The 61750-nt window shown below is 34.8% G+C and overlaps 1 protein-coding gene across 1 annotated transcript; it reads left to right on the top strand.

Annotated features, from left to right (window-relative positions):
• The first annotated feature begins 1283 nt into the window (after positions 1-1283).
• LOC129217575 (cytochrome P450 4V2-like) lies at positions 1284-53756 on the top strand. The gene is given in 13 exon segments (XM_054851903.1): positions 1284-1639; positions 5722-5834; positions 28923-29008; positions 31919-32109; positions 36736-36811; positions 37796-37925; positions 40799-40990; positions 41513-41686; positions 44299-44365; positions 48177-48256; positions 52289-52372; positions 52375-52471; positions 53587-53756. Coding segments are annotated over 13 exon segments (1692 nt in total). The 5' UTR covers positions 1284-1407.
• The last annotated feature ends 7994 nt before the right edge of the window (positions 53757-61750 follow it).

Genomic DNA, 61750 nt, shown 5'->3' with positions numbered 1-61750 from the left:
CTATTTCTGGGAAAAATCCATTAGCATTTTGAGTTCAACGAAAAGTTGTAGAGATAAGACATAAATCATAAAAACAAGTGCTGATACGGCCCCTTTTTTTTTTTTTTTTGAAATTTGTGGAATAGAGGAGCATTTAAAAATTATATATTTATTAAAGAGAATGTTATATATATATGTATCATTTCCGAGATATATTTCCGAGGATATTGCAGCTGAGAGTCAAGACAGAGGAAAAAAATAAAAACTACTACCATTACGACAAATGTGAAGAATTTGAATTTAAATAGCAGTCAACATACATGACTCCTAAAGTGCAGAAAAACTTCAAACTAGTATTCTGAAGCCACGTATGCAAATGGCAATGTTTTTCAGGCCCCACGCTTCCCAAAAACAATAACAAGAAAGAGACAATAAGACAGTTCAAATCAAATAACCAACTTCTTTGGCACTGTACAGAAAAAAAAAAAAAAAACACAGCAAGCATGTATAAATTTTTGTGATTACTTTCACGAACTCGTTTTTTACGAGCACTCGATTATAACGAGCAAATATCGAGGTATCTTCGCATTCGTTATAAGCGATTTCGACTGTAGTTTCTTTCATTGCTTGTGAACTTAATTAATTCTGTTTATGCCCTACTTGGTGCCTATTCCTGACATATTTGGTGCTTTGTATTGACACCGAAGCAGTTTCAGAAAGTTTTCGTTCCAAAAATCCTCAGCGTGACTCCCCCCCCCCCCCTTCTCCTCCCTAAAATGGTCTTCTGTATTTGCCCCTGATGGGAGCTCAGGGGAACTGAGCCCCTGTATTTATTTCCGTTTTACGTAATTTTTTACTGAATTGAGACCTATTTATTTATCAAAATGACTTTTGAAAATTATAGGGCCCCCGCTCTTCTTTTGCCAGAAATTAAGGGTTTGGAATTGGATCAACGATAAATTAAAAGTTATTAACAGAATAAAAGATATATCATTTTATGAGAAAAAAATTGTCGCTTCTGGTGAAAAAAAATCCTATAATCGCCCAGGGTCACCATCACAAATTATTTTCTTTAACTTGCATTCAACTTCTAAAACAAACCTTGCTCAATCGCTTAAAGGCCGAGTGTTTGTTTCCTTCCCACTAGCCACGCAATTCTGATTCGCTTCAGTTGTAGTTTCAAGTTCCTTTATTGGTTTTTTTTTTTTTTTTTTTTTTTTTTTTTTTGCACGTGAGAGGTCTAGAATTTATTTTAATGAAAGAAATAGCCATTTCAACTTCATTATCCTTATTTCTTAATACGCTGCAAAATGACAGAGGCCATCTCGCCGTTGTTTAGGGATTCTAATGTTTGTTTACTTAATCTTCATAGCATATGCATTTCCCATTATCCTTTCCTTTTCGGAGATTTAAAACCACTCGGCCGAAATGACATGTCTTCACTTTCACACGATGGATCTCTTTGTGGTAGGTTTTTTTCGGAGGGCCTTATTGTGGGTGTGTTCTCTATTTGCAGTTTTTGTGTTCCGTTGTTGGTACAAATACAGGAGCCTAGACAATAAGTGTAGTGGGATGCCTAGGTTCCTATATGGTTCGCTATTCGAGTACGTGAAGCATTTGAGAAGTATAACCTGTGTCGGAGATATTCCAACTCTAAGTAGTAAGTATGCATTTGTGATGACGTGCGTGTAAATGAGATTTTGTTAAAATCTTATTTTAACACAATTTTTGCTAAAATTTTACCTGAATTTTTGTTTAATAAGCTTCTTCTCTGGCTTAAGAGAAGCATGCGCATCAATCCATTGAAACCTAACTTAAAATATATTTTAATTTTTCGTTGTCAAAAGTTCTGTTTAGTTGAAAGGTGTTACTTTGAGTGGGTAGAAATATATTTTTTTCCCTTTTTGGATTTTGAAATAATGATGGATGCCATTTAGTGGTGCTTCAGTTTTGCCAGTCTCCAGTAATTGGCACATGTGCCTAGAAACACTAATGTGATGTGCAATATGTCACTAGTTTGATTTCTGATAATTTTGCAGCAACTATATTATATAAGCTCTACTATTGATTTGAATCCTACAGAATACACTGTTATTTTTTTCGAGAAACAATATAAAACAAGTATGTTGCCATCAGTCAGATATTGCGACTGTAATGAATAAGTTCATTTTTTATGGTCCCTTAGAATCATCGAGTCAATGTTCCTTTTTCTGTGGATACAGCTATAATTCGTAAAATCTGAACTGCAGGGGTGCCCCGCCCGTAAGGGAAAGGGCGCACCCCCTCAATATCGCGGAGCCAGCCTAAAAGCAAGAGAGCCCCAAATGAAAAAAATACCCCTAAAAACAACCCCCCTAAAAATTTTAGTGGCGCAGTCTGCGTCATGAGCCCCCCCCCCCCCCCCCCTCCATAGGTGGGCACTCCTGGAAACTGAATACTGACTAATGAAACAGCAATAATCTCGATATTTTTTCCGTGCAACAGTCCAAATTTATTTTTATTTCTCTAAATAACTTTTCAACGTCAAAATGTGTAATTTAACATTAATTTATGTAAAATTACCTACTTTAGTTAAACATTAATTATGTTTCAAATGATAATAAAATTTTGTATGTATTCTAAAAGTGAAAAATAAAGTGATTTTCCAGTTCTATTAACATGTGCCAATTACTGGATCACAAGATGTCATACACTGGGATATCAAGTGCCAATTACTGGTGATTTTGGTAACTTTTTATGCATATATTTTTATAAAAATATCAATTCAAATATTTTTGATTTTAGTGAACTAAATAGATGCACAGATATGCATTCTTTCATACAAAAATATTTGCAAGTAATTTTTTTTTTGAGCAATCACGATTGCTTATTGTTCTCAATTGACCGTTTTTGGCGTCCGTGCCTTTTTCAACTTGGACCAGAAGCCTATGCAGCACCACCGGCTATCGTCCTCTGCTGGCGGCGCGGCTGCTCCGGTTTTGAGTTACCCACTTCTCCTGGTCGGAGGCGTCCATGTCCTACACACACGCACGTTCACACACATACACACACACGACTTCACACGCAAACCCTCACACACGCCTACGTGCATACACACAGGTCTACGTTCATACACAACTATGCACACGTAACCGCCCAAGAGGAGAGGCAGGCTTGGGGGGGGGGGGGACAGGAGCCGTTTCTAGAAACAATAACTCCAATGAGTGGGGTCCTGTCTCAGTTCGTGATTGCGAAAAACATAATTTGAATTCAAAATTTCAGAATTCAAATTAATTTTTTTTTTTCTAAGTATTGAAAACAGAGGTAAGTTTAAGGACAAACTCTTAAAGTGCCAATTATCGGGGCCGTTACCCTATGTGTGTTCTAGCTTGCAAGAACAGTTTTAATATAAGCTGCAGCTCTCGGGCAGAGAAAAGTTGGGCACCATTCGTTCAAGCATCAAGAGACTGTTTTTATCCCCCTTTTTTTTTAAATAGTTGCTTCCGTCAACTTTAATCTCTTTCCCACAACAATAAAACCTGCTGTTTTTAAACTTTATTGTAATGATCTTCTGTTTCACTTCTCATTTGTGTTATTTTTAAATAGTTAACTAAAAGTTGATTTAATACTTGGGCAAAGTAGCAGGGGGCTAATGGGACTTTTCATGTGGAGTCCAGTGGGACACTCCACTCCCATTAGACACGGATCTAAAATAAAAGAAAATATATTTAATTTAACTTATATGTTTGTGAAATACATTGACCTCAAAAAGTTAAGGTACAACATGTTTTTCGTAGCTCACCATTAAAAAAAAAAGGCAGTAACAATAAAATGCATAGTTTGCATGAATGATAATAACGAATTTTAAAACCATTTATCAAAAAACTATAGCTGCCACTTTTATTTTGTAGAAACGAACATATCTTTATGAGTGAGGAAAAAAATGAAAATATCAAGCTTTCGTACTTTTGTGAGTAAGTTGTGTTGATTTTCAACTGTTATTGGCAGTTTCGGTGACAATAGTCAATAGAGTTTAGAAAATATCTCAGGGACGTCGTTTACCCGATTCGTTAAGGTGGAGGGCAGTTAGATGGATAGAAATGGGATTCTCGCAGGCTGATGCTGCTAGACGTCTCAATGTGTCTCGTAGTGTTGTTCAGCGACTTTGGGATCGATACCGATCCGAAGATTCTGTGTCCAGAATACCTGTTCCAGGCCGTCCACGAGCTACAACACTTGTAGAAGATCGTTTTCTAGTTCTTTCGGCTCGAAGGAAAAGAAGAACTACTGTGCCGCAGTTCGTTGCAGACCACTCTGTGGCATCAGGAAGAAGAATATCTGCTACTACAGTGCGAAATCGTATTCACAAAGCAGGTCTCTATTCAAGACAACCAATTGTGTGTGTTCCACTCAACGGAACCTGGACCCAGCAGCAATGGTCTTCTGTGCTGTTCACAGACGAGTCCAGATTTACATTGGAGAGTGATTCAGAACGTCTATTGATCTGGAGGAAACAGCGCACTAGATACCATCAGTACAACACTGTTAAAAGGTAGTTATAGAGATGGTGGAATCATGGTTTGTGTGTGTGTGGGCAGAGATCTCGCTCGTTGGTCACATTGACCTGCATGTCTTCTATGGAGGAACTCTGACTGACCTGAGATATCGGGATGAGATCCTTGATCCATATGTCCGCTTATATGCTGGTGCTATTCGTAATGACTTCATTCTGATGGATGGTAATGCACGACCTCACCGAAAAAGGATTGTTGAGGAGTATCTTGAGGACCACAGTTTGGAACGAATGGAATAGCCAGCTCGATCTCCAGACCTGATTTCCAATAGAACATCTTTGGGACTATCTTGGAAGACAGGTTTTTGCTTTAATTCCTCCTCCAAGGTCGTTACATGAGCTGGAACAAGGCTTACTGTGTCTGGTCTTTGCTTCCTATTCCGGTGTCCGACAACTTAATAAACAGCATGGAAAATCGATGCCATCAATGCATTCAAGTTAGGAGAGGGTGGTCACATTCCTTATTAGAATCCATTTTTGTATTGTTTCTATGATATTTTACTACATAAGACTGTGATGTTCTGTTTTTTTTTTTTTTTTTTTTCCAAGAATGTACTTTTCAGCCAAGGTTGCCTTTTTTTTTTTTTTTTTGCTATAAATCGTTTTTGCAATACAATAATACAAATTTATAAAACGCATTCCATAAAAAATATTTAATGCACATATTTTCCAAATGTTTTGTTTCTACATTCATTCATTTGCAAAATAGAAGCAAAAAAACGGTTGTACCTTAACTTTTTGAGGCCAGTGTAACATTATTAGGGTTTGAATTGGTATCCAAATATTTAATGATATAAGATCCTGCAAAAAATCTATAACTTCGCTGAAAAAACAAAGGAAATTATTCTTTCTCATTATACTACGAAACTTTTTCTCGTCCCTTCCCGCTTGAAATAAAATAATTTAGGCCAGAAAATGATTAAAATTTCAGGAGAAAATAAAGCAAAAAGCAATTTAAAAAAATAGAGAATTCATTTCTCAATGGTAAAAGTAGCAAAGTTTCCTGAAAGAACAATAGGGTGAAGAAAATTAAAAAAATAATAATAATTATAATAAAAGGAATGAATTAAAATATTGTTACTTTAAGTAATTAAATGATGATATTGGCAAAACCTTTTACGTTCTGTTTTATTATTTATTTTTTTGTTACATTGTATTTTCTCTGCTGATATGTATGTATCCTTTTACAGTTATATTTCAGATGACCTGCGGCTACTGCGAGGTTTTCAGAAAGCAGCAACTGTTTTTTATTAGTCTACCATTTAAGCCTTACATTGTTTTATTCAATGCAAAATTGATTAAGGTAAGTGAAATGTGATACTGCATGCAAAAACATTTTTGTATATTGAATTATTGGTTCCTTTGATTTTCGTAACGAATATGTATTGACTTTCATTTACTTTGAAAAAACAAAGGATATTATAGTATCATAGTTGCATTTTCGCTTCATGAGAAGGAGTATATTTTATAATAACACGACAAAAACTACTTATTTTGGACATGTTATATTTTCTCATGGGTGCCCCCCTAAGAGCAAGGGCGCACCCCCTCCCCTAAAAATCGAGGGACCCCCCCAAAGTAAAATGATAACCTTCAACCCCCCCCCCCCCCAGGTGGGCACTCCTGATTTTCTCATGTTTTCCCGTTTGTTCTACGTAACTCTTGACACAAAACACTTCATAAGCACTCTTTACTTAGTTTGGTTTTGCTCCCCCCCCCCCCCCCCCAACACACACACAGACCCATTTTTACTAAGTTCATTTGTCAGCAGTGTTTGAATGTTTGTTGTTATACACTCTGTCGCAAAAAAATATATGCACCTAGAAGAAATTGAGCTACACTCACGAAACTTGGCAGGCATGTAGTGTATAAATAGTTAAGAAGATGATTAAAAATTCAGAATAAAAGATAATTTTATTAAGCAGTTACAGCATGCTAAAGGTTACAAGTCAGTAAGTAGTAAAGCCACCTCTGGCAGCTATACAAGTCCAAACACGACGTGGCATCGAATCAATTAGGTTAATTATGACCCCCTGCGGAAGATCATGCCATAATCTTTGCAGCTGCGTCGTTAATTCCCCTGTATCCCGGGATGGCTGCAGTTGCCTTCTCAGCACGTCCCAGGCATTCTCTATTAGGGAAAAGTCTGGTGACCTGACAGGCCATGAGAGTACGTCATATCCCTGAAGACAATGTTGAGAGAGTCGCGCAGTATGTAAACCAGCATTGCCTTGCTGATAAATGGCACCTGGGCGACTTGATAGCATGGGCAGAACAATCGGTGTTAAAATGCTATCCACGTATCTGCGAGGTGTCAAAGTGCCTTGGAGAACAACTAGAGGTGATCGTGTGTCCCAAGAAATCGCTCCCCAGACTGTCACACCTTGTGAAATGACTGTATGTCGCTCGACAACATGTGCCGGATCGGAACGCTGGTCGATGCACCTCCACACACGTGTACGGTGATCATCAGCACTGAGACTGAATCGGGATTCATCGCTGAAGATCACAGGCCGCCAGTCTGTTACACTCCAAGCTGCCCGAGGTGGGCAAAAATCCAGTCGACACTGGCTGTGATGTGGGGTCAGTGGCAAGCGTCTTAATGGACGTCAGCTCCTTAAACTAACTTCGACCAGTCGTCTCCTAATGGTTTCCCTTGATACCACCGGATGGAAGGAGTTAAGTAGCGATGCTAGCGACGTTGTCGGTGCCGACGTGGCCGCTCTTCTGATTGTGCGATCCTCGCGTTCATATGTGTTCCTGCGAAGCCCTGGCCCTCCGCGACGGTAGACTCTCCCTTCCGTGATCCACTGATGCCAACACCGAGAAACTACCATATCACTCCTACCGAGGTGGCGGCCGATACTCCTGTTTGACCAACCTGCTTCAGTGAGGCCTATTATACGACCCCTATCAAACTCCGTCAGCTGTTCTTACTGCCGCAGGTTACGTCTTAGAGCATCTTAAGTCACAATAATACAGTCTACCGAAGTCAACAGATTCGATTGAATAGCCCTACGGCACAAGTACTCATTTGGGTGGATCGAAAAAAAATGAAATTTCGAATCTTAATTTTTAATACCCACCAATAGCTGTGCAATGTGTAAGAACAATACACATGTAAAATATTATCAAGTTTGAACACCTCCTTGAGGGTCCTACCAAGGCTTGAATTTCTCCAAAAAAATAGGAAAAAAGGTCAATTTTCCAAAATTTGTATGAAAATAATAAGGTTCAAAATTTTTGTTCTAATACCATTAAAATGTTTCCATTTAACACGTTTTTCATGTATCTTCAAAATTATTTACATTCTTTGCAGTATTAGGTTCGCCTACAAGTTCGTAAAATTTCGTGAAATTTCCAAAAACTGACTTTTTTCAAGCCTTTTTGTACATTGCAATATTTTTTCTTTTAAAGTTCTTTTTTTTTTTTTTTTTTTTTTGCAATGACTGTGCAGAATGCAGTTTTAAATGGAAATGAAATTATACTTTATTATATTAACAGCCCAGCACCTTCGACAAGGAGCGTAATTGTTTCAAACTGGACCAGTGGTAAATTGTCACACCTGTCTAGCAATTTCCCTATTGGTCTCGCGAAAATTCACATGGACCATCAGTTTCACCATCAAGTAATGTAAACAGGTGACGCAAAGGCTGCTCGTATGCAGTTCGCAGATTAACCATGGGACAAAATGTCCAGATTTATTCTCTATGGCTGCAATTGCACCGTTCTTTTTTCTGGTATTCGTGGCCGTGCCATCACAGCTAAAAACTAAAATATCCTTAAGGCTTAAACAAATTTTCAGTTCAAAAATCATATTGCTGTCTCGACATGTTTTCCCGTTCCAGAAGTTGGCATTACATGACCCAAATAAAGAGAATTGGATTTTTCAACCGTGGATTCCTCGCTTATGGTTCTTCTATGGTATCTGTCTCCAACCATTTCTTTTTGTCATAGTTTTGTCTTTTGGGCTATCGAAAAATGTACTTTTCAAACCCTTTCACTTCTAGTTTGCAGGTTTTGAACAGAAGCACGTACTTCGTCTGTGACACTTCTGTCGCTGTCTTCGATTTTTTTTCCTATCAACGACTTTAGAGCGATAATTATTTGACACAGTACCAAAATCCTGTAATGTTTCTGTAGCAATTGCTGCAGCACATCGCACATCTGTCAGAAATGCCGTACTGGTAACACACTCTTGATAGCGTTGGCAGAGAAAGCCTCATTTGTTTCACTTTTGAAGTGACATCAACACCAAAAAATGTTGATGACTCTGTTGGCGGGAGTATAGTCGCGGCAAATTGTTCTTCTTCAGGAATTGAAACAAAACTTTGCTGTTCCTCATCAGTGTTATTACAGCATCTCGTTACGTAAGTGAAAATCTGAAAAAAATATTGATCCTGTCATTCAACGAAATGCCTATTTTTGCCACCCAGAAAATATTCTCTTAACAGTGATCACTGATGAACGAAGTACATCAGAGAACTGGCTTTGCGAAGATTTTGAAGGCCAGACAAGTGGCTTCTGTTCATGAAGAAATAAGAGAATTCTATAATTCAAGGATTAACTTTAATGCATCAGACTACTCGGATGTTATGAACCGGCAAGAATGTGCAATAACTGCCCTTCTTCTATTTTAGCTGCCATATCTAATGAAAGTCTTCAACAATCGATTGAAAACACCAACGCCAATTTTGCGTTCGTTTAGTTCCCCTGTCACACTCAGGTGGTGGAACGCTGTGCTAATATGGTGACAGAAGCTTCTTTGTTTGTGATTAGTCAATCGGCAAGAGATGTCTTCATAAGAGCAAAAATCAAATCTCAAAGTATCATGTCATCGTTTGAATCAAAAAATAATTTCAAAGAGGTTTCATGAATGGATGTGACGAACCGACTATTTTCTGAGGCTTTAACTAACTGATATTTTTCAAGTCCCTCATTTTGTGAAATATTGATGCTTATATGTCAGAGCGACTGTGTGTGAGTAAATATACATTCTTTGTAACCATTGCACTTCTTTCTATGTTTTTTTAGTTAAAACAACTAAATCATTTTGATAGTTTACCTCTAATGTAAAATGAATAATAAATTTATACTTAATACATGTGGCTCAGCAAGTGGAAAAGATAGAATGGAACTCGAAATGCAGTCACCTGTTTTTAGTGGATTCTGGGCTGTTAATGTAATAAAGTTTAACTTCACTTCCGTTTAAATTTGCATTCTGTATAGGTGTTGTAAAAAGAAACTGGATTTTAAAAGAAGAAGTATTGCAATGTGCAAAAAAGCTTTAAAAAAGTCAGTTTTTGGTTAATTTCGTGAAACTTAACGGCTTATGTGCGAACTTAATGGTGCAAAGACTGTAAATAATTGTGAAGATACATGAAAAGGGTGTTCAAAGGAAGCATTTTAACCGTGTTATAACAAAAATTTTAAGCACTAGTATTTTCATAAAAATTTTGGAAAATTGACCTTTTTTTCAATTTTAGGAGAAATTCAAGCCGTGGTAGGACCCTCAAAGAGTTGTTCAAACTTGATAATATTTTACATGTGTGTTGTACTTACACGTGCACAGCTTTTGGCAGGTATTCCAAATTAAGATTCAAAATTTCGTTTTTTTCGATCCACCCTAGTACTCATGCTTTTAAACTCTCCCACCTGTGCAACTCACATGCTCATAGCGCGCTTAGCCTTGTTTCATTGGCGCTGAAATTTTAATCATTTGCATATTGGCTACCAAACTGCATTTGTGCCGAGTTTCATGATTGTGGCTCTAATTCTTCTCGGTGCATATGGTTTTCGTTGGTTCTTCTATTTAGGGTTGTTGAAGGTGTATGAGGTTATGCGCGTAGAAAACCACCATCTTGGAGTGTTCAATTTTCAACAGAATTTTTCTGTATTGACCTTTGAAGTCTTATGTCTTGGTTTTTTAACCCAATTTAGGCTGTTTTTGAGTTCTCGCTTTCACAATATTATTTATATATTTATATATTTTTTTTTCCTCCTTTCCATTTTCCTTCATTTTTTCATGTTGCTGTTTCATTATTCTGCAAGTGGGGAGTAAGTTACTTCTATGTCAGAAAAAAGAAAGGCCAATCCTTCAGAGGACGAAGAACGTACCTCGGAAAAAAATGTGAAAAGAAATCTCAATGTCTTCGAAGCTGACTTAAGTTTAGAGGACAAAGTAGAAGCAACCTTTAATAATGGAGCGACAAACATAAAATTGTGTGTTTATGGTATCAGCTCCCCTATCCCGAGAAATAAGGGAATTAAATTCCACGAAGAAATAGATAAAATCACAGACAAGACAGATGAAGTTCAATTCTCAAGAAATAACAACATTATAATAACAACTAACAAAAAGAGCACAGATGACAAGGTAAGTCAATTAAAATATTTCTTAGGAGTAAATACAACCACTAGACTGATTGAAGACGCCATAAGCACCAAATACATCATTAGAAACGTCGACACTGAAACCTCATTAAAATATATCGCTGAAAAATTAACCGAAGACGGCATCATAGTCAGCCAATTAATCAGATTTACGAAAAAAGGTTCTACAGAACCCATTCCCGTCGTTCTGATAAAAGAAATAGGCATAACAAATAGGGATAACATAAAAATAAGCCGATTACGCTTTAAAATTGAAAAATTCATCGACAAACCTAGTATATGCAGAAAATGCCTTAAGATAGGCCATCCTGAAAAATATTGCCGAGGAACTCAAAAGTGCGTCAATTGCGGCGGGGAACACCCAACACGCGATACCACTCCAAAGTGTTTATGCTGTAAGGGAAATCACTCTGCTCTTGATAAAAATTGTTCAGAATACGAAAAGTACATTAACAAGAAAAATAACAGCATAACTGAAATAAAACCCACTTACGCCAATGCAGTAAGAGCAAACACTAACTTTGATATCCCTTCTCAAAAAACGGAATCAAAAGAAAATAAAAACTACGAGACTTTATTAAATATCATCAAAGAAAAAGACTCTGAAATAAACACATTAAAAGAAGAAATCAAAAATATCAAGACAGAACTTTTCGCGTTAAGAAACGCTCTCACCGGACTTTTCGATAATACTGAAAATGTAATGGAAGATAACGAAAAACAACTAATTGAACAATATAGAGCTTTACGAAACAAAGACATTTTAATTAGTTTATGCTCCGTCTTCGACTTCTCAAAAGAAGATCTTTTTTACGACGTTGGTAGTCCAATGCAAATCTCTAATCCTAATGTGGACGAACCAGGTGGAAGCACGACCCCTTAACGGTTTTTTTTTTTTTTTTTTTCTTATGGGTGTTTTTTTACTTAATTGGAATTGCCGCAGTGTAGGCAAAAACCTTTGTTTTCTTAAACTTCTTATTTCTTGGTCTAACCCCAATATCATTTGCCACCAAGAGACTTGGAGTAGCGACGACAAAATACCAGTATTGTCTAATTACATTTCATATGCAAAAGAAAAACCGTTTCCTCATAAAGGTGGAGGTGTCTGCATTTATGTACAAAAAAATTTATCTTCCCGCGAACTTTTTTATGATACAAGCAATTTAACCCTAGAATTCAACGCAGTTGAAGTTTTTGTCGGGAACAAATCTATTAAGATTTTTAATTGTTATCGTCCCCCCGGACACTTTCACGATAACATTATCAACTTTTTCAACAACATTTTAGACAATAATATTATTTTTATCGGAGATTTTAACGCAAGAAATACATGCATCGGTGAAAGAATCTCCCATCCCAGTTCGAAAAAATTTTTCGACTGGATTCTTGAAAAAAAATTATGTATAATCGATAGTAAAGAACCAACCCGCCGCAATAGAGGCAAAGAAGACGGAATTCTTGACCTCACAATAGTTAGCACCGACTTAATTCTCTTATTTTCTTGGTTTCGAAGTAAAGAAAGTGGAGATAGCGATCACTTTCCAACTTTTTTAAAACAAAGTAACGCAAAAGATACCAAATTCATCAAAAAACGGTATACAAGTTGGAATATTGTCATTAATAGCATAAGTAATTTTATTGCTGAAACAAATATAAACCCAACACAAAGCGAAGACATCATTAAATTTAACAAAGGTATTTCTAAAGTCGTCGAAGAAAATACAAACACTATCACCTTTAAAGACACAAAAACTCATCAAAAATGGTGGAACAGAAGATGTGCTATAAGCAAAAAGGAAAAAAATACATCGATGAATAAAGCTTATCACACGAATAACGTCACAGATTGACTCAATTATAAAAAGAAACTAGCAAAATTTAGAAAAGTAATCAAAGAAGAAAAAAATAAAATTTGGGGAAATATCCAACACAACCTAAAAACTACCAAGGACATTTATCGTTCGGTTAACAATTTGAAACGTTATTCCACAAGACATAGTTACGTTAGTAATATAGTTCTGGAAGACAAAAGCAATTTGATTCAAGAGCCACAAGCACAAGCAGACCTATTTGCAGAACACTATTCCAGAACAACGAACCCATCTTCAGATTCAACTCCCATCATTTGGACTAAACTTTCCCACACATCCTGCATTTCAAAAGACTTCATCACCCAAGAATTCGATTTTGCAATCAAGAATTTAAAATTCACAGCTGCAGGCACAGACGGGATAAATAACAAAATTTTAAAGAATTTACCAGCTACGGGAAAAAATTTGCTGAGAGAGTTTTTTAACAATAGTCTATCCACTGGTATCATTCCTAATATCTGGAAAATGTCCAAAATAATTCCCATCTGCAAACCAGGAAAAGATAACAAGAACACAGAAAATTACAGACCGATTGCTATTACTTAAAATACTTGTAAATTAATGGAAAGACTAATCCTTGAAAGATTGATATGGTGGGAACAAACATACAATATTTTTCCTAATTTTTTATTTGGTTTCGGAAAAGAAAGAGGAACTGAAGACTTTCTAATCAAATTAATCACCGACATAAAAGACGCCAGAACAGACAAATATACCATCTACCTCCTCTCATTAGATATAAAGGGCGCATACGACAACATCAGAACGAACATCTTAATAGGAAAACTGTTGAAAACTAATCTTGACACAAAAATAATCAAATGGATAAATAATTTTCTAACAAACAGGTCTTTAAAAGTGAGTTGGAGAAACTCAATGTCAACCACCAAACCCCTCGCGTATGGTTTGCCTCAAGGCTCAATCTTATCAGCTTTCCTCTTCAACTGCTTCTTAATCGACTTAGATCACATTCAAAACAAAGAATGCTCTATCTACGCTTATGCCCGCGATATCACCTGCGTAATCAAACACAAAAAAGAAGATGAAGCAAAGATAGTCCTTTATAGAACAGTTCAACAACTTTCAGAGTGGGCAACGAAAAATAAACTTGAGTTTACCCCTGCCAAATGTTGTCTCCTCAACGTTTCAGCAACTAGATCAAAAAATAATTTCGACGTGAAAATGTACAATACTATCATACCATGGAATACTAATCACAGAATCCTTGGATTATGGATAAATAATAATCTCAAATGGAAAACCCACACAGATACAGTGGAAAGAAAAATCATCAAAACAATCAATGTTCTTAAAATTCTCAGCACACAAAGTACCGGAATGAATAACAATAACCTTATCTCAATAGTTAAACAAACCATTATCCCACAAATCGATTACGCCAACATATGCAGGACAAAAGACACGAAACGAAACAAAAACCGATTCTCCACTATTGAAAATAAGGCACTTAGATGCTGCCTAAAAGTCAACTCTTTTACCCCAAACGATGTATTACGACATCTCACGCACCTTGGCTCGTACGAAGACAGAATGATCTGGAACATTGTCAAATATAATCTAAAACAAAATTACAAAAGTGACCTACGAAGTAACTTTAAAACCAATATGAAATTAAAAACCAAGAGCGACATAGAAATCAAAGCACTCAGTATCATAAAAAATTATAAATCAAAATACGTCAATAATCAAGACAACTTGCTAGGAAATCTTAATATACCACCATGGAAAGAAAACAACCTAGAGTTTATCACGAAATCCGAACATTTTCAAAAGGCAACCTGCATAGAAGAAATTAAACAATCTTTTACTGAATATACTGATCAACACAGCAACTTTGATATCTGGGCAACAGACGGCTCAAAAATAGAAGACAAAGTGGGTTTTGGCATTGTGAACAGTAATAAAGTTATTAGGAAGATAAAACTTCTAGACATTTGCTCAGTGTTTACAGCGGAAATGATCGCCATCTATTATACTGCTAAAGTTCTCATCGACAAATCAAATCCCACCATTATTATTACTGACAGCTTAAGTTCAATAGAAGCATTAAAGAACAAAAAGAAAAAAGAAGAAAAGCTCATTGTAGCCACAATAAATATCTTACAAGAAGCCAGCAACAACAAAAAAAATTATTGTAACATGGGTCCCTAGCCACACAGAAATTTATCTAAATGAATTTGCCGACAAATTAGCTAGAGAAGCCGTCATAAGCCATAATATTCCAATACTTTCGCTAACAACCTGGAAAGACTAAAAACCACATCGAATCAGCTCATAAAAATGAACAAAAGGAAAGGTGGATAAACTCAAAATATTACAACAAATTAAAAAAAAAACTATCAACTATAAATCAAGCATCCGTTGGATTAAAAACAGAAAACAAGAAATCTTTTTAAATCGACTAGTCCTTGACAGTTTCCTCTTGAAAGACAAACTCTTTAAACTAAAATTTGAAACATCCCCAAATTGTAATTCCTGTGATTCTCCCGAAACTATCTGGCACAGATTAAACACTTGTGATCGTTATAATAACCAAAGAAACCAGCTTATTCAACTTATCCCTAAACACCTTGTTTATTTGCTCTGACGGTTTTTTAGCCTCTCCCCTTCTTGCTTTCTCTTCTGATTATTGTTCGGTTCTCTCCTCGTTTTTTCTAGAACCGTAATCCCTTTTGGCTTTTCGCCCTGTTCGTTTTCAGTTCATCACTCCCTGCTTTTATATCTCGATTTGGTTTCGTTCTTCATGTCTCTTAGGTTTATGCTAATTGCCTAAATTCCCACAATTATCCCTTATTTGCATACATATTTGATCATTCCTTTTATATCATATTGTGTACCTTTTCCAATACAAGCTTTGTATCAACCTTTTATATTAATAATAATTCTTGCAATTTGACGTCCAAATTCCTCAAGCCACTATTCACTAAGATCCGTTGGCACTCCTTTTTTAATATTTCAGTCCTCGTAAAGAAGAAATATAAAGACCCTCCCATGATTGGTCAATCTCCTTGATTCAATATTCGCTCCTTTTAACCAGCAGAGGCAAGGCGTTTTTCACGCAGTCCTCTCATCAACCTGGAGTCTGAAGACTCTTATTCAACTTCAACTTCAACTTCTCGGTGCATATATTTTTTTGCGACAGAGTGTATTATACGAAGTTTGGGAAGTATACTTTGCTGCAACATCACTTCACTTCCTAGCAGGTAATAATTATTATACAATTACTACCATGTAGTAGAAGAAAAGAATGTTGAAAACAGTTTGCAAAACGTCGTAACTGACGAAGCAATGCAATCCGAAGCGTTTGATTTTCCCAAATCGGACCCCTTATGCGCTCCAAAGTTAGACCTCCCACCCTTTTTATGTGTTCTTTGCTTATCGAGCCTCATGTAAAAAAAAACATATAATTATGTAATGAAATTGAGTATGTATCATTTTAGTAGTAGAGTTGTGTGATCTGTGCAATTTCATGTTCTGTTCTTTTAACGTAAAAACATAAATAAACATATGCCATTCCCCCCCCCCCCCTATTTTTTGCATTATGGATGAAATTTTTTTTAAAAGAGGGGAGGTCCTAGCTACAGTTTTTGAAATTTTCTAAAACATCATTTTCCCCACTTATTGCTAAATTCAAAAAAATGCTATTCACAAATTTTTAAACTTGAAAGCTAAAATTACGGAATTTCTGTGAGCAACTAAATGAATCTCATTTTATCACTGGGCGAGCTATTTTACTTTAAATATTAATGAAGTCGAAGGAAAAAACGATCTAGGGATCTTACTTTGGTGCATTTCCTCTATTATGACTATAATATTGTCAAAAAAAAAAAAAAAAGTTGGATAATTTAAACATTTCTTTAACCGTTGTTACCGTTTTTTTGACCAGATCAAATATGTAAAAAAATGCCTAATGTTTTAGTTACACAAGCTTTGCGGTTTTTTTTTTTTTTTTTTGATGAATTTTAAGAAATTATAATCATGATAAAGAATAATTAAATATTCCCCAAAAAGAGGGAAAAGTTTATGTTTTCGCCTTAGTGCATGAGACTACTAAAAATATTTTTAAAAAAAATCGTTGGATAATTTAAACATTTCTTTAACCGTTGTTACCGTTTTTTCGACCAGATCAGATATGTAAAAAAATGCCTTATGTTTTAGTTCCACAAGCTTTGCGTTTTTTTTTTTTTTTTTTTCTTTTTTCTTTCTTTTTTTTTTTTTTTTTTTTTTTGATGAATTTTAAGAAATTATAATCATGATAAAGAATAATTAAGTATTCCCCAAAAAGAGGAAAAAGTTTGTTTTCGCCTTAGTGCATAGGACTACTAAAAATATTTAAAAAAAAAAAACGGACAGAGAAAGAACAACAGATATTCTTCTTGCAAAATACTAGTTTTAAATAACATTTCCTGATATACTTCAGAAATATAATTTTTTTTTTTTGCCATGCACTTCGTTAAATGCTCTCAACCGAGATATTTCTAGTACTTTTTCATGCAAATGCGAATGAGTAAATACAATCGAACTTGCTTTTAATGGGTGCGCGTTATTTGCTCGTTATAACCTAATGCTCGTAAAAAAAAAAAGAGCTCGTGATAAAAATCATAAAATTTATACATACTTGCTTTTTTTTTCTTTTGAGATACTAGGGGGCTCTGCCCCCTGCTCGCTAACGCTTACCAACCCCCAAAGATTGCTTCGCAATCTTATTCGATTCGCAAAGATTTAAATCGCCAATTAAAAAGAAACAGATTAAAAACGCATTATGAGCTCCCTTTGGAACAAAAAGCACCCCTTCCCTGAGTTTCAAAATCAGTGGCGTAGTTTACACTTTCTGCCGTTCGGGGCGGTTCCTCAATTTGCTACGCTCTTGATGAGAAATAAAAAGCCATAAGTATTTAAAATGAAAATAAAAACAAAAAACCTGACTGCGTAAAATGAAAAAAAAACTAAAAAGAAAAAAATCTATATAAGCCAAGTAGTTTAGAGTGTTATTAAGTACTTCTGAATAACTACACTATTGAAATAGTTTTACAATCGATATGCACACATAAGACAAATCATAAATTCAAAAGTAAATAAAAGGATCAACAGTGGGGGGGGGGGGGGCATTCCTTTTTGACCAATAAAGGAACCCGTAAAAATTGAATGAACCCCGACTGTTGATCCTTCTATTTTGCTTTTGAATTTATGATTTGTGTTATGTGTGTGTCGATTGTAAAACTATTTCAATAGTGTAGTTATTCATTGGAATTGATAACATTCAAAACTACTTGACTTATATATTTTTTCTTTTTAGTTTTTTTTTTTTTTTCTTGTGGTTTTTACGCAATCGGGTTTTTTGTTTTTATTTAATATTTTTTTATTCCACACTTTTTAGTTAATTTTCATTCACTTAGTTATTATGATTATAAGACGGTAAATTTCGAAATCTTGTCATTTTATTGAGAGAGTTTATCTCGTAAGGGTTATTAAGTAACTTGCAGTGGTCGAAACTACTGATCATTTAAACTCGGCTTAAGGCTACATGTGCTTAACCTTTAGCAAAAATGCGCGAACTTAAATCAACCACATCACAGATAGATAAACAGCCTGTATAAGCTCATGATGACGCGAAATTGGAAACGTCCGTCAATCAAATCTTTCTCGCAAAACTAAGAACTCCCATCAAGAAAGTACACGTCGCGAAACTCGGTCCCTTGAATCAAGACAAAAACAAATGTAACATGTTAAAGATTAAAATCGAATTCGTAGACTTAGTAAACAAAAAATTCAGGCAGTGAAAACACTACCTGCATTTGTCGAACGCTGTTTCGCACGCAGGTAGCATGCGATACGATACCGAAATGTCAAAACGGCGACAGAATGTTGATATGGTTGATTTTGATTACATGTCATACTGTCATGTGTTTAGTGACATTACCAAGGTTAAGACAAATCGATTGACGTAAGAATTATCAAAATTGGTCTAGGCGTTTAGCCTGTAAAACGCCACATAGGAACAAACATACATAGACTGATAAATACATTATAATGCTTTGCGTCGCGCACGCGCAGTCGGGTATAAATAAGAGCTAAATTAAGCAGAAAGGAAACTTATTATTATTATTATTTAATATATTTTTCTTGCGGAAGAAAACAAAAATTCTGGGTCCCACCGAAAATTCCAGAAGTTCAGTCAAAATTCACGATTTTAGTAACGCTAATAGGAAAAAGGGTTATAGCTTCCTCTAGATTAATTTTAAAAAAAGGAAAAACAGTTTTAAGCTTTCTTTGGCGCCGTTAGGGGGAAGGAGGAGAAATTTTTCAGGGAAATTTTTCGAAATAGAAGCGTTAAAAAAGCAATTTAGGATATCTTTGGATGCATTGAAGAGATTGTGGAAGATTCGGGGGCGCTCGGAAAGTTTTTTGACTAGCCTGTGAAAAACACATGCTTTGGCTCCCCTGGAAACGTTTTGAAAATGAGGTCCTTAAAACGCGATTTTAACAGTTGTTTGACAGACAACGTTATGAGAGAGAGGTCAGATGGGGTAGACCTAAAACTGCATTTTTAGACTGTTTGGTGACGTTAAGGAATAGGAGAGTTCGGTTGCTCTTCCCGAAAAATGTGACATTTATTGAGGCTTTAACAATGCAATTTCAAGCTATCTTCGTTTTTATTATATGGGAAGGGGTCAGAATTTGCTGGCCTGAAAGCACATGTTAAAGCTATCTTTGGAAACGTTAGACTACGAAGGGGGGGGGGGTGAAAATGGAGCCCTAAAGAATGCTGTTTTAGGCTATGTTTGGCCAAGTTAAGAGAGAAAAGGCTGGGAAGTGGCTTTCCTCCGGAAATTTTTCAAAATTGAAATCTTGAAAATGCATTTGAAGCTTTGTGACAGTTGGAAAGAGCGTAAAGGTCGTGGATCCGCTTCGGATGTTTTCCTAATATGAAGTTTTAGAAACACAATTTTAGGGCATCTTTGGTTTCTCAAAGGGAGTTATGACTCCCTTTTGCATCCGTGCTTGAGCGAATCACTTAATGTTGATGAACTCAGATGTTGCCGTCCAGGTTACAAGCAATACTTACTAAGATCCGATACTGCTATATTACCAAGTTTGGACGATTCTCTTTTTTACTGATAGAGGACGATAAGATAAAGAGGCCCTCTGCGTTCGATTAACCATACTGTGATTCATGAGAAGGAAAAGTTGTGCATCGAAAATCATTTATTTCATTACTGTTGATATAAATGTAAAAGGCTTTGCCTAGACATTTTATTGATTAATAAAAAAATTTTGAAAAAAAAATAGAACCGACTTCAAAATTGCTCTAAAAAGTGAAAAATAATTTTATTCTTTAAACACCATCGATAATACTTTTAAACATAATTTTTGAAGTTGGCGCAAAAACGATCGATAAAACCATTCACAGCCATAACTCAACTACAAGTATAAATTTAACCACTTCCAGTTTCTTCACTACCACATGCGTTACGCATTGATGACAGCATATTTGAGTAACGATATAAATGTTTCGTTCCTAAGTTTGGATGATTTTTTGATAAAAATATGAACGAAGCATGGTTACAATGGATTTTACTTTTTGTTTTTGCGCCAACTTCAAAAATTATGTTTAAAAGTATTATCGATGGTGTTTAAAGAATAAAATTATTTTTCACTTTTTAGAGCAATTTTGAAGTCGGTTCTATTTTTTTTTCAAATTTTTTTTATTTCATTCTTTTTAGTGTAAATGTAGATATTTCAGTAAAAGTAAGAAGTTACCTAGTAAGAAGTGCTGTTCTATATCACTGTATTGCTTTAGAAAAGCCTTTATTCAAAATTATCATTACAATTACTATTAATGTTACAGTTATATGGCACCAAACTTTTATAACAATGAGTTTCATATTGTCGCGTAGATGAAGATATCGAAGACAATGTGAAAGCCAAATGAAGCGAATACTCGTTAGTCTCAGCTCGAGATCTTCAGAACCACGAATGAACGTTACATCTCCTTATATACAACTTGAAAAAGTGCTGGAACTTTCCAGACTTGAAAAGATACAGAAATTAATAGAACATTCGAGAAAATACGGAAAACAGTAGAAACGAAATTTTAGTAAAATTCACTTTGTCCTAGTCGGGATTTGAACCGAGGCCTTCGAGATAAGGAGGCCATCCAACTAGCAAATGACGTCATCGTTCGTCGATCCACAATGATATTGGGAAGTGAGCGCTTTGATTAGTATTTTGGTTTAATTAAACTATTTGGTTTATTTATTATTGTCTTCTACTATTTTAGTAGTATTAAAACTTCTACTTTTTCATTTAAAACATAAAAAGGAACCAATAATCATACATTGAAAAATACACTGAGCTTAATTCATAGTATTTCACATAAAAACATTTATAAGTCTTACAAAGTATTCAAATAACTAAACACGATTTTATTTTACAATCTTGTAAAAACAAAGTGATAAATAAACATAGTTTTATTTTTCATTTGAAATTTTTTTTAACACTAATCGCATTTTAACTACTCGTATATTGTATTAAAACATTGAGTCTTAAGAAGTATTCAAATAAATAAATGAACTTTCATTTTACAATTACATCAAAACAAAAAATAATTTTACCATTGTATTTGAATAAGAATAGAATGAAATTTTAAAATATAAATAAACATTTTTACTAAAGTAAACGAGAAACATAACTGCAATATGTTTCAAAGACATAACATCAAATTAAAATACATAATACCAGATTATTAATGTTAACTTAGCTTAGCAAATTTATGCTTTTAAAAAGACATGAATGTTTGGGTGCCATCCCCCAAAGTAAACGGTGCCCTACCTCCTTCAATTATGAAAACTTCAAGAAAAATACCCCATAAACATCTCCCCCATCTCCCTTAAAATTTCAAGGGCACAGTTATTTATAACTATAGCCGTTGAAAAGCTATCATTATTATGAGACTATGATTCCTACCCCTCCCCCCTTCGGTGGGCACTCTCGAAAAGTTACACAGGAATTCAACTTGAAAAACGTTAATTAAAGAATGAATTATACAACATCATAAATACTGTATGTTGTACATCAAAAAAAAAAATGTATTCAATATCAAAGCAGCCTTTTTTTTTATTTGGAATTTGGCTACTTTTCCATTTTCAGCTTTTTCTGCTGCTAATGATTCTTGTGTAGGGGGGGGGGGGGGGCTTTAATAGTTCATCATTTTAGGCTTTTGAAAAATTATTTTAAAGAGCATTAATTGATGACAAAGTAACCTTTTTCAAAAAACTTCTCATAGAATGACCATTTTATCAACTTTCTTCAATACTTAAAACTCCATATATGTTAAATTTAGATCAACATTTTGCTGAGTAGGCTCTTTTAGGAATTCAGTGTGACATTTTTGTGACAGGGGGAAGGGAGAGGATAACAAGAAGTGTGACATCATGCGTTGTTTATAACAATATGCTCATGTTGAACAGCGTTACATGTAACAAGGAGGGGGGGGGGGGATTTGTTCAAAATTTTGCAACATCCTTTATGGACAGCCCCTTAATTCAATTTATTTTACAGTTTCAGAGTTCCTGAAAGCTTTTTAACAGAAAACCCCAAGGAGTTCAAAAATTATATAGTCCAAGACATTTTGCCTTTTTTAAGCATAACAAACAAGCATAGAGCACTTGGCAAAAACACGTTGTATCCACTGCTAAAAAGTAATCTTTCGCAAGCCCAGAAATCATGAATACCGTTAACTCAACCACAATTTGTACATAAATATTATAAAACTTAAAGACAACTGTGCGAAAAAAAAAAACAAACATATTTTTTTAAATTTCCGCACAGAACCAGCTTGTTTGAATAACATTGCAGGGGCGTAGTTGGGGGAAAATGTTTGAGTATCGAACCCACCACCTCCGGCGTTCAAAGCTAATCTTCTTACCTCAGAACTACGGAAGCCCATCAAGGAATGTTTTTTGATCAAAATAGCACATGCTAGCGTATGAAACAATTTAATCGAAACCGAAAATATAAGATTAGTTCAGTTAAAAGCCTGTTTCAATAAACTTGTTTACATATTAACTGAATATCAACACCAAGTTACGTTGCTTCTGATAGCAACAAGTATATTCGCGGAAAATTTTGACACTTGTATATTGTCAGCTTGGAAAATCCATTTCGAATAAATGCGTGTACAAGGTTGAAAAAATAAAGAAATAAAAAGTTGCAAGTTAACCGTTTCAAATATTAAAGCAGTATGCTGAAATTACAAATTACAGACAAAGAAAACAGAAAGGAAACTGACAATTGTTTGTGTAATGGAGGAAAAGTTAAGTAACCTTAACTGCATGAAGCATGAAATGTTAATTTATTTATCTGAGAAAAGTACTTACCTCCGAACTTTAAAATTTATTCCATGAGGCGCCCGATTTTTTTCTTCTCATGCAGGTTGTTCGGTAGCGCAAATCGCTAACTCCCTTTCACTCAGCAGACACTCAGACACTTACAAGACTTATTATGTATATCTATATTTTAATTGCCTCTACATTCCGGTACGTTTAAAGGATGAGATAAATCCAACAGTATTGTGTTCAAGAATGTGCATCCGAAGTTACATATTTCCTATTTCATCTATTTCAACCAGAGAAAGCAGCACTACTGTGTGCCTGCAAACTGCACTGCTTTCAAAGTTTCGCGCCAAGTTCAAAGATCGACGACTGGTGGCGTAACGAAGCGGGGGGGAAAGAAGTTGTCTGGCCTGTTATCACGTGGGTCTCGTTTGAACCCAGGTTGCTCGTGTGGAAGACGAGAATTCTACCACTGAGCCACCGTTATCGACGGATGACAAGTGCGAACTTTGCTACAATATCATTTTAATCATTTAATAGGGAAATTTACTGTTTTTTGCCCATAACTTTTTTTCTAAAGAACAAATATGGTCAAACAAAGTAATGGGACCTAAGTTGAATTATCCTCTATCCATTAAAAAAAGAATCATCAAAATCGGTTCACTAGGTGAGACGCTATGAGTGGACAAACAAAAAAAAAAACATACATACGGTATGAACTGATAACCGCCTCCTTTTTGAAGTCGGTTAAAAACTTTTCATTATAAAGAATGACTAAATGTGAAACTCATTGTTTAAAGGATTTTGTTGATATAAAACAGTAATATTAACAGAAAATATTATTTGAGTTGTGATTAAGTGCTTTTATAAAGTGTACATATAATTCATTCCTTCTTAACGATAATTTTGTAATCAAGGACAACAACAATTGTTGAAATAGATAATATTATCCCGAAGTTGAGCAATAAATTGCCCTCCATTTGAGACTTTCGTTTCTTACTCTTGTTGTCTTTTTCCTTTAAAAAGAATAGTGTTTTTTACTTCCTTTTACAAAAAAGGAAGTATTGTATTCGCGAAAAAAAATTTCACTAAAAAATCGACCTTAATTACCATTTTGCTCACCCCCGAATGAATGTTGAGTTTTTTTCGACTCGACCACACGCCTAAGAACATATAGGCATGCGAAATAACCATTTTGACGATTCCCGAAAAAAAAACGAGTTTTCTCGTGACATCTGTATGTACGTATGTATGTGCGTATGTATGTCGCGTAACTCAAGGACGGAATGTCCTAGAAAGTTGAAATTCGGTACGTAGAGTCCTAGTGGGATCTAGTTGTGCACTTCCCTTTTTGGTTGCATTCGGATGCTCCAAAGGGGGTCTTTTCCCCCTTTTTGGGGGGAAATCATTGTTAATTTCAATGTAAATTCAAGTGGTGTTATAAGTTGGCGGACACTTGGCAAAAGGCTTGGCGAAGATATCGCCAGTCTTTTGGTCTCCAAGTTTTCTCGCCAACTTAATAACAAATTTGGAGATTTTTTTTTTTTTTTTAATTTTTAATGTTTTTTTTAAATAATCTGGTTTTAATTTGGCCACTGTTGGTGATATTTAGAGAGTAAACTATTGAATCACATCAAAACTGCCAATAATGAGAAAATGACATTAAATAGGAGTAAAAGGAAGTCATGTGATGTTTTAATAAGGTGGTTAGGTGGTTTCCAAGGAACTTTCCTAATATTAAGTGGTAGATTCGTCATATAACGAAAGATCATGAAATTTTTTGTTTCCACCCTTGTAGTACCCTTTACTGTAAAAAAAAAAAACTTATTCCCCTTGATTTTACATTGCAGCTTCCCTCAGTCTGTAGATTAAGACGAAGGGAGAGAAAAAACAAAGAATAGTGCTGAGATGTTTACAAGAAAAACATATGTTTTGTAAAAGAATAATTTTATTATTATAGTCGTACCAAAACTTTATAACTTAAAGCCTTTATTATTTTTGATTTTTTTTTTTTTTTTTTTTGAGCAATCACGATTGCTTTTTGTTCTCATTTGACCGTCCTTGATGTTGTGGTTCCTTTTTCAGCTTGGACCAGGGGCCTGTGCAGCACCACCGCCCACCGGCGCGGCTCCTCTGGTGCTGAGCACTGTCCCTCAGAATCCACTTCTGCTGGACGGTGGCGTCCATGTCCTACACACGCATGCTCACACACATTCACACTCACACGCGCTGGCCTTTACACACATACACACACACACACTTACGTGCACACACGTAAGCCTACACACACACACACCTACGTGCACACACGTAAGCCTACACACACACACACACACTCAACTTTACACACGTAACCAACCAGGAGGAGGGATAAGCTTGGGGGGGGGGGAGCCGCTTCTAGAAACAATAACTCCAATGAGTAGGGTCTTAACGCAACTCGTGATTGCGAAGAACATAATTTGAATTCAAAGTTTCAGAATTCAAATTAGAGTTGATTGGGGGGGGGGGGGGGTTTCACAGATGGTTTTTTTTTTTTTTTTTTTTTTTTTGCCTCCTGTAATAGATGAAAAGTTTGATTTCCTTATTGGGAAAATGCACTGATTTTTTTTCGCCTCAAAAAAGTGAAATTGGCGCCCCCAAAAAAGTGCCGCCCGCGGCGGACCGCCCCCTCCTAGCTACGCGACTGTTCAAAATAACTTGTACCAACTTGTAGAGCCGTAAGGGCTAAGGGACTCATGAGTACTGCAAAACTGCAGTTTTGTACGTTTGAAAAGTCGCTTTCATATTCGTGGTCTCTAGTGATATATTTTACTCTTTAGCCCAGGGCTTGAATTGAGTTGAGCCAAAGAGTTTCGTTTAAATTGAAACCCTTAAAGTTTGTGAATAAAAAAGAAGAAACATACGAATCGAAAAAACGTAACTATGGCAACGCCAAATAAAATATCAATTTTAATAGAGATGAGATTATTCGAACTCGATTTTTAACTGCTTTTAACATTTTTCCTTTGCAGATAGAAGCTAAGTTTTTCGACGATAGGTCGAGTTAGATCTGGGGGGGGGGGGGGAGCCGGTCATTACATTGGTGTCAAAAAGAAAACTGTGGGACAATTCCTTCGCTATTTACTGATAGATTTAATGAAGGCGAGGTAGAATCCATGTTAATTCAACAAGGGCTGTAACATGATGGTCTCGGATTTTTTTTTTTGAATTTAACATATGTTAAAATTCATAAAAAATTAAAAAATACCTTTTTTTTTGTTTTGTTTTGTTTTGCTCAAAAAAATTCCTAGGCCGAGATACAGGCCGCCAAAGATGGCGGTCCTGTCATGATTTCTCACTTGGGATTTTCGTCAAAATCTTTAAAGTACATTATCTTAAAAACGGTAGAATATATTTTGTTGCAGTTTGTTTTATTTATAAAAATATTTTTTCCTGTTTTAAAAAAATGCAACGTTTTGAAATATGTGCTTTAGGTTTTTTTTCCCCGCAGTCTTTTGAAAAAAAAAGTTTTAAATAATGTTTTTGATTTTTGTCAAATATGTCAATTTCAAAAAATTTCATTTTTTACATTTCATTAGTACCATTGAGCACTACGTTGCCTGAAAAGGAGAGCTTTCACTTTTTCGTTTAACAGATTTTAGAGGCATTTGAAAAAATGAGGGTTTTTCAGGAACTCTTTACGTAATTGCAGACCTGTAAATTCAAAAAATAATTTCGCAACAAGTGACCAGAAAACACTTTTAATTAAGTTATATAGCGAAATTTTTATTTTGAGTAGCCATTTTATTCAGGATATGAAATTTAGTTAGAACATTAAGCTTAACGATTCTTTCGGCGCTACGCTGAAAGGTTGCGTGGGGAAAAAACAGCGAATCGGCTGGAGACCGCGTTCTAGTTTTCATAAAAAATAAAGCTCCTGGATAAAGTAGAGACTCAAAATGAAAATTTCGCTATATAAACTAATTAAAAGTGTTTTCTGGCCACTTGTTGCGGGATGGTTTTTTTTTTTTTTTTTTTTTTTGAATTTTCAGGTCTGCAATTGTGTAAAGAGTTTTTTAAAAACCCTCATTTTTGAAAATGCCTCTAAAATCTGTTAAACGAAAAAGTGGAAGCTCTCCTTTTCAGGGAACGTAGTGCTCAGTGATACTAATAAACTAAAAAAATTAAACATTTTGAAATTGACATATTTGTGAAAAATTAAAAGCATTATTTTAAACCTTTTTTTTTTTCAAAAAACTGTGGGTAAAAAACTAAAGCATGTGTTTTAAAATGTAGCATATGTTTTTAAACAAGAAAAAATATCATTTTAAATAAAACAAACCGCAACAAAATATATTCTACCGTTCCTGGGATAATGTACTTTAAAGATTTTGACGAAAATCCCAAGTGAGAAATCATGACAGGACCGCCATCTTTGGCGGCTTGTATCTCGACCCAGAAATTTTTTTGGGCAAAACAAAAAAAAAAATGTATTTTTTATTCTTTTATAAATTTTAACATATGTTAAATTTAAAAAAATCCGAGACCATCATGTTAAAGCCCTTGCTGAATTGACATGGATTCTACCGAAAGTAATTTTTCACCCCTTTAATAGGCAATATACGCGAAATTTAAGCTTAAAATATTAATTACAAAAAAACTAATTCGAATTTTAAAAGATAAAACCCCAGGTGCACACCCCCGGGGCTCGAAGTAATTTTGTACAAAATTTCAAGGCTGTAGGTGCTATGGGGTCTCCTGGACTCACGTCCGCCACAGACTTCCTTACAGAATTTCTTTGAAACCTTACTTTATTTACTACTAGCAAAAATACCCGGCGTTGCATGGGTCAGTAATAATTGTGAGAAACAATCGCTACTTTCTTTCGTTTTCTGTTTTAACTGAAAGAACTCAAAGCACACCACTTTGATGTGATTAAAAATCGAGCTTCTTCCTTACCCATAAAAGTAAAATAGCAATAAGTATAAAGAACGAACGAGTAATCATTTAGAAACGAAAGCACGAATTGAAGCATATAAAAATTTGAAGAATTTCCAAAATATGAACTAACAAAAACAAAGATCACTAAAAAAAAACCATGCGCTTTTTTTAATTAAATAGTACACACACACACACACACAAAAAAAAAAAAAAAAAGCTCTTTACTATGTTTTCCTATCCTAAGTGTGCAAAAAGTAGAATTTCCAAATGTTTAAATAACTTTAAACTCATGTTTGCTCCAGAGAAGCCTTGATTCAAAATTTTTATTATGATTACTTTTAATATGCTGTTGTAAGGCAACGAATTTTCGTAACAATGGGTTTTATATTTAATCATTTAATGGGGAAATTACATGACATTTACTGTTTTCGATCATAACGTTTTTAAACTAAGTTTTTTAGGAATAAATTATAGTCTAAGTTGCTCCCTGATAATGTAGCTATCTATGGTGAAAAAATGGTTAAAATCTGTCCTGAAGTTCTGAAGTTTACCCCGGACATCCTCACAGAGGTAGCCATTTATGTATATAGGTAAAGAGAAAAAGGAGAAAAGCTTGTTAGGAAAAATTAAACAAACTTTCCTTAAGAAATAAAAAATTAATTGCTAAAACTAAAAACTTTAACCTATACAATTCGCTAGAAGGCAGGGGAAAATCTCAGAGGGCAGGTTAAGAATCCCTCCTCCATAGTATTATCACAAAAGTCTTACAATTACGCCTTTTTTCAAAGCAAAAATGCCTTACTTCAAGTATAACTACAGCGCTGTTAATTTTTTGTTATTTACTTTTTATAGAGTGTGATTAACCACCCAGCATGTCTGGACAAAGCAGAAAAATATTCCTTGTTGTCCTGCATATTCAAAGAAGGCTTAGTTACCAGGTGTGTCACAATACTATTAATTAAAATTTTCCTAGTTGTATGTTTCACGTTTGCTTCTAACATGAAGTTGAATGTTGAAGGGAAATGCATTATTGCATTGTTCAGCATGAATAAACAAAATTTAAATTACTTAAGCTGTAAGAAATACGCAATTGCATAAAATATATCATTAAGATTTTGTAATATTAAAAAAGAGTGAGAAACTTATTTATTATAAAGAACACCAAATGAAAATGAAAACCATATTTTGTGTATAATTGCCGCATCAAGGACTCTAAAACTAAATATTAAAATTACAACGCACAAATATCCGATCCGAAAGATATTGGTTTAAAAAAAGGGGGGGGGGACAATAAGTTTTTCTAAAAAGATCAATGAAGTGAGATTTATTGTCTACAAAAAAGTCTTGTAAAATAAATTAAACAAATTTAGAAAAGGAACAAACAAAAAAAGATAAATTCGCAACTCCAATAAACTATAGGGGGCGCTGCAGCCACAGTCTAATGCCGGATGAAAAAGGTAAAACAAATAAATGCCGTAACTTATAACTTGCTTTGACTCTTAGTGAATGACAGTAATTTTTCATCGTGTTTGTGTGAAGCTTTCTTTTCTATTCTTCTGAAATTACATTACATCACAAACTGTCTGAAGCCTGTAACTTACCTCAAAGAAAACACGTGGAATGGAACGTTTTACCTTTTTCTTTAGTAGTGTTGATCACCGCAAGGTAGCGTATTCGCGCTCTGGAGTTGCGAAGAAAAATGAATCCGTATGCATACGAAATTATCAGACGATGATTTAAAACCCCAGAGAATGAATTTTACTGTAGAAAAATCTAATCTGGCAGCACTGTGAAGGCTAAGCAGATCCGAAACCCGAAACACAGCATTACGACGTTGACCGTTAAGCCTTGGTTTCCTAGAAGCGAATCGCCGATCTTCGACGTCGCTCATCGACGTAACGCTGAAATCAAAGTCAAGTGGATTCCGACGTGACCACTCAGAACGCCGAATTGGCTCGGGCGCGCATGAGCAGAAGAATCAAGTTTTCGCCTCGGCGAGGAACGACGCCGACGCTAAGCGTGTTCGCTTCTAGGAAACCAATGCTTTACCGTCGCAACACGTTGTGTTGCGACGTTGTGCGTCGCTGTGTTGCGCCGGTAACGCACCGGCAGGTTAGGTTTGTCCCAACTGTCGATGCATCACAATGGCTCACGTGATCACTATCCGCCAATCACAAAAGACAATAGAATGAGAAACATTTAAGGCCTAATGATATCAATGAGCAATCGTGATTGTTCTAAAAGCGAATTCTGTGAAAATCGTTTCTCTGCCAGCGCAGTGCCAGTACAGTGAAAACAAACTGTCCTCGCTATACTGTGATGGATGACGGCTAAGATAATAGCAATCAGTATAAATACTTATTATAACTTACTGAAAATGTTTTAATGTTTGACATTTCAATTATTTATTGATTACTATTTCGATTATTTATTGTTATTAATTCACCGAACTAAACTAATTTTTTAGCTAACCTTTTCACATCCTTATTCGATCTGTATTTTTCACGTTATATATGTATTATTACGTTCTTTTAGAAATACTATGCTTACAGGACTAATTTGCAAATTTCAGAAAGACATTCAGAGCAATTTTCGTTTCGGTCGAGTTCTTTCGAAGTCATTTTCAAACAGACACGGCCGAAAAGCATCCGATTCACACATCATGTCAAATTCGTCATAAGATCAAATCTAGAACGATAGCGAAGTTGAATAACGAGGCTAAAGGCAGAGATATTTTTAACATCTCTACAAGCGTAGTTCACGCAATGCAAACCAAAAATACGCTTGAAGAATTTAGTAAAGCGTATTTTCACGCTTTGTATTTTTAATGTAAGTCGAGCGTCATTATAAATGAAAAAGAAAAATATTACGTTTAGTAAAATGCGTAGTAATTTTTTTTAACAAAAAATCTAAAACATTCTAACTGCTATAAATCAAAATAGGGAGCACTTTTTCTTTCTATAACATCTCCCATTTCATTCTTTGAAAGTTCTTTTTATTTTTTATTTTTTTAATGGAATTGATGGAGAGTATATTTTTACTGTTTCTGCATTCACTCCTACAGAAAGAACTTCCCTCCTCTAAAAACCGTCAAGGAGTGTTTTCATGCCTTGAAAAAAAATTCTAGCTATATCTCTGGATGTACGAGAATCGGGCTGATTAATTCAAATGAACTAACCATGGAAACACACCAATAATATAAAATATGAAAAGTTGAAATGGGTAGCAATTAAAAGAGCGTATTAATACTTTTTCTTTAAATAAAAAGCATTTGCCCTTGTGCCCTCGTTATCGAGATATAAGGTCTTAGCGTCTGCCTTTTTTTTTTTTAAAGCACTAAATTTAAAGACTTGGCGAGTATCTGAAGATACCAATCTCTCGCCAAAGATTTCACCGTCTTCATGTGTTAAGACATCCATCTGCAAAGCGTGGAAAAGATGTCTCCCATTACTCACTGAAACTCGCTAAATTAAGGCTAGTTTTCTAAAAATATTGGTGAACTTTAAGACTTTATATTTCAATAACGGGGACGCGAGCGCAAATAATTTATGCATACAGAAACATATTTCACTATGGTCTTTTAAATGTTGCTAATTTGTTTTTTTTTTTTTTTTTTTTTATTTATTTTATTATTTTTTTAACTATTGCATCGTCGTGTGGTTTCCTGGTAAAAATCGAATAATTTATTTTCTTTTTAACTGGCTGCTTGCCAATTTTCCTCACGAAACATGGTCGGACAGTAAAAATCGTTCTGCGATCTGCGCCTCTTATTGTTAGGTAAACCCGTGAAGACAAGACAAATTTTGTTTTCCTACAGAAACAGTGCTAAATGAATGTATGTGTTTTAGTAATGGTATGAAATGGAGCAAACGACGGAAAGACATTAATCCAACATTTCATTCTGAAGTGCTTCGCAGCTACATTCACATATTCAACGAACAAGCAGCCAAACTGGTGAAGAAAATGAGTGATCTTCTGCATCTGCCTCACGTCGAAGTAGACACTTTGCTTTCCCAATGTGCACTGGATATCATTTGTGGTGAGTTCCTAATACACTCTAAAAACAATTTCAAAAATGACGAAAAAGTACTCAAACTTGAACATATCGCAAAGTCAAAATGGCTCAGACTGTGTGGTATTCAAATTTGAAACATTCAAATACTCATCAAATTGTACTCAAATCAACATGTGCTCATTTTCGAGGTATTTGTGCTCATTTTTGAATATGTAATAATTTTAAAATTTAAAATTAACCGAGTTATGTAATCATTTTTGAGTATGAAATAATTCAGCACACTATTTGAAAGCATAAGTACTCGTATTTGAAACAAAAGGTTTCAAGAAAATTTTAAAGCATGAATGTTTTTACTCATTTTTGAAAACTTCATTTTTCTTAGTGTAAGAAAAGTTTTATTAAAAATAACTACTGCAAGGATACTGCCATTGGCAGGTCAAAAACGATATTTTAAAAAAGTGAGTTTCAGAGATGTTTAAGGAAACGCGTTTTCGAATTCCCACAAATATCAATAAAATATTGAAATTTGAAGGCAAAAAAAAAAGTAATGTTGTGAGATTCCCGGCTGTTGTGCCGTGGTTTGAGTGTTGTATCCCCAAACGTTTCGACCGCATCTGCAGCGGTCATCTTCAGTGTTTATGTGGTCGAAGCTTCCAGGGAAGCGACATCCTAGCAACTGACGCAGATTCCGATCCGATCCAATGTGCAGCAGGGGAGGGAGAATTAACTCCCTTTTTCCTGTATCTTTAGCGAAGTTGGTGACGTAGTGGCGAGGAGCCTAAAAAAAGAAAAATCATTAGGTCCCCCCAGGGGACCTGGGGGGCGGTGGTGTGAGCACAGGGCTCGCTGGTCGCTGGGCCAGGCCCGGGTCGCGTACTGGAGAACTGGAGGAGTGAGTTAGGCGCAGGGTAGGAGTGCTTCGATGGCTTGCAGGGCAGTCTTTAATTGAAGCAGGATGCCAGGGCTGATGGAATTTCCCTGTGGTGAAGACATCTTTTGGGGGGGCGGACCGTGTGTTCTGGGGTGGGTCCGCTGTTGAGTTGGCCGGTGAGTGCTGTTAGGTGGTGGGCCGTAGGTTCTGGAGTGGGTCCACTGTTGCGTCGGCCGGCGGTTGCTGTCGGGGCGTCGAGGGCAGGTTCTGTCGCTGGCAACATGCGGTCCTCCGCAGAGGGCGCAGGTGAGAATCCCTTGTTGCTTGAGGGGGCAGTCTCTTGCTCGGTGTTCTTTAGCACAGATGACGCATCTCTCTTTCCTGTGGCAGTTCAGGCTCATATGCCCGAACTCTTGACATCGGTAGCACTGGAGGTGGCCTTTTCATTTCTTGAGGTGCTCCGTGTGTGCTATAAATGGTCCAAAAGTGATGTCCTTGTCGTATATGGTTGTACTTTCAGGACTTCTCTTGAGGTTCGCCAGGAATATTGGGATTTTCGAGTTATCGGGTCTTTTGGTGAATTGTTTAATGGAATTTACCGTTAGGTTCAAATCTTCCAGTCTAGCTTGGATATCGTCAATTTTGTAGTCTATCGGTAGTCCTTTGATGATCTCCTTCACAGGCTTGTCTTCAGGGTGGGGAGCAGTGTGGAATTCAAGTCCTCTTTCCTTGATGAGGTTGCGTACGACTTGGTAGGATTCTTTGTCTGGAGGGAAGATAGCAAGGTCGTCTCTTTGTATTTTGGCCATTAGTTCTATTCCAGTTTCTGCTCTTAGGTCGTCAATCGTCTTGAGGCTGTCTGTGATATTGGAGAGTATGATGGGGGAACGAAATTCTTTTTTCTTTGCTTCTAGGATTTTATGTTGTTGTTCAATCTCAGATTTGGTAAGTTGGAGCTCTTTTTCCAGTTTTTCGATTTGTTGTTCAGCTTCTTGAAATTTGTCTTCGTAGTAGAGGTCGCTGGATACTGATGCAGATTTCGAAGTGTTGTCACTATTTATGTGGGAAGAGCTAGCTTTCCCTTCGTTTTGAACCAGGATTGACTGATGAACGTTCGTCCTTGTTTCTGGTTGGCTGAAACTTGAGCTCTCTTCATTCTGGTTTGGGATTGGCTGCTGGACGTCCGTCGCTGTTTCTGGTTGACTAAAAGTATCTCTCGGGATAATCCATCCGATGCAGCATGAAATAATAATAATAATAATAATAATTTGAATTTTGACATTTGGAATTCAAATTGTGTTTTTCGCAATCACGAGTGTGTGTGTGTATGTGTTTGTGTGTGTGTATGTGTTTGTGTGTATGTGTATGTGTTTGTGTACGTGTGTAGGTGTATGTATGTGTGTTTGTGTGTGTGTGTGTGTACGTGCGTGTATGTATGCGTGTAAGTGTAGGATATGGACGCAACCTCGAGACGGTTTTCGCTAGAGGAACAGCATCGTGAGGCGGCCGGTCGACGGTGGTGCTGGCATGAAAATAAAATCATAGGACATCAAAACAGTCAAATGAAAGCAATAAGCAATCGTGATTACTCAAAAATAAAAGCTTCATGTTCAGAGGAATAATCAATCCATTTGAACGGGTGTGGCGTTTTTACGCATATATTTGCTCTTTATTCCCGGGGCTTTTAATTTCCATGTATTCAAATATGAGGAACCCTTGCGCATATGCAGTATCAGCTTTCTAAAACTGTTCTTGTATTTAAAAAATAATGATTTGTACACGTTGCGGGCGTGACAGTACTGTCACACCCTCAACACGTACAAATCATAATTTTTCAAGTACAATTTTTTTTTCTCAGAAAGTGAATACTTCATATTGTGATACATAAGGGTTCCTTATATTCGAATACATGGAAATTAAAAGCCAAAGATTAAAACTTCCGGAATAAAGTTCAAATGTATGCGGGAAAATATCACACCTGTGCAAATGGATTGAGCAGGAAAATAAATAAAGCGTGTTTGTACCGTAAAAATTGAAATACAGAGAACCTCAGAATTGTTCGCGCTCGGCCGTGGGCTAGTCCAAATCAAAACCGGTTGAAAAAAAAAGAGAAGCAAGGGTTGCTGTAATCAAACGTTGGCGAAACAAGTATTTTTTTAAGAAGTGTTGTTTTTTGTTTAAAATAAAAAATTAATTTCAGCTGAAAACGCCCACCAAACTCCGCGTTAAGGTGGACTTAACTTGTGGAAGACTTGATCTGTTTATCGCGTTTACTTCCATGCCCATTTCCTACGAATTTGATGTTTTTGGCTCTTCCACTGAACGCCAACAATGCTGAGGTGAGACGCAGAATCCCCCAAATGTAATCTAAAATCATTTATGATGAAAGATTATACAAAAAAATTAATTATGCGCTGAATTAATTGAAAATTTACACAAATGTGTCATTTGCATCAAAATTAAATCCACCAAAAAAAAAAAAAAAAGACTAATGGAAAACTAGCCTTTCCCCTATTCTCCAGAGTACCAAATTTTCGGGGTAGATGGAAACAGCTAAATTGCATATCAAAAATATCTGGGTGGATGAAACTCATAAGTAAATGTGTTTTAATAACGTTCCATATGGTAAGTAAAACTTATTGACCCCAGTTACTTCACATTTGTAGACATAGAGTTTTTCTTGTCTGTTGCATCGAATTTGTTTGCATTTTACCCCTCGCCTCCTTTTACCCCAGCTAACTTTAAATACATAACCTCAACATGTACATAAAACAACAATCTTAATATAATAAATAGTCTTCTTAATCGTCCTCATATACATATTATAGCCAACATCACTGATTGAGTAACGCTCTGACGTTACCAAGAATGAAACTCGTGCAATAGCGTGCGTGACGGCATTATTTCATTGTTAAAGCACCAAAAATTCAGAAAGTAATTTAAAATTTGATAATATTTTTTGGCAATGTTTGACATGGAGAGAAATGCTTTATTTTGACAGGGCTGAACTCGATCCGGTAAGTTAACTGTTTTACTGGTAAGACTGTCATTTGGAGTAGAATGAAGAAACGAAAAAGTGGTTGAAAATTAACGCTATCCACTGGAGTTTAGGGTTAATCCACTGGAGTTAGAGTTAAATTTTCAAACATTAAAACATCACCAAACAGCCAAGGCTTCGTTCAAATGTAGAACAGCAGAAGTAATTTTCACCCGTCATACCTTGACGGGCGACTTTCTAGTCAGTGTAATAGTAGCCAAGCTTTGGATTTTGTTTCGTTTAAACAACTATTCCAATAGTTATAATTGTCCGAAATATTTCGAAATAACTTGATCTGCTACAGCTGTTTTTCTTTTTTTTATGAACTTTGAAATAGGGCAAAATTTGAAACGACATGCAAATTATTCCAAATATCAAAAATCAATTTTGTGCAATTTCTGGTTGTAGAATTAAAATTCTAACAGTTTAAGTAACGAAAACTTTCTTACGATCCCAACAAACTACCCTTCCAAATTTAGTAACTGGTCATATACAAATGATGTCACGCTTAGAGATCAGACGGTTACTCGTCTGGTCAGAAATGAAGAATTGTTTAGCATAATGATGAACGCTATCTACTGGAGTTAGGGTTAAAATTTCAACGACTAAAATATCACCAAACAGGCAATTGCTTCGCTCAAATGTAGAAGCAATATTCACCCGTTATACCTTGATAGGCGATTTTCTAGTTTAAAATAAAGTTCAGCGTTCTGTCTAACATTTTCTTTTAAAATTTTCATAGAAACAGCGATGGGATACAAGTTGAATGCGCAAGATGGAAACGGCGAAGCCAAACGTTATACGGAAGTTATACATAGGTGAGCTTAATTTCTTCCCATTTTCCACTATCTATATTACTATTTTGGACAGGTCACACTAAGTCGAGACTCAGAACTGGTCATATAAAAAATTTTACCTTCAAAGAAAAGTAAAACATTTTGCAAACTGCCATTGCTCAGCCATCGCATCTTCCTCTCATTTCATAGACAATATTGAAATTGATGCTTTTGTGGGTGAAGCTAAAGCTCTGAATCCACTCCAGGATTCAAGGCTTTGGGTGAAGCAACTGATGAATGAGGGGGAGACAGTCTTTGATATCCTCGGCATGGTCTTTTGGACTTGGTCTAGATTCTTATATCAAGAAAATCAGATACAACCACAACTAATACTTCTACGACATAGATGGCTATCTATGTGACGCTGTGTCCAATCAGCAAAAGAGAATCGATCCTAACGCAACTGCATTCTTGGTTCTGAACATCGTCGTTTTTTTTTCTTCTTCTTCTAATGGGGGCTACGTTTTTAGGCTATTTCGCCCTTTAGCAGACCTAGTGCAATCCCCTGATACGGCATCCAGTCTTTCATGTGCCACCATTAAGGCGCGGGTGTAGATGGCACGGATAATTTTGACACCCAGTTTCCACCAGATGGAGGCACCTGGGTTCTCTTTGATGCGAAATTTGCACTAGTAATTTTAATTTTGCCGAGGGAATTCTAAGCCAAACGAATCCCCAAGGGATCTTTTACATGCCGCGTAATCATACGACATGGGCGCTGATGATTTTCTGCGTCTCGAAAATCCACCGACTGACCACCCCAGGTCAGAACCTGGATCCACAGGCGTAGAAGGCCAGCGCCTAACCATCACAACACCAGCCGGCTGAGCATCATCGTATGTCGTGAATAATGTTTACTAATGCTATATACGGTGTTTTACTTTATCCATCAGTTAGACAGGGGTAGATTCTGAGTTGGTTTATGTTGAAAATATTCATTGCAATTGCTTTTTTTTGTTCCCCTAGGGCTGCAAAACTCATCGTTGAAAGAGTGTTTCAGCCATGGACTTACCATGATGACTCTTACTTCCGTTTTTTTCCCAAAGGAAGGGAGTTGAAACAACTGGCCGATGTAATGCAAAATTTCTCAAGAAAGGTAACTTTTTGAACCTTTCACACACATTTTTTCTTCTTCTTTACGTTCTTTCGTTTTCCTTTCTTTTACACCTAATATATAGAAGAAATAAGAGAAAGTTTCGTTCACAACAAAAGTTTTTTTTTTCTCTCTCTCTCTCTCTCTTTTTTTTTTTTTTTTTTTTGCATTTAACGTAAACAGATAAATAAATGGTACTCAATCAACACGAAAAAAATGTTTTACAAGCAGTTTAATGGAACATTTTTAAAAAGTTTAATAATTGTGCAATGGGCATTAAGGATATAACAAGAACCCGATAAAACTGGAAAAATCTTCCTCAAATACAAGCATTGAAATTAAAAATCTGTCGCAGAAATTAGTGATAAAAATCACCTTTATCACAAACTTCTGCGAAAGATTTAATTCAATTATTTGAGAAGTTACAGGTCCAGTTGGAGTAAATGTAAACAAACTTTGTTATCCTACTTTGTAATTTTTGAAACTAAACCGTTGGGAGTGAAGACGAGGCCACATACAATAGAGATTCTGAGAGTTCCACGCATTTCCCATTAATTCTGTAAGTGTCATCATTGGTTGAAAAATGACACTGTGAAAAAAGTTGTTTTTTAAAATCTAGTGATCTTACATTTTCTTCTGCAGCAGATCTATAAATGCCAGCCAACTGGTTTCAACGACTTTCATATGTCATGTGGAAGCCTACTAAAAACTTTTAGTCATTAGTTTCACCTTCCATACTATTTTTAATGAGTCTTTTAGGTTTAAGTTTACCCTATACTTTCTATACTCGAAGGTAAATCTTCTGTCTACAGGGTTTGTCCGGAAAGTAATGAGCCTTATTTTATTGTGACGCGACCGTACACCGCCGAGCGGCGCGACCGCTTGGAAGTGGTGGGGGGAACCCTAAGCTTTCCAGCGAGCCATGCCTCAGTCGCCTCCGAGCTCTGAAACGGTGAGGACGTCATTTTAAGGAGACCCCTGTTTCGCGCCCTTGTCATACTAAAAATGGAAAGAACGATTGAACAACGCTACGCGATAAAATTTTGTGTCAAAGTGAACAAAACTGTCAAGGAAACCTTCGATATGCTTCAGGAGGGTTACGGGGGGGCTTGCATGTCCTATTCGCAGGCAAAAAAGTGGCACAAAGCTTTTAAAGAGGGTCGTGAGGATGTCACCGACGAGGCCCGGTCTGGACGCCCTTCAACCTCGAAAACGGACAACAATGTGAGTTGTGTGCGCGAATTGTTGAACTCAGACCGCCGAATGAGTGTTCGTTTGTTGTCAGACTCGTTGAACTTGCCGAAAACAATTGTCCATGAGATTGTGTCGGAAGAATTGGGCATGCGAAAGATTTGCGCAAAACTTGTGCCCAAAGTTTTGACCGACGCTCAAAAAACGCATCGCTTGGAAGTCGCCTACAGTCCCGACTTGGCCCCGCCCGACTTTTTTTTGTTTCCCAAACTGAAACGAGAGCTGAAGGGGAAACATTGGGACACCGTGGAAACCATCCAGTCTACTACGACGTCACTTCTAAAGAGCTTATCGGTCGAGGACTTCCAGGGAGCCTTCAATTCATGGAAATCGCGCTGGCAAAAGTGTATCGACGCAGAAGGGTCGTACTTTGAAGATTTTTAAGTATTTGTAAGAATCTGATCATTAAAAGTATTTTTTTAAAAATGAGACTCATTACTTTCCGGACAAACCCTGTAAAATTTCCGACATTTGCCTTTCCAGGTCTTTGTTATTGCCTTTTCAGACCTTGTAACAATTCCCATCAGATCATAATTCTATTTTCATAATCAACTGACTGCAAGCTTCAAAAAGGTTTTTTTTTATAAATTTAATTCTATATCAATAAGCACCTTACAAAGAGTCTACATACATACGTACATACATGAAAAGAAAAAAAATTTGGTAGGGGAATGTGGGGCAAAGTAAAATAGTTAAGATGACTGAGCTTTTTCAAAATGAACTAATTGGAAATTTATTTTGAAAATTACAGTGATAAATAAAGAACATTCTATTTTATAAAAACACTTGCATTGAAATAGTGCTTTTTATTTTTGGCCGTATATTTGCGCCTTAAAAAAAGGTGGAAATTTTTCATTTTTTCCCATAGGGCAAAGTGAAAATAAAATATTTTCTAATGAAATATTGCCTATTCAATATTATAGAAAATATTTTTGATTAAATGAATCAGTAAATAAAATGTTAAATGAATAAATGTAAAGATACTGAAAACTAAATTAGTTAATTAATTAATGTATGAAAAAAATGAGCTGGTAAAAGAGTGAATGCATAAGAAAAAAAGTGAATAAATGAATGAATATGTGAATTATGAAATGGAGAAATGTAAATGAATGAATAAAAAAGGAAAACGGAAGTGATTTAGAAAATGTTTGAACGAGTAAACAAAATAAACTATTTCACTTTGCCCCGCATGTACTTGACTGATTGTAGAAAATATTTAAAATACAAATAAGCTTAAAATTAACTAAATAAATATTTCAAAAATATTTTTCAAGTATTCAAAGATCTAATTAAAAATAAAATGCAAAAAACAAGAACTTTATCATTTTACAATAACAAAAATAAGTTTCCACTTGCAACAAAATATTACAATATAAGTATCAATTTTTGAAAATTGCCTGTATTATCATATGTTTTAATCTTCGGTGATATTTTTTCCTGACTGGAGTAGAATAGATGTGCTACTATACAGTTAAAATATTACCAGATAGATGGTGATAAAAGCAAAGTAAATATTTTACCATTTCACTTTCCCCACATTCCCCTACATAGTGTTTTTGTGTCAATTGAATTGAACTTAATACTTTTGGTACTCTAAATATAAAATCTGTTATAATATTTCTTAGGTTATTGAAGAGAAAAAAGCTAGTCTTCTAGAGCAAGCGAAAGACAGTATAGCAAACAACAATTGCACGGATGAAGACAAATTATCAAAGAAAAGGAGTGTGTTTTTGGAATTCTTACTAGAACATCATTTAAAGAATCCAAGTTTTACGTTAAATGATGTACAAGAAGAAGTATGCACTTTTATGGCTGCGGTTAGTACAAATATTTAATGAAATGGCGGCATTTTTATTTTTATTTTTTTCACTGACGCAAATTAGAATTACAAATGATGTACATTGTACATAGTTGACCAACACAAAAGAATACATATCTGTGTGTGTGTGTTTGTACACATATTTTCATTATTTATTTATTTTACTTACTGTTTTTATTTATTTATGCTTTAAATTTTGTTCTATACCTCACTTTATAAACGCAACGAACTGGGATGGAACTGAAGCGATTAAGTACAATTACGATTACAAAACCTTTTTCGGTTCGAGAGGGGTAAAGAGATGCAATTTCTGTTGTAAATTACAATGATTAACTTTAGGACAAGTTGTTATATGCTAGTGAGCATTATTAAAAATAGCCTTTAAAACTACAACTCTTTTCCCCTTATCAGTCACCACATTCAGTTGAATCCTCTCCAGTGTAAGTGCAGGGGTGATTGGTGCGTTTGGGTGAATAAATAAATAAAATCATCAATTTTAAACAGTCTTCCATCTCTCTAGGGCCACGACACGACTGCCATCACTTTGAGATGGGTTCTCCTCTTGCTCGGACTTCATCCTGACATTCAAGATGCTGTGATTCGAGAGTTGGATTCTGTTTTCGGAAGCGATCCTCTGAAGCCAGTGACGCACGATGACATCAACGAACTAAACTACATGGATTGCGTCATTAAGGTAAATTAATATGTATAATAGAACAGAATTTTTATAATTTTATCGTATGAAATTGTTGTATAAAAAGATGTATTGAAGTTGTATATAAAACACAACAATTTCAGTACAATTGTATAAAAAAATAAAACAATTGTGTTAAATATAACAATTGTATTGAAATTGTATAAAATAGAATGGAAATTGTTATCCATATTAATTTGAAGCGAGGGTTGTTCGGATAAGACATACCAGACGCATATGAAAGGAAACTTAAAAACAAATTTCATGCAGTGATCTTGATGACACTTAATCTTAATTTATAAGTTAACATAGTTCAAAACCATGAACAGTACGAATAAAAAAAATAATAAACAGAAAAAAAATAAAGAAAAGTAACAGTTACAGACATCATAAAACGCTAAGTAAAATACAGTGGAACCCCGATTTCACAATGCCGATTTCAGACGTTACCCAGCTTCTTCTGCTGATCCGTGAAAATTGCTAACCCGATATGGTTAAAATATTTCACATTTTACGTTACCCTTTGTCAGAAAATCCGCTTAACCTTTGTTCTTAAAAAAGCTCAAAATCGTATTTCCTCTACAAGACTCACACTAACTTATTATTAATTTTTTTTTTCAAGATAAATTTGTTTCATAGCAGTTTGAAGCCATTCAGGTGTTCTTTCTGTTCCACCTTACTGCCTGGGGCCTAATTATTACGCAGGCAGGCTAGGCCTGGTCCTGGGGCCCCATCCTCATAAGGGGCCCCACCCGAAATTAATTAAGTAATTATGCAAAGCATGCATTACAACTATATGAACAATACATGAATTTTTTTTAAAAAAATAAAAATTATAACTTCTTAATTGGAAAAACAACGAATTTACCAGATTACAATTATGAGGGTCCCCGAAGGGGATTCATAAATGCACATGATAAATCAGTTATACGTAGAGGTTCATAATAGACAAAGACACCCCCAAAAATACCTTCCAACAAGCTCCAAATCAGTAAATCAACCATTGCGCTTCGCGATTGAGTCTCTAGGGGGGGGCTACAAGTTATTGTAGCTAGGGCCTCAATTTTATTTAGTCGGGCCTTGTTTATTGTCAAAGCATAAAAAGACTCTAAAATAATTTGTATTTGTAAATGCAAATGAAGGAGCAAATTTGCAGAAATATTGCTAGTACAGAACATCTCATAAATGAAATTGTAACAAAAAACAAAACATAAATAAATATTACAGATTTCTTGAGCGAGTTCATGGAAAAAAATGCTAGTTTTTTAGAATAATGCTTAAATTTTTGTCCCAGCCCTCTTTTTTCCTGCTTGGAGCGTTTTTTAACACTAGTCCGATGGAATACGTAAAATCGGGGTTCCTTTGTAACTAGACAAATATGGAATTGGTTTGAAAAATAACATTTTTTCTTTCTTTCTTTTTTTTTTTTTTTTTTTTGATGGTGCTAAAACATAATTTCACAGAAGTAGAGTAAAAGGTTAAAATATAAATACTGTGCTTTAAAACAAGTTTAACAAATTACGCGTTTTTAGAAGCTTGTAGTAGGAGAGCATGGGGAAAATTTCAATGGTGAAATATTTACTTTGCTTTTAGTTCTACCTATCTGATGTTATTTTAACTATACAGTACCATATGTAGTCTATTCCAGTCAGGAAAACATTACCGCCGAAGATTAAAACATTTGGTAATACAGGCAATTTAAAAAAATTGATACTCATATTGTAATATTTTCTTGTAAGTTAAAAATTAATTTTGCTACCATAAAAAAATAAAGTTCTTGCTATTAGCATTTTAAATACTAATTGAGGTCTCCTAAAATTCAATGCAGTACTAACTTAATTAATATTAAGCTAGTTTGTATTTTAAATAAATTGTAAAATTAGTCCAAGTGCATAAGGGGCAAAGTGAAACAGTCTCATTTACTCGCTTAATCATTTAACTTACGTTTTCATTTATTAATTAATTCATTTACATTCCTTTATTTGGTAATTCACTTATTTATTCATTCATTCACTTATTCAATCATTCTTTTACTCGCTCATTTATTTTTCTTCGTGTATTAATTGATTTATTGATTTAATTATTCGTCGAGTGTTTCATTATCTTTTAGTCATTCAACCTATTATTAGTTTTTTTTTTTTAATCAAAAATATGTTTTATAATCGAATAGAAAATATTTCATTAGAAAAATATTCTATTTTTCACTTTGCCCCATAAAAAAATAAATAAAAAATTTCCACCTTTTTTTTTTTTTTTTGAAGACTAAACTTTACTGCCAAAAATATATTTTTTTAATTTTTTTTAAAGACAATGTTAAAACAAATGCATTAGATGTAACTATGTTTTGACATTTGCATTCCCTGCATTTGAGCATTGTTTACACTAATCCAAGAAACGATAACCGAAAAGATCTTAATCAAGTTTTGTGCTGTTGACATAATGATGCAACGGGGATTGCAGTAGTCGTTTCGGAATCATAATTTACCTCAGAATAATGGAACCAATGCGTCTGAGTAATGCGTTTTTCTATAACAAAAAAAAAGTTAGTGTTCAAACTTTAATTTTTCTCACAAGTTTTACTTTGGCATCATTAATTTATTTTTTCTGCGCAGGAAACCTTAAGGTTATATCCCCCCTTGCCTATAATAGGAAGAGAAGTTACTGGGGACATTGAAATTGGTAAGTTGAAATTTATACTCATTTCACTTGAACGCAACCCCATCGGATATTTTATTTCAAAAAACTGTGTTCATCAGAAGGTTATTTATCTTCTGTTGCAATTTTCATCAACAAATTTATTCATACGAAAAAAAAATGTCCAAATAACTACGTATGAATAAAATGATGCACTGAAAGATATCGAATACTGATATTATGGATTGCTTTTTACCTCTCAGTAAAGCATCATATTTTAACCACGTTCGATCCAAACTAGTGCTTCTGAACCTGTGGTCGCGGACCACTAGTGATTCGCGAGCAATTTTCATGTGATCTGTGAACATTTGAGTTAATATTGAATTATATCCTTTTGATGATTAAAATTAAATTTATTGAAGAAAACTTTTAGATTTATTTATGTCACCTAACACTAATTGTTGGGAAAATATTATTTTTATTGTATATGGTCAGCTAAGGATTCGGAAGAATACCAAGTGATCCCCAGGAGGTAGTCCGTGGTGATCTGATTGGTAAGGCATCGGACTTGTGACCGGAGGGTCCCGGTTCAATCCTAGCCGGTCGAAGGTCAATCATCTTCATTAATGGTGACTGGGGGACGTTAAATAGGCCCGTGGTCACAAAGTTCTCCAAGTGAAAGGAAATCTCTGGGGGTGCTGAACCTGCTCGGCTTCTAATCTGGATCAAAAAATCAGAGCTGTCTTCAGGGTCCGATCTAACTGGTTAAACCACAAATAGTGGTAGGTACGGGGAACCCTGAAGTGAAAAGGAAAAGTAGTGGAAAGGTCGAGAACTACTGACCCAAAAGTCCTGACATCACATCTTCTCTAGTGCGCATGCTGATGCTCTAGCGCACGAGAGCCTGTGTCACTGATACGTTGGCTCTTTAACCTACAGACTTGAACCCATTTCAAATATATTGATCAACGCGAACTATGTGTAAACGAAAATAGTTATTTTCTTTCTCATACATTAACTGCATTTAAAGTCTGATGTCTGCTTAAATGGATTCAATTTTTGTCCAACTGGTACGATGTCTCGAACTTTCTTCTTAGTGTGTGAGAGTGTGTACAGAGCGATTCAAAAATTGCTCTCGCAGTTTGTTTGTCTTCTGATAATTTTGACTTGATATGAATTTTTGGTGCTGAGGGAAGTTTAATGTAATTTGTTCCAAATGATCATCACAAGTTTTTATGCAACGCCTGTGGAATCGAACTACGTATTAAACTATTCTTTGTCATTACATTTACTAGAGGGGTTGAATCAGGAGATCAAGGTAAATACTCAACAATTCTTTTTCGATCCACCCAGCGTCCTGGTAGAGCGGCTAGAGTCCCTGTATGAAAACAGGGAACCTAGGTACAGTCTGACATCTTGATGGTAGTGAGGTTCCATCTTGTTGCTCGTAAAAAAGTACCTCACCGTCACCCCACCAGAGTTTCTTTCAGGCATTTCTCCGGGAGGGGCAGTGCCCCCCGGGGGAGGCTAACAGCATCCCCCAACCCCCGAAGGAAAATTTGGATTGCACTTGTTTTACTAAGTAGAGATTTTTTTAAATGGAAATTATAGAAAATTCGGAACTCTACCATCCGATGCTTAGACCATTGTGTTAATGATCTAAGATCCGAGGGGGGGGGGAGGGTATCGGTCTCTGTGGCCTCCATTTTGTCACTGTCGATGGAACGTCCCTCGCTGGCAACAAACTGTTAAAAGCACTTTTTTTTCTCTGGAAAAATACGTACAATTGATTAACGAAAAAGATATGTTTCCCTCTTTTTATTACCTTCTTTCGTTTGTTGTTCGTTATTATTGTTGTTGTGATAGGTATGGGGTTGTTGGAACTATGTTATCTATTATCTATCTACTTGTTAATTCATTGGTGAGGTTCGTATCGGAACCTTAAACATGTACTCTGTGGGCACTCATGGTACATCTCGTTGGAAATCAAAAGTTTCCGGGATGAGTATCATTGAATGGAGGGGTAGGGATAGTGGGCTATGAGTTATCTTTGGCGGGCTGTAATGGAAATGCCTATAATGCCTATGTTCGTTTCTCTTTTATATGACAAATAACATGTTGTCATCAACGTCTTCTTTTCGAAAAAAAATTCTGAAAATTCGGTATCTTTTACAACCCTCTCTTCCCTTTTTATGTCATCCCACAGTTTTCAGGCTGACAAAAAATTTTAGCCAATTAGAAAAATTAAACATTTACGCGGATTTTCTCTGAAGATCAGATTTATTTCATAATCATTGTAGAACTTGAAGCCCTCTAATATGTGTGAACTTGTTTAAGTCTCCACACAGAAGTTTTTACTGTCTTTAGCGATCATCTTTGCAATCAGAGAAAAAAACAAATTCTTTTGAGGGTTTTTTTTTTAAATTATTATTTTTTTTAGTTAAAAAAATTATTTACAATGATCACACGTGATAATATTGTACTGTTCGCTTTAAAAAATATATAAATGAATGAACTCCAATATTTAATTTAATTTACAAGGGTGTCTAGAAATCATTCTCCAAGTTTTCTTAGCTTGACAGCTTTTATCAGAACTAATTTCAATGAAGTTGTTTAAAAAAACAATAAAGTGCCATTCATAATAGGTTTTTTTAAATAAAAATCTCTATCTACTTAATAATAAATAGTCCTTACATATGCCTCTATTTACGATTCAATCGAAATCCTAAATTGAAACTAATTTGGGGTGTCATTACATTACCCTCGTAACATTTTCTTAAATTTTAAGTAAAGGAGATAACTCTTTGAAATTTTCTCATGCGTGCTTATTTTACAATTAATAACTTTTTATTAATAATATAATAACGTTCAAATTTAGTATTTCCCCATTTTTTCAATTCGAAACATTAAAAATAAAAATATTTCAATTTTTAAAAAACCTAAGTGTTTTTTTTAATTTTAGTTTTATTTATTTATTTAATTAGTGCATATGTAATCTCTAATTTGGCCCATTTGACGTTTAGTGCATAAAAATGCATAAAAACGGTAATGAAAAAAAAAGAATGCATATTTCTGCGTTTTTCACAAGATTTTTCTTTCTTTAGGTAAGTTAAAAAAAAAAGAGCAAATATTTTTTTTTGTTTTTAGCGCATATTTTTTTTAACGTTTAGTGAATATTTTAAGTATTTTTAGTGCATATATATATATAATATATATATATATATATATATATATATATGCATACATTCTTTCACAATTTATTAGTGCACATAATCCCGGCTCTAATAATTTTCCTTGTCTCTTTTCCTGTGAAACTTAGTAATAGTTGTTGTTCATCACTAATTTTTATTTTATTGCATGTTATTTTCAGTCAAATGTAAGACATGAAACAAAATTCGACTTCAGAAGGAGCAATTTAACGAATATTTGTTTCTGTAAATGTGCTTAGTTTTAAATACACTGGCCTCAAAAAGTTAAGGTACAACCGGTTTTTGGCGTCTAATTTGCAAATGAATGAATGTAGAAACAAATAATTTGGAGAATATGTGCATTAAATGGTTTTTATTGAATGTGTATAGAAATTTGTATAAGTGTATTGCAAAAACGATTTATAACAAAAGAAGCAATTTTTTCGGAGAAGTCCATTCTTGAAGAAAACAGAACATCACAGTGATATGTAGTAAAATGTTATAGAAACAATACAAAAATGGGTTCTAATATTTATTGTGTCTCCCCTAACTTGAATTCACTGGCGGCATCAACTTTTCATGCTGTTTATTAAGTTGTCGGACACCGGAATAGGAAGCGAAGACCAGACTCAGAGTAAACTTTGTTTCAGCTCATGTAACAACCTTAGAGGAGGAACCTGTCTGCCAAGATAGTCCCAAAGATGTTCTATCGGTTTCAGGTCTGGGGATCGAGCTGGCCATTCCATTCGTTCCAAACCGTGATCCTCAAAATACTCCTCAACAATCCGAGCTCGGTGAGGTCGTGTATTTCAATCCAGCAGAATGAAGTAATTACCAATAGCACCAGCATATATGGGCGGACATATGGATCAAGAATCTCATCCCAATCAGAGTTCCTCCATGGAACACATGCAGGTCAGGGTGATCACCGAGCGAAATCCCTATAGCCAAATCCTGATTCCACCACCTCAATAACTGTGGTCTTTCAACAGTGTTATACTTCTGGTTAGGGTGGGTCGAAAAAACTTATTTTTTTTCTATTTCGAAATTGTAATAGCACGGAAAAGTTGCAAATTATAAAGACAAACAAAGGAAAAAAAGAATTATGGAAATCGATTGACATCTTCCGATCGCGCATGGGGCCTAAAGTTTGAGAAAATATGAAAAGAAACATCATTTTTTGAGATTTTTTTTTAAAAATTTGTGAATTAGACGTTTTCTTAATGTAATAGTGTGTAACGTCTTTAAACAGAGCATCAAAATATTGTGTTTAAATTTGGTTTTGATCAACTAATATCTTCCAGTCGCGCTTAAGCAACAAAATTTTCCAAAATAATGAAAAAGTTACATATTTATGGGTTTTCGGTATTTGATGAATAATCAGAATTAAAAAAAATAGACGATGTATTTTTTCAGTCGAACTGAAAATAAGGTAGAAAAAAAAAGCTGTCAGGTTCAGTCAATGTTTTCCAGTCGCGCAAAGCCTTAGAAACTCTCGTTCGCAGAGGTCGAACAGCAATCCAGACAACGTCGCACGAATGGCTGGGGCGCTCCCCTCCACGCCATCCCCGCTTACCTAGAACCACGTCAGCTGTCTCCCTACAATGTTTTTTCAGTCTGCATCTCACAGTAGTAATCGCACTGCACTATTATTTAGTTCGATCTACTGTTTTCTTTCTACACCTCTTGCAAGTTTCTGTCATGATATATGCTCATGCAATGGGGAGTTTGTCTCCTCTATTTCAATGAGTTGCCAGGAGTGATTTTTTAAACTCATATTGTCCCGGCCGTGGACGCATACAGGGATTTATTTCAGTAGGGACGGGCAAGCCAAACAGAAAGATAACTTTACAAATAGATTTTAGAAAATTATTCAGAATTGGTAATTTTGAATTTATTTCTTGGGGGGGGGGGAGTTGCGTGTCCCACAACTTAAATACGTCCTTGACCCCTTCCAAACTCTTAAAGTGTCCCGCCGCCTTTAATACGCCCTTGCCCCACACCTCCAGAACTTCCAAAGTGCCCCCCCCCCCCGGAGCAAAAGGCCTGAAGGAAACACTGCACCCTACAGGTTCTTAATGACTGGCAAAATTTTTGTCTGAAATCTAAAATACTCCTCGCCAACCTTCGACGACGAAGACACCAATCGTCAGTGCATGCGAGGATGCCATCTCAGAATTATCGCTTCGCATTCCAAATTGGATTAGCAATCTAGGTAGCAATGTAAAGTTGAAACGTTTCATAACCGTTTAGAAATTGTTGTTACGGCGCTGACAACCATTTTCAAACGTTTATGAAACGGAGTGTGCTACCTTTGAAATGTAAGAAATTCGTTAATTGCAAACAGTAAGTAAATTCTTTGAACTCTTCTGCATCAACCCAATGAATGGTCTAGTTTTACTTGCTTATCCTATACTACTGCTGATTCATACATTACAACCAGGGACGTGCACAGACATTTTTTGGTCCCCAAATGACTTTTCGGGCCCCCCTCCACATTGTTTACCCCTACATTTCACCCCTCATTTTAAAAATATTGGGCGCCCTTCAGGCTCGGGCCCAGATCAATAGGCGTCCCTTCTCCCCCTCCCCCTACTCGTGCACGCCCTTGATTACAACATATTAAGTTTGTAAAATTTCTAAACATTGGGGATAAATTATTATTAGATTTTAAAAACATATATAATTATTCTTGATATTATTATGGCTCAAATGCTTGTTTTTAGAATCATTAACTACAAATGATTTTCATGCAGGGCTGCGGAATCGGAGTTGATGTTGTAGAGTCGGAGTCGGACTAGTTTTGGGGTAAAGGAATCGGAGTCAGGAATCGAAAGTTTACAAATTCCGAGAATCGGAGTCTTGTCGTTTTTCCTCCGAGTCCTTAATTTTGCCAGGACTTCGGATTAAAAGTCAAAATCGGAATAATTTTGAGGTAAAGTTGTCGGAGGTACTAAAATGTTAAGAGGCAGAGTCGGAACAGGAGTCGGTCATTTTTCCTCTGACTCTGCAGCCCTGGTTTCAAGTAACGGATATGCTTTTGAACAGTGTAAGGTAGCACGGGGCACGTTTACGAGGATTTTTTTCAATGAATTTTCTAGTTTTTATGTTTTAACTTAGGAAATTTTAGACATTGCGAATCAATGAAGCAGTTAATGGAATCATAATTGGTTGCTCAGTTTGTGTTTTTAACCGTTAAAAAAATTCTTTTTGAGTCCAAGCCGGTTGTGTACAAACTTGCCCCGGACACGGGGCACGTTTACGCAAATTTATTTTGACACTTAACTTGGTTCTATTAGTGTTTTGAGTGAGTATAATGTCTTACCATCGTTAAAATAAAGCAAATTTATTACCGATTGAATCTATGTATATATATAAAGGTGACGGCGTTTGTTTGTTTGTTTCTTTGATTGTACCCGATGGCCAGAAGTCCCCATAGTACCTACAGGTCTGAACCTTGGCACAAAATTCGAACGTACCCCGGGGGTCTGCACCTCGAAGCCCGAATTCTAAATTTCGAATTAGTTTATTTCTGATTAACTAATTAAGCTAAATTTCGGCTAATTAGGGGGTAAAAAATCCCCCACCCCCTAACGTTATGTATCGTTGGAAAGGGTTTTCCTTCCCAAACAAGAATGTGTTTGTTCCATTTCTCTCACTTAATTAGAACAGGAGATATAAGCGATTCTAATTGAGCCAATTTTCAAGGCTTCTCTTTCGAGAAATTGCTATAACACTAGGTCCACTTTCCAGACAATTTTCAACTATAACACTAGGTCCATTTTCCAGAAAATTTTTCAATTACTTTCTTTTTAAACATTTTGGAGGAAGTTGCCTTTGTTGCTTATGAATATGTTAGTGTTATTACTTTATTTTAAATTCATTGTGCGTATGCTAATTGCTTTTCTGGTTAATTAGAAAGTCACTTGGCGAATTTGACGATGAATTATGGAGTTTTTTACATTTGAAAGCTACTGCAAATGTAATTTTGATGTATTTTTTTCTTTAATTCAACGGATTTTCTTTAATTTTTAGCACAGGCATCGCTGTGCGGGTACTGCTAGTAGCGTATAAAGTTGAAGCTGAACAGACATGACGACAACACTATATGATTGTAAGCTATAAGATACGAATGTGTAACCAAATTAAAGGGTGATTTTCAAAACTAAATAGCCGGAAAAGTACTAAAAAGTTTGAGACAGTTCGGAGCGAAAAAAGTGCCAGAGGCTCATTTAGGTAAGACACAGTAAGAACGTACGTATAAAGGTGCTCCGACGTCAACGCGTAAACTTGCCCCGTCCCCAAGTCTGGATTTATTTTTTAACGTGCAAAATATTTTAATAACATTTCAGTTCATACAAATACAGTTCTCAAAAAAAGATAAAATTCTGCTAATTTTATGTATTTGTTCTTTCCTTAACCAATAACTATTTATTCACAATAAGCTTCAAAACGTTCAACTCAAAATTTACTCAACTTGGTAGAAAACAGATTATTCTTTCTGCATGCTAAAAGCTCGACTGGTATTTGCTGGGGAGCAGCATCAATCTGTTACGACTGTTGGCTCTCCAGTTATAATTCGTTTTGAAAAACGGGCACTGCGCCAAACGTGCCCCGGCCTACTCTAAGTGATTTGTCCTAGTGAATTTAGAAGGAAAGTTGATTTTTTTATGAAAGGATGGGTGCACTTTCATCATTATGTATTAACTGGTTGAAAATTATTTCTATCTTTAAGTTTTATGATAAATTTATGTTAAGATATTTTTTTAATGCCTTCCAGATAAAACACATAATACCCAAAGGAAGTGTTGTAGTTTTCCACATTTACATGCTTCATCGTGACCCTGAAGTTTTTGTCAACCCCTGAGAAAGTTTAATCCGGCAAGATTTCTACCCGAGAACAATGCCGACAGATCTCCATGCGCTTTCATTCCATTTTCTGTTGGACACAGAAATTGCATTGGTTAGTGTAACTGCTTAGTATCCTTAATTAATTAATTTTAAGTTAGATTTTTCGATTTTTAAGCTCCAAACTTTGCCGAATAGAACGCCCAAATTTTGCCGAATGGAGCTCCAAATTTCGTCGAATGATGATGATTTTGCCGAATGGAGCTCCAAATTTCGTCGAATGATGTGATTTCGCCGAATTGTCGGACAAATTTGCCGAATAAGGAAATTTTTGAAAGGTCAGTGTGGTCTCCCGTGAAATCCTATTGGGGCGTCGATGTTTATAACGTATCTCAGTTAAGCAGAAAATTACATTGCTCAGCAAGTTTGGAAATTTTATTTTCTTGCAACTTTACTGATGCAAACGGAGCTAGCCGTCATGAGCCCCTCCCTCACCGAGCCCGTTGGAGCCTCATACTTAGGGAACGGCTGTGCTTTAAAGAGACGCAAATGATTACAAGATTTAATGAATTAAACCATTAGCGCAGCCAGAATTGATCGTCCACCGGTCAAAGATACGTTTGGTTCACTGACGTTTTCATTCAAAATGTGCATCATAAAATACAATTGCAATTTCTGAGCGATGAATTCTTTTTATCAACTGATTTTTTTATTGAAACAAATATTTAGTATGAAAATATTAAGGTAGTGTTTGCTAATTTAATATGGAAAAGCTTAGTTTCACCTATAATTTCCTTTTTAAATATTTAATATGATGAATAGAAGGTATGAACCTAATTGGACCATCTTCAATCGATTAAAAAAAAGTCAGCAAAGTCGGTTCATCCAAAGAGAAGTTATGGGTGCACAAACCAACAAGCACATAGAAAAGCATAAGGTACGAATTGATGACCTCTTTTTGCAGAGACGCTTTAACTTGCTTGGAATAGGAAAAGCGCCTTAAAATCATAATGATTATGACTAGAGCCCAGATTATGCGCAAGTGCATATTTTAGCTTTATTTGCTTTTATTGTGCACGTAATCCAGGCTCCGATTATGACAGATTTAATGAAATTGATTGACAGTAAAGGCAACCTTTACCTGTAGATGGCAATTGCATATCTGCCATAATTTTCCCATTTTGAGGTTGAGTTAAATCGCATTATGAATCATGTCCCTTTTTGTTTTAGGTCAGCGATTCGCAATGATGGAGCTAAAAGTCATACTCAGTCACATCCTGAGGAACTTCACGGTGACTTCTCTTGACCAGAGAGACAAGATCCCACTCACTTGGGAAATCAGCTTGATGAACTGCAAGCCAATACGGTTGCGCCTGAACGGCAGACATTTGAAACAGTAGACTTCCTTCAAAATAAAAATCACATTTATGACACTGTATGATATTCATATATAGAGAAAACATTTTTTCAAAAAAATTCTGTGTCGTACAGTCACACGATAGAAGTGAAACTTTTATGTATATATTTTTACATTTTAAACTGTGTCACTTCACCCGCACATTTTCTCTCACGCTACGCTCTTGTTCTTTCTGCACCGGAGTTAGGCATCTTCACAACGAAATTGCACGTTTTAATGAAGAAAAGAAGAGAAATTACATTCAAGGAGAAAACTAAACAATACTTGAAATTCGCTTTTTAATTGTTGCCGAAAACAATGAAAAATAACAGTAATTATAAAGTTTAATTTCGTTGACAAAAGTTAACAAACTAATTTCAAAGCAGAACTTAAGCAATGTGTATTACACTTTTAAACAGATGACTTGACTTGAATGAAAGAAATCTTCAAAAACCTGCATTACTTTGAAAATTTTTACGTGAACAAAATCCACGAATACATGCTTGCTTGGTTTCGGCCTTGAAATTAATTTGTTAAATTTTTTAACAAAATTAATTTTGTACTTACTATAATTTTTCACTACTTAAAAAACAACTATAGTGCATTCAACGAGAACTGATAGTGGAAGTGAACAAAGCAATGTCGGCAATGCCATTGAAAGCTTGGAACTGAAATGCCGCAAACAGTGCCAATCATATAAGTGAATTGTTAATAAACAGAGTCGCCAATCCAATGAGTAATTCATGAAGATGGCAAATTTTGGCGTCAAACAGTGACCCTCTTTATTTGCTTCTGCTATCAGTTCTCCCTGAATACTCTATACTTTGGTTTTCCGTCACTCAAAAAGGTTGTATATCAGAATTTCATTGTCCTCGCCTAAAAAGTTTCACTTCAAAAAAATACCACTTCAACTAAGTCAGTTCGTTTAACTCTTTATTTGGTTAAAGATCAATTTATTGTATTCACAGAAATTTGGTCTTTATTGCAACAACGTACTCCACAGAACAGAAAAAAGCAATTGCTTTAAGTAACGAATAGTATTTAGTAATAATTATTACAAGTTCTGAAGAAAAAAAAGCGTAATCTGTTTTTTAATATAATTTTTAAATAATTCCATTGTCATAATGATTTTCATTAATCATCGCAAGGTAGCGTATTCGCAACTCCAGCGCTCGAATACGCTACCTTGCGGTGATTTACAAAACTGCCGGAAAAACTAAAACATTGCCACATTGCGTTTCACGTAAGTCTGTTGACTTAAACATAGGCAGTCTGTTCTGAGTATTTATTAACGCAATCGATGTGTCTTGGATTGCTTGCTGCAACAGAAAGTGTTCGAGCTCCTCAAAATAATGTTAGTTTTCATTATTTCCCTCTAAAAAGTGATTTGATTGAGAAACGGTGAAAGCGCGTTAACACCAGAAAACTCTGGATTAACAAACTTGGATAACGTTATACCAGGTAAAAATTTTATTGTTTTGTGTGAATTTGTAAGAATATGGTTTTTTTTTAAATCTTAAATTAATTTAACAAACCATATTTTACAGCAGCATTTAGTTGGAATAGACAGTATGCAAAATTTTTTCGTGAATATATTATCGTAGAACGAAATGAAAAATGTTTAACCGAGAAAGAATTTATTTTGTTGCCTTTATTCTCAGCTGAAAGGTTTCGCCAAATTTGTTTAGGGTTATAGTTTTAGTATTGTGCGAGCTAAGTATCCTTGGCGAGATTTCGCGTTTTTAGTTAAACCATTTTTCATTTTTATCATGAGTGGAATAAAATAGTAGTAAGATTACAGAATTCGATAAGTAAAAAGAAATAATGGTCAATCAACTGAAAAGAAAACTACTACCATATATCCGTGAGAATTTTGTTGATGATTCACATAACGTGACACAATTAAATCGTAGCTCAGAAATTAGAAAAATCGAAACAGAAAAATTTTAAATCAACCGATTCGGGAATTCGATAGAAATAACTCAGCTACAAATGCAAAACAATAAGCGCTAGCCAAGCAAGGCAAAAAAGTATTCGGAACTCCAGCGCTCGAATACGCTATCTTGCGGTGATTTACAAAACTGCCGGAAAAACTAAAACATTGCCACATTGCGTTTCACGTAAGTCTGTTGACTTAAACATAGGCAGTCTGTTCTGAGTATTTATTAACGCAATCGATGTGTCTTGGATTGCTTTCAGCAACAGAAAGTGTTCGAACTCCTCAAAATAATGTTAGTTTTCATTATTTCCCTCTAAAAAGTGATTTGATTGAGAAACGGTGAAAGCGCGTTAACACCAGAAAACTCTGGATTAACAAACTTGGATAACGTTATACCAGGTAAAAATTTTATTGTTTTGTGTGAATTTGTAAGAATATGGTTTTTTTTTTTAATCTTAAATTAATTTAACAAACCATATTTTACAGCAGCATTTAGTTGGAATAGACAGTATGCAAAATTTTTTCGTGAATATATTGTCGTAGAACGAAATGAAAAATGTTTAACCGAGAAAGAATTTATTTTGTTGCCTTTATTCTCAGCTGAAAGGTTTCGCCAAATTTGTTTAAGGTTATAGTTTTAGTATTGTGCGAGCTAAGTATCCTTGGCGAGATTTCGCGTTTTTAGTTAAACCATTTTTCATTTTTATCATGAGTGGAATAAAATGGTAGTAAGATTACAGAATTCGATAAGTAAAAAGAAATAATGGTCAATCAACTGAAAAGAAAACTACTACCATATATCCGTGAGAATTTTGTTGATGATTCGCATAACACGACACAATTAAATCGTAGCTCAGAAATTAGAAAAATCGAAACAGAAAAATTTTAAATTAACCGATTCGGGAATTCGAGAGAAATAACTCAGCTACAAATGCAAAACAATAAGCGCTAGCCAAGCAAGGCAAAAAAGTATTCGGAACTCCAGCGCTCGAATACGCTACCTTGCGGTGTTACAAAACTGCCGATGAAACTAAAACATTGCCACGTTGCGTTCCACGTGTGTCTGTTGACGTAAACACAGGCAGTTTGTTCTGAGTATTTATTAACGCAATCGATGAGTCTTAGTTTGCTTTCAGCTACAGAAATTAATTCGTCCCTCAGTAGTATTCTCGAGCTTCTCAAAATAATGTTAGTTTTCCTTATTTCCTTCTAAAATATGAGTTGATTGAAAATGGTGAAAGCGAAAACTGTATTAACAAACTTGGATAACGTTATACAAGGTAAAATTTTTTATTGTTTTGTATGAATTTGTAAGAATATGAGTTTTTTTTTAATCTTAAATTAATTTAACTAACCATCTTTTCCAGCAGCATTTAGTTGGAATGGACGGTATGCAAAATATTTTCTTGAATATATTATCGTAGAACAAAATGAAAAATGTTTCACCGAGAAAGAATTTACTTTATTCCTTTTATTCTCAGCTGAAAGGTTTCGCCAAATTTGTTTGGGGTTATAGTTTTAGTATTGTGCGAGCAAAGTAGCCTTGGCGAGATTTCGCATTTTTAGTTAAACCATTTTTAATTTTTATCATAATTGGAATAAAATGGTAGTAAGATTACAGAATTCGATAAGTGAAAAGAAATAATGGTCAATCAACTGAAAAGAAAACTACCACCATATATCCGTGAGAATTTTGTTGATGATTTACGAACAAAAATCACAACACTTTTAGCATTTTCTTCGTTACCACATGCGTTTGTTTTAGTTTTTAAGTCGGCCATTAGACTGACTGCAGTGCCCCCTATAGTTCTTTGGAGTTGCGAATCATCTTCTTTCGATAATAATTGGTAATGTCATATTGAATTTTCTAGCATTGATTGTTATTCTTGTCAGGCCACAATTATTATTTAGTTTTATCAAGAATTGATAAATATCGAATTCAACATCGTGGAAATAGCTGCTTAGAACTACGAACTACGTAGTTTGCATTAATCTTTGACGTTTAGTAATGCTTCTTGAATTCTCATTTCTTTCTACGTGGGCCAGAATATCCACAAGACTTTGAAAATTAATTTAAAAAGAATAAAGTGAAAAAATCATGCATACGAACAAAATTTACTAGACTTATTACCATTTTCTTCGTTACCACATGTGTTTGTTTTAGTTTTTTCGTTCGCCATTAGTCAGTGACTGCAGTGCCCCCTATAGTTCGTTGGAGTTGCGAATAACAGAATATTTTTTATCATTGAGTTAAGTAGCGGACTTCTGTCAGTTTAGTCTGCTAAACACAAACATCTACAGTAGCGTCCCTACGGGAGGGAGGGGAGGCGAGGGAGGCTTCGCTCGCAACTGACGCCTATATGAGGGTCGACACCCATACAAGAGATTTTAGAGTTAATAAAAAATCTTATATCTTTAAACGAGCAATTCTTGTGGGTATATACAGTGGCTCCCAAAAGTCTTCGTACACCTACGACTTTCATTGAAAATGGCCATTATCCATTGGTTAAAATTAATATTTCGGAATAGGTATTTTATTATAAAATCTGTGATCTATCTTTAATAAAACTGCATGAAAATTTTTAATAAAACATTGAAACATAATTTTTAAAAAATCAAAAACCAAAAATTGCCGGAAATTTTATCTCACAAAAGTCTTTGTACACTTTGAAAAAATGTCAAAAAATTGGTAATTAATCTAACTTTTTACAAAGTTATTATTTAGTAGAATATCATGCAGTATCAACAACAGCTTTTAAACGTTTGGGAATAGATTTCATTGTTTTTTCTTTCTTTTTTTGTGCAATTTCTGAATAAGTGTTCAGCCGCACTTCGAGTCGTACTGTTTCTAGTTCGCTTTTCGTTTCAATGGTGTATTTTCATAATCTAGCTACCAGATATCTCCAAATATGTTCCATTGAGTTTAAATCTGGCGATTGAGGAGATATTTCTAAGCTTAAGAACAATTTTTGAGGTATCAAACGCAAACGTGTGCTTCTTATCGTTATCTTGATAAAAAACAAAGTTGTTTCCGATTACCAAATTTTGGGCTAATAGTTTAAAATTACTTTTTAAAATATTTAAATGAACAGCATGATTCATTATTTCATCAACAAATTCCAAACTACCAAGTCCTGGTGATGATATGCACCCTCACACAAGAACATCTTCACCGTCCTGATTAACTCATCCAACTAAGTTCTTAAGATTAAATTCCTCATTTTTTCTTCTCTTGACAATTATACAACAATTTAACCCAAAATATTAAATTTATTTTCATCTATAAGTAAGACGTTGTTCCAAAACGTTTTGAGCTTATTTATCATTGTTTTTGCGACGAAAAGCGTAAACTTTCTGTTTTTCGCACGACCAAGAAATTTTCTGCGGGAAGAGGTCCCCTTTAATCCAGCTAATCAGAGAACTTGGCGAACAATTTGACGTGAAAACTAAACGTAAAATATTTCATCCAATTCTGCAGAAACTTTTTCAACACTCAAATGCGTATTTTTCATATTTTTTTTAAACTGTAAACCTCCGATCACGCTTAGTTAACTTTTCCAGTTGACCTTTTCTTACCTTGTTTTCGATCTGATTCTTGTCTTGAAAGCATCTTATCAAGCACTTCACTATGGAATGGTATACATTAACTAATTTAAAGACATTTCAAACCATTTTATGGCTACTGTGAGGGAAAAAAATCAAATTTCGAATCATGTTTGTTGTTTTCTACGCATACCTGTCATTTTAAAATAATAAGCAGAATATTAGGGAATAAATAAACAAAAAATTAAAGGCAAATGACTTTACAATGTCATTACAATGCAAAAACAATAAAAAAACCACATATGATAATTTTAATCATGAATTTATTCGAAAATATTTCAGTGTACGATGACTTTTGTGGAGTATTTTTTCTCTGTCTCTTCGTTTTTTGACAAATTTGAAAAATAAAATCTGGCAATATTTTGAAAAAAACTGTTTGGTTTATTTAGAATGGCATAGGAATGATGTGAAAAAAAATTGGACTTCATATTCGAATTCAGTTTTGCGTTATTTTGGTTTTACTACAAAATTTCAATGTGTACGAACACTTTTGGGAGCCACTGTATATATTTCTTATCTCGGAAACGGCTCTAATGATTTGGATGAAATTTTGGATTTAATTGTAGTTTTGCATTCTAAGTTCATCTACATCAGTGTTTTTTCTGTAAAAACGCGATTTTTTTTACAAAAAACAGTTTTTTTAACATGTTTTTTAAATCACGCATCTAAATTTTATTTCGAAGAAGTGTATGTCTTGAGATTTTTTATGTTTGTTAAGACAGTAGTTATCATTTGTTGAAATGGTTTGTGGATCGTCAGTTTTGATGGATATCATGCTGTATGTAGCATTTTCTGGCGTAAAAACTAAAAGTACTTATTCAAAAAGAAAATCTCGATTGGGATAAAATCGTGAAACGCATCATAGTATGAAAGGAAGTATTCGGTTAAAAACCGATTTCATCATAGCAAAACTAAGGTCAAAATATTTTAATTACTGACAAGAAAATTGTATAGTGGAAACAAACGTATAACAGATAGTTTAAAGCAAAATGTTGATTTAATTACATTCAGAATCTTCTTTGTTTGGTACTTTAGTGTTATAAGAAGGTCAAGTACATAATATTACGTTAACGTGAAGCTTTTCAAGTATATTTAGAAAAGTATTGAACCTTAAAAAAACACAATTTGACAAAAAATAATTCTTTTAAAGCCGAACGAGGCTCGGTCGTCCAGGTACTATATATATAAAAGCTTTAATTCTGAAACTTCTCCCGAAAACTTTCAAAGTATATTTATACGGTTAAATTTCAACGAAAACAGAGCTTAATTTTGCAGGGAGTAGACTGTTACATGTGCGTCTAGAGCTAAATTTTACACAAAATGCGTTCTTATTTATACTTGTCTTTTAATTTAAACTTTCGTGATTCCACGAAAATTCAAAAAAAAAAAATTGTTTTAAAATTGTTAAATTAAATGTTAAACGAATTTTTTATATCATATCAGCGCAGTGAAGGGGGATGGGGGAAAAACAACCCCCATAGGCCTTGGCTTTAACATTATTACCAATCCTAATACAGTAATTTATACACATGTAAGGGTTGTTATGAATTTTTTTTAAAAACTCCCTCCAAAAGATAATTTTGGCTGCTGTGATATGTTATTTTGTCGTATGATTTATATTTTGAAATGAAAAAAACAACAAGAATGTTAATTTATCGTTTGTTTACTTAGAATTTTTTTTTTTTTTTTTGAGTATTTTTCACAACGGTAGAGATGAGTGGGGGAATTGCACCATTATATATATATATATATATATATATATATATATATATATACATATATATATATATATATATATATATATATATATATATATATATATATATATATATATATATATATATATATATATATATATATATATATATATATATATATATATATATATATAAAATTAAACAAACAGAATTACAAATATTAAACAAATTATTAAAAACAAATGATGATAAAAAGGAAAAATGCAAACAGCTATTAAGTAGGAATAGATAAAGAGTGAATCCATAGCTCATCAGCCGTGGAGGATTTGTTTAATATTTGTAATTCTGTTTGCTTAATTTTATATTTACTTGGCTTTTTAGTTTTGCTGCGTTGCGCATCTATGGGCTCTTGGTGTGGTCTTTTCAATATTTTTCACTTTTATTATATATATATATATATATATATATATATATATATATATATATATATAAATCAATGTCCTGAGATAACATATATATATATATATATATATATATATATATATATATATATATATATATATATATATATATATATCAACGCACAGCCAATATCGCTGAAGCATCAGACTTGAAATTTGGCAGGCATGTCCACACGATTACGAAAGTATCCACTAAGAAAGGATTTTTTGAAATATCAATTAGTTCGGGAGAAATTAATTAAAACCCCTTAATTTTGTGAAATTAAAACCTGTCATTGAAATTTAAATCTCTTATTTT

This window comes from Uloborus diversus, chromosome 1 (assembly GCF_026930045.1).
Source record: "Uloborus diversus isolate 005 chromosome 1, Udiv.v.3.1, whole genome shotgun sequence".
Taxonomy (NCBI): domain Eukaryota; kingdom Metazoa; phylum Arthropoda; class Arachnida; order Araneae; family Uloboridae; genus Uloborus; species Uloborus diversus.
This window is presented reverse-complemented; position numbering and strand designations above follow the sequence as displayed.